Genomic DNA, 72,089 nt, shown 5'->3' with positions numbered 1-72,089 from the left:
AGTTGGTGATGCCATCAAACCATGTCATCCTCTGTCATCCCCTTCTCCTCCTGCCTTCAATCTTTCCCAGCATCAGGGTCTTTTCCAATGAGTCAGTTCTCCACATCAGGTGGCCAAAGTACTGGAGTTTCAGCTTCAGCATCAGTCCTACCAATGAATATTCAAGTCTGATTTCCTTTAGGATTGACTGGTTGGATCTCCTTGCATCTAAGGGACTCTCAAGAGTCTTCTCCAACACCACAGTTCAAAAGCATCAGCTTTTTGGTGCTCAGCTTTCTTTATAGTCCAACTCTCACATCCATACATGACTAATGGAAAACCATAGTTTGACTAGATGGACCTTTGTTGGCAAAGTAATGTCTCTGCTCTTTAATATGCTGTCTAGGATTGTCATAGCTTTTCTTTCAGGGAGCAAGCATCTTTTAATTTCATGGCTGCACTCACCACCTGCAGTGGTTTTGGAGCCCCCCACCAAAAATAAAATCCCTCACTGTTTCCACTATTTCCCCATCTATTTGCCATGAAGTGATGGGACTGGATGCCATGATCTTAGTTTTCTGAATGTTGAATTTTAAGCCAGCTTTTCCACTCTCCTCTTTCACTTTCATCAAGAGGCTCTTTAGTTCTTCACTTTCTGTCATAAGGATGGTGTCATCTGCATATCTGAGGTTATTGATATTTCTCCCAGTGATACTGAATCCAGCTTGTGCTTCATCCAGCCTGGCATTCTGCATGATGTACTCTGCATATAAGTTAAATAAGCAGGGTGACAATATATAGCCTTGAAGTACTTCTTTCCAAATTTGGAACCAGTCTGTTGTTCCGTGTCCAGTTCTAACTGTTGCTTCTTGATCTGCATATAGCTTTCTCAGGAGACAGGTCAGGTGGTCTGGTATTCCCGTATCTTTCAGAATTTTCCACAGTTTATTGTGATCCATATACAGTCAAAGGCTTCAGCATAGTCAATGAAACAGAAACATGTTTTTCTGGAATTCCCTTGCTTTTTCTATGATCCAAAAGATGTTGGTAATTTGATCTCTTATTCTGCTTTTTCTAAATCCAGATTGAACATCTGGAAGTTCATGGTTCGCATACTGTTCAAGCCCAGCTTGGAGAATTTTGAGTGTTACTTTCCTAGCATGTGAGATGAGTGCAATCATATGGTAGTTTGAATATTTTTTGGCGTTTCCTCTCTTTGGAATTGGAATAAAATGTGACCTTTTCCAGTCCTATGGCCACTACTGCATTTTCCAAATTTGCTGGCATATTGAGTGCAGCACTTTAACAGCATCATCATTTAGGATTTGAAGTAGCTTAACTGGAATTCCATTGCCTCCACTAGCTTTGTTCATAGTGATGCTTCCTAAGGCCCACTTGATTTCACATTCCAGGATGTCTGCTCTAGGTGAGTGATCAGACCATCATGGTTATCTGTGTCATGAAGATCTTTTTTGTATAGTTCTTCTGTGTGTTCTTGCCACCTCTCTTAATATCTTTTGCTCTGTTAAGTCCATACCATTTCTGTCCTTTATTGAGCCCATCTTTGCATGAAATGTTCCCTTGGTATCTCTAATTTTCTTGAAGAGATCTCTGGTCTTTCCCATTCTATTGTTTTCCTCTATTTCTTTGCATTGATCACTGAGAAGGCTTTCTTGTCTCTCCTTGCTATTCTTTGGAACTCTGTAATCAAATGGCTATATCTTTCCTTTTCTCCTTTCCCTTTAACTTTTCTTTTCTTAGCTCTTTGTAAGGCCTCCTCAGACAATCATTTTGCCTTTTTGCATTTCTTTTTCTTGGGAATGGTCTTGATCACTGTTTCCTGTACAATGTCATGAACCTTTGTCCATATTTTTTCAGGCACTCTGTCTATCAAATCTAATCCCTTGAGTCTGTTTCTCACTTCCACTGTATAATCATAAGGGATTTGACTTAGGTCATACCTGATTGGTCTCGTGGTTTTCCCTACTTCCTTCAATTAAAATCTGAATTTTGAAACAAGGAGTTCATGATCTGAGCCTCATGATCTTATGACCTCATCTGAGACTAATTACCTGCCAAACAGTCTACTCTAATACCATCATATTAAGGGGTTGGTGCTTCAACATACAAATTTGGGGGAAAACTGACATTCAGCCCCTACAGTAGTCTGCACTTGTGTGCTCATTGTGTGCTCAGGACTCTTTGTGACCCTGTGGACTGTTCCACCTGACTCCTCTGTTCGTGGAATTTTCCAGGTAGGAATACTGGAGGGGGTTGCCATTTCCTCCTCTAGGGGATCTCCCTCGCCCAGGGATCTAAGCCACATGTCTTGTGTCTCCTCTATTGGCAGGCAGATTCTTTACCACTGTGCTAATTGGCAGATTTCAAAGACTGAGACCATTTCCTTCCTATTCTGCCACTTGTTTCTTTCCCATGCCCATTTCAAATTAGGTCCTCAATTTAAACTGTTAGCTTTCTGACACAGTGAAGATTTTCAGACTACCCAATAGCTAGAAGGGGCCTTAGAAAGCATTATGGACAGTGAGAGGCAACTCACTCCTTTTTGGTCCTCATAGAAGCAGGCTGAGTTAAGACTTCAACAGTGAAAGTCAGGTCAAAATCCTTGAATCCTTTCTCATGTTTTCTTCATTGCTTTCCCATTGTGTTTATAGTTCTGTGTCAAGTGAAAGTTGAATACACAAGAAGTGAGCTCACTATGTCCTAAATAAAGTAGAATAGAAGACCTTTCGATGGTCAGCAACGTTCCTGGGATCTACCTCTGTTCACTCAAACACTACATGCTTACTATGTGGAGTTATATGTAATATGAGTCTCCAGACTATATGATTGATTACGGTCAAAGGCCTATATTTGAGTTCTTTTCAGAGGTACAGCACAATTTTAGTGCTTAATATATGTTTAGTAAATACACTTATAAAACCACAATGAAGACTATGCAAGCATGTAAAATATTTTCATTTCTCCTTATTTTTGTATGATATGAATACTTGATTAAAATTTCCTGTGTGTTTAAATAATATATATAAATATTTAAAATCACTTATTAGATACTAAAACCTTAAGTGATTAAAATAATAGAACAGTTATGAATGCAAAAAACTTAAAACATTAAACACAATTAAACATTTAATCTACATAATTTTATGCTGTTTTCATATAAGAGAGCACATATTAGTATTAAATCTAAATGTTTCTTTTTAACATTTTTAGCAGTGAATATATGACTTTTTTATTTCTCAGGCTGTAGATAATGGGATTTAGGAAAGGAATTATGACAGTGTAAAACAGAGAGTCCATCATATCCTGATCATCTGCTTGTGTGGATCCAGGGCGCACATACATAAAAAGAAGAGGGCCATAGTATAAAGAGACAGATAGAAGGTGGGCCCCACAGGTGGAGAAGGCCTTCCTTATGCCTTGCACAGACTTCTTTTTTAAAATTGTGAAGAGAACTAGTGTATAAGAGATAAGAACAATAAGAATGGTGAACACCTGTATTGAACCAGAGAAAATAAATATCATCAGAACATTAATAGAAGGGTCAGTGCAAGAAATTTTAAACAAGGGCATGATGTCACAATAAAAGTGATGTATTATGTTGTTGTTACAAAAGGTTAATCTGAATAAAAAGCCTGTATGAATTAAGGCATGAAAAACGCCACCAACAAATGATGAAACTAACATTCCCAAGCATTGTCTATGAGTCATAATCGCTGGATAAAGTAGTGGGTTGCATATGGCTAGATAACGATCATACGACATCATTGCCAGCAGAAAACATTCCGTAGTTGCACTGACTGCAAACGAAAAAAATTGCACCATGCATTCAGAGAGAGATATCCTCTTATTCTGGGTAATAATGTTGACCAGCATTTTGGGAGTCACTGTGGAGGATAACCAAATATCCACTAAGGCCAAATTCCCCAGGAATAAGTACATGGGAATTTGAAGATGAGGGTCGTTCCAGATGAGAGCAATCAGACAAAGGTTTCCCATGATAGTGATGAGGTATATCATCAAGAACAGCAGGAACAGGGGGACTTGCCATACTGGTTCATATGTAAGTCCTGTGAGGACAAACTCTGTCAGCTCTGTTGCATTTTTTGTTTCCATATCCTTAATAGATGGTCTCTGAAATACAGTGCAGTAGATGGAAAAAGGACAGTCACCAGTCATTAAAAAGAAAATTTCAGGAAGATAATAGAAATACAAACATACACTTTATTTTATTTACTCTTACTGAAATACATGAAAAGTATTTGGTGGAAATTATTGTGCTGGGAAAAAACCAACTATTATGTTGGCCAAAAATTTTGCTCAGTTTTTCTGTATGGTCTTACAGAAAAACCCAAAACAAACTTTTTGACCAACCATCTAGTGTATCTCAAAATGTATATGAGAGTGAACAGACGTAGAATAGAGGAAAGGCATTCTGAACATGAGCAAATTTATGAGAAAACTGCTGCTGCTGCTGCTAAGTTACTTCAGTCATGTCCGACTCTGTGAACCCCAGAGACGGTAGCCCACCAGGCTCCCCCGTCCCTGGGATTCCCCAGGCAAGAACACTGGAGTGGGTTACCATTTCCTTCTCCAATGCATGAAAGTGAAAAGTGAAAGTGAAGTCGCTCAGTCGTGTCTGAATCTTAGCGACCTCATGGACTGTAGCCTACCAGGCTCCTCCGTCCATGGGATTTTCCAGGCAAGAGTACTGGAGTGGGGTGCCAGTGCCTTCTCCGATGCACATCATAAGAGTCAGACATGACAGCAACTTTCACTAGCCGACTCTTCATATCTCATGTGTCACCAAGTCCCAGTAACTCTACATTGTAATTTATTTTGATCGGTTTCTTTGCCTTCTCAAAAACTCCCAATGTCATATCACATATGAACTAAAAACTTCAGATACATTTAAATCACTTGGGGAGCACTTATAAAATAAGTGATTTAAATCTATTTCAAGTTTTTAGTTCATGTGTGATATGACCTTGGGAGTTTTTGAGAAGGCAAAGAAACCGATCAAAATAAATTACAATGTAGAGTTACTGGGACTTGGTGACACATGAGATATGAAGAGTGGGCTAGTGAAGTTGCTCAGTCTTGTCTGACTCTTTGCCACCCTATGGACTATATGGTCCATGGAATTCTCCAGGCCAGAATACTGGAGTGGGTAGCCTTTCCCTTCTCCAGGGGGATCTTCCCAATCCAGGAATCGAACCAGGGTCTCCAGCATTGCAGCAGATTCTTTACCAGCTGAACCACAAGGGAAGCCCAAGAATACTGGAGTGGGTAGCCTATCCCTTCTCCAGCAGATCTTCCTGACCCAGAAATCAAACCAGGGTCTCCTGCATTGCAGGCAGATTCTTTACCAACTGAGCTATCAGGAAAGCAGAAAGAGTGGGTTAGTAAAGATTAAAGTCACTTGGTATCTTACTAGGTGATCATGGAAAATTAAGGAAACTTCAGATGCAGAGGCCAATGTTTGCAAGAAACTTCTGAATATCAAAGTGACATAAATTTAGCAATAATAATCTATCAGAGCTTAAAAGAAATAATGACTCACGAGACATTGAGGTGGCTGAAAGCATAGTATGTATGGCCATCCAGAAGCGAGTGGACAGTGTGGGTAAGGTAAAAGAAAATACATGTGGATGTGTTATATTAAATTAAAATAGATACCCATCATGTATTAGTTAATAATATTTGATTCTCTTTTCTGCCACATGACTCTTGGTGTTAGACAAAAATAAGCATTTACTCTAGAAGTCAAATTTCTAAAAACCGACCTTCTCTTCCCCCTGAACCTAGAGTGAGGGGACCAGATCTAACATTAGCCACTCAAACTCATCTACACTGAATTTGGATATGAAGGGGGGAGAAAGAGGTCCAGTGTTGAGAAAAGAGATTTTCCAAGTCAACGAAGTTGCAATATCATGTTGCCAAAATGCATCCTGCACCCACAACAATAGCATTTTCATTGTGAGCTTCAAATTCAGTATTCAAATTCAAATTCAAATCAGCAGCAATGGCAACAGGTCTCACTGAGCTACAGCTGCAATATGATTTTGGTGGTTAACTGTTCAACTGCTTTTTTTGTGTGTTCCTGCCCATTTGTCCAGTGGATTTATGTAACTTTCCTAGCACTTACTTGTTAGAGCCAATTTCCATTGAATTAACTCATTTCATGTTGCAACCAGGAACACTGGCTCACACAAGGAGGGAAAAGAAAAGACCAGCAAAGGCTACTGAACAGTGACCAGAGAAGCACGAGGGAATTAGAAAGGTTGTTTTATGAACCTAAAGAGTGGAAAGCACAAAAAAGACAAAGGAAAGTACAATTTATTTGGTAAGAAAAAGAGTGAACTGAAATCACTGAGTAGGATTTAAGAGATTAGTAATGGCTTTAATGAGATGAGTTCATTTGTGACAGAACAGATGTCAGATACTAATGAGTAATGACTGGGACGCAAGTGGCTTAGCAGTGAGGAGAATGAAGAAGAGTATCTGAGATGTGGAGACAGATGCAAATTATTTTTTGTCTTGAGAAACAATGTCATTAAATTTTCGAAAGAAAGAGAAGCATGCATTGAGAAGAAAGAGGATAAAGGAATAGAATGGGAAATTTGGAGGGGGAGGTGAAAAGGAAACAAGAAGCAGAAAGAGGAGAAGGGATATAGATGGATAAGTGTAGGACAGACAAAGCATTGAAGAGGGAATGAGGAAGTATCAGAGAAAAGCTTAGATGAAATAAGGAAAGGCTAGAGGTATGGCTTAAATATTTGTCTTAAATTTGATTTTTGTTAAAAGCTATCAGTAATATAAATCATTTTTCTTTTATTCAAAACCCTGTTTATTTCTTATGGAATTTGTATATGAAACAGAGACTTTCATTTCAATTTTACTTTATAAGTTTGTATTGTTGTTAAATATTCTACCACTGCACAGTATCTTTGTTATTATTATGATTACAGCTGACTTTCCCTAGAAATCCTGCTGGGTTTACCTGACAGATTCTCCTACCAGCTTGACAGCAGAAAAAATTGAGCCAAGTACTGAAACTAAATACAGGCAACATAAATAACCAATCTAAAAATTTGAATTTGTTCAGTGTATATTTGGAGTGGGTTTTGTTGCATGTGGTCCCCAATAACTAATGAAAATCAAATTTTCAATTCAATATGTGGGTGATTATTAAGTCATAAGGCAGAAAAGAGCACTGGGAAATATTTTCTGAATTTTTCCAGATATATTTTTTTTTCAATGAAATTATTGTCAGAAGTTGGTGAAAAGATAGAGAGGTTATGGTTTAAGCAAATTAACAAAATTTAACTTGTTAATGCGGTTAATTAAATGAATATTCATTGGAAGGACTGATGCTGAAGCTGAAACTCCAATACTTCGGCCACCTGACGCAAAGAGCCAACTTATTGGAAAAGACCATGATGCTGGGAAAGATTGAAGGCAAAAAGACAAAGGGGTGGCAAAAGATGAGATGGTTAGATTGCATCACCAACTTAATGAACTTGAATTTGAGCAAAGTCCAGAAGATAGTGGAAGACAGGGGAGCCTGGAGTGCTGCAGTCCATGGCATCACAAAGAGCTGGATACAACTTAGTGACTGAACAACAGCAACAAAATGAAATGAGTGTTTTGAATGCAATTATCAGAAAGATTTCTTATACAGGAAACATTATGACTTAAATCCCCAAACTCACTTTTAATTTTTTTGACATTCTGCTTTACTAAAACTTATCCTACAGAGTCATTGTAATTATTCTAACTAAATAATTATATATCATTAAGGAATACAGTGTAGTCTTAGAGCTATTTTGCTCATCCAGATTTTACTCACAATAATAAAAGTTATAGATTATTCACTGTTCATTTTTCATTTTCAGTTGGCTACACATTGGCTTGAATTGGCTTATAAATGAAATCAAAGTTGTTACACATTTAATAGTATTTTAACTTTTTATAAAAAAATAATGAGTATTATAGAAATCATTCACTCTTACCATTATCTCTTAAGAAACTGTGGAGATCCTTTCAGTTTTTTACTTTCTGAAGTAGAAAACAGGACAAGAACACTGCAGTGACTCTACATAGGCAGCATCATTTTGCACACTGATTCATTTTGGAATCTTCATTTTCTAAGCTCAGGAAATTGTTGTTTATATGAATTTGTTTTGAACCACATCAACCAATTACATAACTGTGCGCTTTTGCCAGAGGAGGAAGTGAAAAACCCTAATTCCCCTGATAGCACCCAAGGATTCTCTTTAAAACAGTCCTAAGCTTTTCCACTGGGTGTTATGGACATGGACGTTTATGAGGAATCCAGGCAATACCACAGGGCATTACAGACTCTGAAATAAAAATCAAATCAGTGTTGACAGTTCTAGATTTTTTTTTAAACTGAAATTGCACTACTTACATCACAGATGACAGTTCTAACATGTTTATACAAACCCCAGTCTATCTATGAATTTTGATACTCTGTGTGTTTTGGTCAGTATGGTCTGATTTAACTAATCGCACTTGGTTTTCAGAAGCCAAAGTTTTAAATTCCCTTTATGAGCCAACCCCAAGAAAGTTGTCCTCCTCATGAAGACTGTAGCTCATATCCCATGCCAATTTCTAACTTTCCACTTTACAATGAAATTTGATGAGAAATCTTCCTAGGCATAGGTCAAGGAGAGGCACAAAAGAAAAATGAAAAGAAAGAATGCATGGGAAGTAGCTTAGATCAATGCTCCTCAGATTTCAGGTCCTGTGAATCTCCTGGTGAGTTTCTTAAAATGCACATTCTGTTTCAATAGGTTAGAACTGAGTCCTGAGTGTCTTCATTTCTAACACGGATTTACCTCTGAACATTTGCACTCCTCATTTTCAGGTCTAGCTTTTTGGGGAGCTAGACCATTATAGAAAGAAAAAAAATTGCAAATGGAATTGGCATGCAGAGAGAGCAAAGAGGAGCTTTTTGGGGAGGCCAGCACAGATAGGATCACAGAAGATCTGGAGTCTGGGTTAGGGACTTTGTTCTTTATCTCGATTGAAAGGGAAACTATTGAGGGATTTTGAACATGAGGGTTACATGTTCAGATTTGCCTTTAATTACTAACAGAGAAGTTGCCATTAAACGTTTATTTATAAATACAGTGACATTATTTATGTCAAAGTAGTGTCATATGAAAATGATAATATTTAGCTTTGATATCTGAAAAATAGAAAAATGCTTAACCTCCACTAGGGACCAACTCAGTAGCTAGGAAAAAAAAGAAAAGGCATAGACTTATTAATCAGTTATCCTGTGTTCTTAGAAGTACGCTAGTGAAAGCAGAAAAAGGCATGAAAAAAAACACCATAGACCAAATAGAAGTCAGTATGAAAACTCAGCCAAGGATGGAGTAAGCAGTATAACGTGCATTAGTAGCTTCAGCATAACTCAAACGCAACAATCTACTGCCCACTTCAGCTGTGTATGTGTTCAGTCACACAGTCATATCTGACTCTTTGCAACCCCATGAACTGTAGTCTGTCAGGCTCCCCTGCCCATGGATTTTCCAGGCAGGAATACTGGAGTGGGTTCCCATTTACTTCTCCATCAGTTTTGTATAATTACCTTTTAACTCATTTTGTTGCCTATGAATGAGTACAAAGGTCTTCATTGCTGCTGTTAGTATGAATAGTCTTTTCAATTTTAGTCATGTGAAGGATAAGTTGTTGTATCTGGCACCTCCTACAAAAGAAAAAATAAAAAGGCACAACACCTAGTGGAACCCTGTGGATTTTAGAAACAACACCAGCATCATTTCGGTGTGTTATTCCAGCCCATTCCAGCCAAAGCTGCTAGCTTTGAGTGTGGCTCAGAACAGGAAAACGTTTACAAAAGGTCCAGGCTGCTGTGCAAACTGCTCAGCCAATTGAACCACATGATCTCACAGAAACTATGGTGCTTGGAGGGCAGTGGCAGACAAGGGTGCAGTTGGGAGTCTTTGGCAGGCCTCTTGGGCAGCCCTGGTATCTCAGATGGTAAAGAATCTGCCTGCAGTGCAGGAGAACCAGGTTCGATCTCTGGGTCAGGAAGATCCCCTGGAGAAGGAAATGGCTCCCCACTCCAGTATTCTTGCCTGGAGAATTCCATGGACAGAGGAACCTGGCAGTCTACAATCCATGGGATTGCAAAAAGCTGGACATGACTGAATGACTAGGACACACATAGGTAAAAAGTAGAGCAGACTCTTGGTTCTGGAGCAAAGGCCTGCATCCACTGCAAATAACTACTCTCCTTGCGACAAACAGCTGTTGGCCTGTGTCTAGGCATTTTTAGAGTCTGAATGCTTAAACATTTATTTATTTTTTTTTATTTTACTTTACAGTACTGTATTGGTTTTGCCATACATCAACATGAACCCACCACGGATGTGCATGAGTTCCCAGTCCTGAACCCCCTTCCTGCCTCCCTCCCCATACCATCTCTCTGGGTCATCCAAGTGCACCAGCCTCAAGCATCCTGTATCTTGCATCGAACCTAGACTGGCGATTCGTTTCTTACACGATAGTATACATGTTTCAATGCCATTCTCCCAAATCATCCCACCCTCTCCCTCTCCCACAGAGTCCAAAATTCTGTTCTATACATCTGTGTCTCTTTTGCTGTCTCACATACAGGGTTATCGTTATCATCTTTCTAAATTCCATATATATGTGTTAGTATACTATATTGGTGTTTTTCTTTCTGGCTTACTTCACTTTGTATAATCGGCTCTGGTTTCATCTACCTCTTTAGAACTGATTCAAATGTATTCTTTTTAATGGCTGAGTAATACTCCATTGTGTATATGTACCACAGCTTTCTTATCCATTCATCTGCTGATGGACATCTAGGTTGCTTCCATGTCCTGGCTATTATAAACAGTGCTGCAATGAACATTGGGGTACATGTGTCTCTTTCAATTCTGGTTTCCTTGGTGTGTATGCCCAGCAGTGGGATTGCTGGGTCATAAGGCAGTTCTATTTCCAGTTTTTAAAGGAACCTCCACACTGTTCTCCATAGTGGCTGTACTAGTTTGCATTCCCACCAACAGCATAAGAGGGTTCCCTTTTCTCCACACCCTCTCCAGCATTTATTGCTTGTAGACTTTTGGATCACAGCCATTCTTACTGGTGTGAAATGGTACCTCATTGTGGTCTTGATTTGCATTTCTCTGATAATGAGTGATGTCGAGCATCTTTTCATGTGTTTGTTAGCCATCTGTATGTCTTCTTGGAGAAATGTCTATTTAGTTCTTTGGCCCATTTTTTGATTGGGTCATTCATTTTTCTGAAATTGAGCTGCAGCAGTTGCTTGTATATTTTTGAGATTAGTTGTTTGTCAGTTGCTTCATTTGCTATTATTTTCTCCCATTCATGCTGGTTAAAATGCCAGTTTTCCATGAGACCAGAGCAGCTTTTCATAAACTTGGTGTTATATGACCCACCAAGCCATAAAATTTGCAGTACACTGCCATAACTTTGTCAAATGGAAGAGAAAGGTACCCACTCTGGCCTGAGCAAGCCCTCAGGGCACCAGTATGTTTCTTGAAGAAACATGATCCCCATACCTGCTTCAATGACTTCTCTAGCCCAGCCTGCACTATGGCTTTGTGGGTTGGTCTCTATAATCCATGGAAAGAGGAAGAGATTACCTGGAGCTGATTTAACAATGATTCTGTACCACATGAAGACACCATCTGAAGGTGGACAACTACCGTACTCCTGACACTCTCCGTGACATCCGTGTAGGATAGTAGTGATGGAATATCCTCCCAATGGGCAAAACTTTGAGCAGTCTACCTGCTTGGTCCTGGAAGGAGAAATGGCCAGATTTGTCATGATATGGGCTTCCCAGGGGGTGCTAGTGGTAAATAACCCACCTGCCAATGCAGGGGACATGAGACACAGGTTCAATTCCTGGTTCAGGAAGATTCCCCAGGAGAGGAAATGGCACCGATTTCAGTATTCTTGCCTAGAGAATCCCATAGAGAGAGGAGCCTAGAGGGCTACAGTTCATAGGGTCTCACAGAGTGAGACATGACTGAAGCAACCTAGCACACACACAAATGATGATATATAATATATTTGTTTCAATCCCCGGGTTGGGAAGATCCCTTGGAGAAGGGGATCCACTCCAGGGGACCCACTCCAGTATTCTGGCCTGGAGAATTCCGTGGATTATATAGTCCATGGGGTCACAAAGAGTTGGACACGACTGAGTGACTTTCACTTTCACATATTAGTTTCCGGTATACAACATAGTGACTCAGAATTCTTATAGATTATGCTCCATTTAAAGTGATTATAAAACATTGGTTATCTTGCCTGTGCTATACAATAGATCATTATAGTGTACTTGCTATGCATTTTAGTTTGTACCTCTTAAGTTCCCAACCCTGTCTTTCCCTTCCTTTTTTCCCTATCCCCACTGGTAAACACTAATTTGTTCTCTATATCTGTCAGTCTGTTTATGTTTTGTTATCTTTATTCCTTTGTTTTATTTTTAGGTTCCACATACACGTGATAACATGTGGTATTTGTCTTTCTCTAGCAGATTTATTTCACTGTCATTGCAAATGAAAAAAATTATTTATTTTTCTTGGCTAAGTAGTATTCCATTGTGTGTATGTACATTTATTTATGTGCATGTGTTAGTCACTCAGTCATGTCCAGCTCTTTGCGATCCCATAGACTGTGGCCTACCAGGCTTCTCTGTCCATGGGATTCTCCAGGCAAGAATATTGGAGTGGGTTGCCATTTCCTCCTCCAGGGAATCTTCCCAACTCAGGGATTGAACCTAGGTCTCCTGCATTGCAGGCAGTATATATATATATATACACACACACACATACTTTATCTTCTTTATGTATTCATCTGTTGATGGACTCAGACTGATTTTGTATCTTTGTTATTGTAAATAACGCTGCTATGACTATATTGGGGTACATGTTTCTTTTCAAATTAGTGTTTTCATTTTCCTCAGATATATACCTGGAAGTGGCTTTGCTGGTTCATATAGTAGTCTATTTTTAGTTTTTTGAGGAACCTGCCTACTGTTTTCCACAGCCACTTCACCAAATTACACTCCCATCAGCAGTGTAAAAGCGTTCCCTTTTCTTCATTCTCACCAGCATTTGGTTTTTGCTGTCTCATTGATGACAGTCAGTCTAAGAGATATGGGGTGATATTTCATTATGCTTTTGATTTGCATTTCTCTGATGGTTAGTGATGTTGATCATCTTTTCATTTGCCTGTTGCCCATTTGTATGCCTTCTTTGGAAAAATGTCTATTCAGGTCCTCTGTATATTTTTTTAATCATGCTATTTTATTGTTAACATGTTGAGTTTATGATCTGTTTGTATATTTCATATATTAACCATTTATTTGTCATATTGTTTGCAAATTTTTCTACTATTTGTTAGTTTGTCTTTTTATTTTGTTAATGTTAAAGCATTTAAGTTTAAGTAGACCCCATTTGTTTATTTGCTTTTGTTTCCTTTGCCTTAGGAGACAAAAATATATTACTAAGATTTAGGACCAAGAATGTTCTGCTTAGGTTTTCTTCTAGAAATTTTATGCTTTCTAATTTTACACTTAGATGTTTATTTTCCATTTTGAGTTTATTTTTGTATATGATGTGCAGAAATATTCTAATTTTATCTTTTTATATGTAGCTATCAGTTTTGTGAGCAAAACTTATTGAAAAGACTTTTTCTCATTTTATGTTCTTGCTTCCTTTGTGGTAGATTCCTTGACCATAACTACATGGCTTATTGTTGGGCTTTCTATTCTATTGTGTTGCTTTATGTGTCTCTTTTGTGCCAGTACCATACTATTTTGATTACTATAGCTTTGTAATATAGAATGAAGTCAGGGCGTGTGATACCTCCAGGTTGATCTTCTTTCTTGAGATTGTTTTGGTTAGTAAAGGTCTTTTTTTTTTCCATACAAATTTTTACATTACTTGTTCCAGTTCTATGAAAAATGTCATTAACATTTTGATCAAGAGTGCCTTGACTATATTGACTTGGATAGTATGGTCAGTTTATCAATATTAATTCTTAGTGTGCTGGTTGGAAGGACCTGTGTCTGGGCCAGGGTGTCTTAGGGTTGATGTCTGCTCACTGATGAGTAGAGCTAGGGCCTGGGGTCTCTGGCTGCAGGAGCCTGGGTTTCTGAAGTTTATTGTCTGCATGCTGATATATGGGGCCATGTCCCTCTGGTGGACAGGCCTCTATGACATTTTGGAGGGGCGGGTATTTAGGAGTAGTCTCTATATCCCACAGTCCTCTGGGTCATCCAGAAGTGAGCCCCAGTGGCCTTCAAAGACTAATGTTCTGGGAGCTCATCTTTCTGGTGCAGGAGGACCCCCAAGGTGAGGAGCCTGATGTGGGGCTTGCCCCTCACTCCTTTCAGAGAACCTCTTCAATTGTAATTACTCTCCCAGTAGTGGATCACTCACCATGGGTGTAGGTCTTAACTATACTGCAACTTGACTCACCTCCTACCTATCTCACTGTGGTTCCTGTATAGCTTCAGTTTTGGAAGATCTGTTCTGATTGATTTTGGTCTTCTCATCAATAGTTGTTCTATAAATAATTGTAATGTTGATATACCTTGGAGAGGAGGTAAGCTCATAGTCTTCCTACTCTGCCAACTTGGCCCAGGGGTGCTATTGTATTCATTTAAAGTTTAAGTGCAGTTTAAGGAATTGTGTATGGACACCAAGTTGACAATGAGTAGGCTTGTAATGATTCATTTTATGGATTAAGCTGACCTGATCTAGGGAAGCCCAAATATTTGGTTAAACATTATTTTTGTTTGTGTCTTTTGAGAGTTGGTGTTTTGGAAAAGTGTTAAATTAATGAGCTGAACAAAGTTGATGGCCAACCATTTGTGAGTTGGAATCTATATCTTAAACACTTGTATTCTTAAGCCTTGAAACTGCCATCAGCATTTCTGGGTCCCTACTTTGCAGAAAGCAGATGATGAAACTTCTTAGAGTCAATAAACGATATCTTACAGCAAATGTCTTTAGTTGCAGATATTGATATATGTTTAGATGTAGATATAGATAGATTTAGATCTAGATTGATCTATATATATATACACTCATTGTACATTGTAATATTAAAAAATAAAGGGAAATATCATCTTGCAATTGTTAACTGTTACCCTCAAATAAGACTAACTTAGAAGATACCTTCTCAAATAAGATGAAGTCTTAAAAGTTGATCCATCCTGACAACTCATTTTTCTAATTAACAAATGTATCTCCCATTAACCTTACTGACATGATGCAATGGGATTTTGATTGGATACCAACACTGTCAGTTATGTTTTCCAAGAAAAGTTTATAAAAACGTCCACAGTATTTCATCCTCTGGAAAAGATGCCCCATTAAAATCTGGATCCAGCTGCCTGACAAAGGAAGGAAAATATAAAACCTAGAGTGGAAATCTTCAGAATATTTACATCATGCTGTTTAAGTAGAGAATAGAAGTACAGAAACTCCATTTTGATTTGCCTCAAATATCTTGATTTTAAAATGTTTACTTCACTGATTATTTAAAAGAGCGGCCATCCTATAGGGTCCCAAACCAGAAACAATGGCATTTGAAACAGATATTTTCCTGACAAAGCCCATAATCTGTATTTCCACAAGCCCTCCAGGTGATTCTGAGGCCACTATAGTTTGACAGCCCCTATATTAGTGAGAAACAACAATGAAAAAGTCTGGTGTTCATACTTACCTAATGTATACTAATAAAATTCTGTCATGTAGTTCACAGCTCAGAATGAAAATTACTATTCTAGATTTGATGGTGTTTGTTTTTACCTAATGTTTGTGTTGGTTCTTTGAACACAGTTGTAGGATAATGTTTTTGGCAACTTGTCAGCAGCACAACAATGGGAATGTTATGAAGCAACAAAACTTGGCCAACGAGGAACATATGCAATGGCATAGATTCTCTAAGGAGAAATTAAGGTTCCTGGACTGTGAATCATTTACTTTCTCTCCAGGGCTTGAAAATATCCTTCAGGATACAGAAAGAGAGCAGAAGACTTGTTCTACTCTTGTGACCTGCACTCCATAAATATGTAATAGTTATATTTTCTATAAATATTTATAGTTTGTATCTTTAATCCAAACATCTAATTAATGTTCTTCTCCTGATATATCCCATGAGCTAATCTTTATGATTAAAAGAACATGATTAATTCACTTTAGGTGTAAGATCCTTGAGATTGTCTTGAAAAAGACTTAGGAAGGTGATCTGGCACTTAGTAGCCATCCCAAGCCCAGTAATCTCCCTGGACTCATCACTTGAAAACAGTTCAGTTCAGTCACTCAGTCGTGTCCGACTCTTTGTGACCCCATGAATCGCAGCACTCCAGGCCTCCCTGTCCATCACCAACTCCCGGAGTTCACTCAGACTCACGTCCATCGAGTCAGTGATGCCATCCAGCCAGCTCATCCTCTGTTGTCCCCTTCTCCTCCTGCCCCCAATCCCTCCCAGCATCACAGTCTTTTCCAGTGAGTCAGCTCTTTGCATGAGGTGGCCAAAGTACTGGAGTTTCATTCCTTCCAAAGAAATCCCAGGGCTGATCTCCTTCAGAATGGAATGGTTGGATCTCCTTGCAGTCCAAGGGACTCTCAAGAGTCTTCTCCAACACCGCAGTTCAAAAGCATCAATTCTTTGGCACTCAGCCTTTTTCACAGTCCAACTCTCACATCCATACATGACCACAAGAAAAACCATAGTCTTGACTAGACAGACCTTAGTCGGCAAAGTAATGTCTCTGCTTTTGAATATGCTGACTAGGAGTAAGCGTCTTTTAATTTCATGGCTGCAGTCACCATCTGCAGTGATTTTGGAGCCCCCAAAAAATAAAGTCTGACACTGTTTCCACTGTTTCCCCATCTATTTCCTATGAAGTGATGGGACCAGATGCCATGATCTTCGTTTTCTGAATGTTGAGCTTTAAGCCAACTTGTTCACTCTCCTCTTTCACTTTCATCAAGAGGCTTTTTAGTTCCTCTTCACTTTCTGCCATAAGGGTGGTGCCATCTGCATATCTGATGTTATTGATATTTCTCCTGGCAATTTGGATTCCACCTTGTGCTTCTTCCAGACCAGTGTTTCTCATGATGTGCTCTGCATATAAGTTAAATAAGCAGGGTGACAATAGACAGCCTTGACGTACTCCTTTTCCTATTTGGAACCAGTCTGTTGTTCCATGTCCAGCTCTAACTGTTGCTTCCTGACCTGCATACAGATTTCTCAAGAGGCAGGTCAGGTGGTCTGGGATTCCCATCTCTTTGAGAATTTTCCACAGTGTGTTGTGATCCACACAGTCAAAGGCTTTGGCATAGTCAATAAAGCAGAAATAGATGTTTTTCTGGAACTCTTTTGCTTTTTCTATGATCCAGCAGATGATGGCAATTTGATCTCTGGTTCCTCTGCCTTTTCTAAAACCAGCTTGAACATCAGGAATTTCATGGTTCACGTATTGCTGAAGCCTGGCTTGGAGAATTTTGAGCATTACTTTACTAGCATGTGAGATGAGTGCAATTGTGCGGTAGTTTGAGCATTCTTTGGCATTGCTTTTCTTTGGGATTGGAATGAAAACTGACCTTTCCCAGTCCTGTGGCCACTGCTGAGTTTTCCAAATTTGCTCACATATTGAGTGCAGCACTTTCACAGCATCATCTTTCAGGATTTGAAATAGCTCAACTGGAATGCCATCACCTCCACTAGCTTTGTTCATAGTGATGCTTTCTAAGGCCCACTTGACTTCACATTCCAGGATGTCTGGCTCTAGATGAGTGATCACACCATCATGATTATCTTGGTTGTGAAGATCTTTTTTGTACAGTTCTTCTGTGTACTCTTGCCACATCTTCTTAATATCTTCTGCTTCTGTTAGGTCCATACCATTTCTGTCCTTTATCAGCCCATCTTTGCATGAAATGTTCCCTAGGTATCTCTAATTTTCTTGAAGAGATCTCTAGTTTTTCCCATTCTGTTCTTTTCTTCTATTTCTTTGCACTGATCACTGAAGAAGGCTTTCTTATCTCTTCTTGCTATTCTTTGGAACTCTGCATTCAGATGCTTATATCTTTCTTTTTCTCCTTTGCTTTTCACTTCTCTTCTTGTCACAGCTATTTGTAAGGCCTCCCCAGACAGCCATTTTGCTTTTTTGCATTTCTTTTCTATGGGGATGGTCTTGATCCTTGTCTCCTGTACAATGGCACGAACCTCACTCCATAGTTCATCAGGCACTCTATCTAACAGATCTAGTCCCTTAAATATATTTCTCACTTCCACTGTATAATCATAAGGGATTTGATTTAGGTCATAGCTGAATGGTCTAGCAGTTTTCCCTACTTCCTTCAGTTTGAGTCCGAATTTGGTAATAAGGAGTTCATGATCTGAGCCACAGTCAGCTCCTGGTCTTGTTTTTGTTGACTGTGTAGAGCTTCTCCATCTTTGGCTACAAAGATTATAATCAATCTGATTTCGGTGTTGACCATCTGGTGATATCCATGTGCAGAGTCTTCTCTTGTGTTGTTGGAAGAGGGTGTTTGCTATGACCAGTGCATTTTCTTGGCAAAACTCTATTAGTCTTTGCCCTGCTTCATTCCACATTCGAAGGCCAATTTTGAAAAGAGAGATGTGAGTAGTTCTAGGGTGAGGACCGCACTCTAAATGTATGTAGAACAATGGGGAGAATGGAAGGTCAGGAATGAACCTGAACATGAATCACTTCTTCTTCATACGGTCTAGAAAATGACAAAAGCTACCATAACATTTGAAAAGTGTGGGGGCACAAAACATGCAAACTCTTGCTCATGTTCATGTCTTTTCCCAGCTAGTCACTGAACTGATATCCTATCATCATCTGATATCCTATCATCTTAATGTTATTTGAATTTTGGCAATATGCAATTGAAGACTCTTGCTTTCAACAACACAGTCCTGTAAACTCAACATTTTTTTTTTTCTGTTAGTTTCATTATTTTTAAATTGTTGTATGGTTGAAACCATTACCTTCCTGTTATGCTAATTCTCTTTTCCTTCCTATTCCCATCTCAGTTAAATCTGCATCTCATCTCTTAGCTTTCTGAATTAGTGACATGGCAACATGGCAAGTAAGTACCCTCTTACTCTTTCAGGATTGGCCTCTGTTCACTCAAACACAACCCTGTCTCCACTGTAGAGTTAAATATACTATGTATCTCCAGGCTGCACAGCTCTACTACTAGCAAATGATCATATTCATATTTTTCTCAGATTGATTACAGTATTGTAGGGCTTAATGCATTTATGAAGCCATATTGAGAACATATGTATAAAACATTTTATTGTTTTCCTTAATTATTCTAATATGACATGAATACTTGATTAAATATTATTCTGTGTTTTCTAAAATTTTTAATTACATATGCACATATTTTAAGAGGTTTATTGGCATGCCTAACTTAAGTCATTAAAACTCTAGGGTGGTCATAAATGCAAAGAACTTTGAACACTTACTGTCATATAGCTAATTCCTAGAATGTCAATGCTCACTCTTGTCATCTCCTGTTTGACCACTTCCAGTTTGCCTTGATTCATGGACCTAACAGTCCAGTTTCCTATACAATATTGCTCTTTACAGCATTGAACCTTGCTTCTATCACCAGTCCCATCCACAACTGGGTGTTGATTTTGCTTTGGCTCCAACCCTTCATTCTTTCTGGAGTTATTTCTCCACTGATCTCCAGTAGTATATTAGGCATCTACCTACCTGGGGAGTTCGTCTTTCACATCCTATCTTTTTGCCTTTACATACTGTTCATGGCGTTCTCAAGGCATGGCATCCAGTCCCATCACTTCATGGCAAATAGATGGGGAAACAGTGGAAACAGTGGCTGACTTTATTTTTCTGGGCTCCAAAATCACTGCAGATGGTGACTGCAGCCACAAAATGAAAAGACGCTTACTCCTTGGAAGGAAAGTTACGACCAACCTAGATAACATATTAAAAAGCAGAGCCATTACTTTGCCAACAAAGGTCCGTCTAGTCAAGGCTATGGTTTTCCCAGTGGTCATGTATGGATGTGAGAGTTGAATTATAAAGAAAGCTGAGCACTGAAGAATTGATGTTTTTGAACAGTGGTGTTGGAGAAGACTCTTGAGAGTCCCTTGGACTGCAAGGAGATCCAACCAGTCCATTCTAAAGGAGATAAGTCCTGGGTATTCATTGGAAGGACTGAGTTGAAGCTGAAACTCCAATAATTTGGCCACCTGATGCGAAGAGCTGACTCATTGGAAAAGACCCTGATGCTGGGAAAGATTGCGGGCGGGAGGAAAAGGGGACAACAGAGGATGAGATGGTTGGATGGCATCACCGACTCACTGGACATGGGTTTGGGTGGACTCCGGGAGCTGGTGATGGACAGGGAGGCCTGGCGTGCTGCAGTTCATGGGGTCGCAAAGAGTCAGATGCGACTGAGCGACTGAACTGTCATATAGCACCATCTAATCTGTGTTATTATTAGCACCATCTAATCTGTGTTATTATATGACTGTATTAGTGAAGGAGGACTGATACTAGTATGAATTCTAAGCATTTTACTATTTTTGTCAGTGAGTCCACAACTCTCTTATTTCTTAGGCTGTAGATAACTGGATTTAACAAAGGGATTATGACAATGTAAAACAGAGAGTCCATCATATCCTCATCATCTGCTTGTGCAGATCCAGGGCACACACACATGAAGAGAAGGGCCCCATAGTATAAAGAGACAGATAGCAGGTGGGCTGCACAGGTGGAGAAGGCCCTCCTTTAGCAAAGACTTCTTTTTCAAAATTGTAAAGAGAACAAGTGTATAAGAGGCAAGAACAATGAGAATAGTGAACACCTGTATAGACCTAGAGAAAATAAATATCACCAGAAATTTAATGGAAGGATCAGTGCAGGAAATCTTAAACAATAGTATTATATCACAGTAAAATTGATGTACTTGTTGGAATTGCAGAAAGTTAATTTGAATTTAAAAAGCATTATGAATTATATCATGGAAAAGGCCACCTAAAAATGACAAAACTAATGGCTAGATCCATAGTCTACTGGTCATGATCACTGGATAAATTAATGGTTTGCAAATGGCCATATAGTGATCATATGCCATTCTTGCCAGCAGAAAACGTTCTGTGGTTACACTGATTGCAAAGCGGGAAAAATGTATCTTGCATTCAGTAAGAGAGATCATTTTGCTCTTGGCACAGAAGTTGACCAGCATCTTGAGAATCACTGTGGAGGATATCCAGGCATCCACAAAGGCCAATTTTCCAAGGAATAAGTACATGAGAATGTGAAGGTGATGGTCATTGCAGATGAGAGCAATCAGACCGAGGTTTCCCACAATGGTGATGAGGTATATCACCAAGAACAAGGGGATTTGCCACTGTGGTTGATACTTAAGTCCTGTGAGAACAAACTCTGTCAGTAATGCTGTTGCTCTTCCATGTCCTCACTGGATATTGCCTGAAATCAATGGGATAAATATTTATTACCTATTTAACATGGATTTTGGGGGGGATTGGAAATAAATTCTTATTTAAATTCAAAAATGTGAAGCAATGAACAGATTTAGAAAAATGAAAGACATTCTAAACACATGGGAAATTTGTGGAAGTAGGGTGGAGTGTGATAGGGAATTATATCTAGGGCATGGATATAGGGTCTAGGGAAAAGAAGTTTGAAAGACTTAGATAATGAAATAAATTGAATGGCTTGCAAAGTATCTTGAACATTACTCATCAGCTAGTAAGTATACACTGAAAATAAGAGATACAAGGGGCACTTAAGATATTTTTAAAAATGTATATGAGGTAGTATAGAAAATAAACTATAGGGAGTGGAAATTATAGTCAGAAATACTAGCCAGGAAGCTGTTACACTGTCCAGTGGTTTCCAAACCAGATTACACATTAGAATTGGCTAAGGAACTTTTTGTGTAAAATATGGGTTATGAGGTTTAATGTACATATTGATTTAGTGGGTTAATAATAAAGTCTAATAATCTATATTTTTAAATTGTCCTTCAAGTAATTAAAGCAACTCAAGTTATTAAAACTCTTGGCTTAAAACTCAGCATTCAATCCCACTGTTGGGCATACACACCGAGGAAACCAGAATTGAAAGAGACACATGTACCCCAATGTTCATTGCAGCACTGTTTATAATAGCCAGGACATGGAAGCAACCTAGATGTCCATCAGCAGATGAATGGATAAGAAAGCTGTGGTACGTATACACAATGGAGTATTACTCAGCCATTAAAAAGAATACATTTGAATCAGTTCTAATGAGATGGATGAAACTGGAGCTGATTATACAGAATGAAGTAAGCAAGAAAAAAAAACACCAACACAGTATACTAACACATATATATATGGAATTTAGAAAGATGGTAATGATAACCCTGTATGCTAGACAGCAAAAGAGACACAGATGTATAGGACGGACTTTTGGACTCTGAGGGAGAGGGAGAGGGTGGGATGATTTGGGAAAATGGCACTGAAACATGTATACTATCGTGTAAAAAACGAATCGCCAGTCTATGTTCGATGCAGGATACAGGATGCTTGAGGCTGATGCATGGGGATGATCCAGAGAGATGATATGGGGTGGGAAGTGGGAAGGGGGTTCAGGATTGGGAACTCAGGTACACCCGTGGTGGATTCATGTCAATGTATGGCAAAACCAATACAGTATTGTAAAGTAAATTGAAATTTAAAAAAAAAAAAAACCTCAGCATTCAAAAAACTAAGATCATGGTCCCATCACTTCATGGCAAATAGATGGGGGAAAAAATGGAATCAGTGGCAGATTTTCTTTTCTAGGGCTCCAAAATCACTGTGAACCATGACTACAGCCATGAAATTTAAAGGCACTTGCTCCGTGGAAGAAAAGTTATGACAAAACTAGACAATATATTAAAAAAACAGAGTCATCACTTTGCTGACAAAGGTCTATATAGTCAAAGCTATGGTTTTTCCAGTAGTCATGTACAAATGTAAGAGTTGGACCATAAAGAAAACTGAGCACTGAAGAATTGATGTTTTCGAGTTGTGGTGCTGAAGAAGACTTTTCAGAGTCCCTTGGACTGCAAGGAGATCAAGCCAGTCAATCCTAAAGGAAATCAAGTCTGAATATTCATTGGAAGGACTGATGCTGAAGCTAAAGCTCCGATACTTTGGTCACCTGATGTGAAGAGCCAGCTCATTGGAAAAGATCCTGATGCTGGGAATGATTGAGGGCCTGAGAAGAAGGGGACAACAGAGGATGAGATGGTTGGATGGCATCATCAGCTCAATGGACATGAGTTTGAGCAAATGGCTGCTAAGTCACTTCAGTCGTGTCCAACTCTGTGTCCCCAATAGACAGCAGCTCACCAGCCTCCCCCATCCCTGGGATTCTCCAAGCAAGAACACTGGAGTGGGTTGCCATTTCCTTCTCCAATGCATGAAAGTGAAAAGTGAAAGTGAAGTCGCTCAGTCGTGTCTGACCCTCAGCGACCCCATGGACTGCAGCCTTCCAGGCTCTTCTGTCCATGGGATTTTCCAGGCAAGAGTACTAGAGTGGGATGCCATTGCAGGAGATAGTAAAGGACAGGGAATCCTGGTGTGCTGCAGTCCATGGAGTTGCAAAGAATCAGACATGACTGAGCGACTAAACAACAACAATTTTGCACTCCAAGGCCAAACTTGCCTGCTATTCTGGGGATCTCTTGACTTTCTACTTTTGCATTTCAATTCCTTATGCTGAAAAGTACATCTTTTTTTGCTGTTAGTTCTAGAAGGTCTTGTAGGTCTTCAAAGAACCATTTGACTTCAGCTTCTTCAGCATTAGTTGCTGGGACATAGACTTGGATGACTGCAATGTTGAATGTCTGCCTTGGCAATGAACTGAGATCATCCTCCCATTTTTGAGATTCCACCCAAGTTCTGCATTTCAAACTCTTTTGTTGACCATGAGAGCTACTCCATTCTTCTAAGGGATTCTTGCCCACAGTACTAGATATAATGGTCAACTAAATATATATTTTTGGTTCTGTTATTCTGGAAAACCCTATACTAATAAATGTGCACTGTTCCTTTAATGAGTTTTTGCTTTATTTTGAAAACTAAAAGGAAATATAATAACAGAAGCCAAGCTGCATGCAGTAACCATCTCAAACCAAGGAATCTTCTTGTGCTTTGTTACAAGATTCAAAAAGAGTGATGCATTCTTACTGCATTCTATATATTTGTACTGTGATTTTTTTTTAGTTTCATAAATATTTCACAAATACTTGTTTAGAAATTCATATGTGCAAGCTATTCTGCCATTCACTGCAAAAAATAAAAAGTGTTAAGATTTCTAAGTTGCTATCTAAAAGAGTTTTTAGGCCCAAAATAAGTAATATCGAAGCCCAAGGGTGGTCTAAGAAGAATAAATAAACCAACAGTGTTTCAAATGAGTGGACATTGCCATCCTCTTTAGGGCAGTCTGAAAGTGGATCTTCTACACTCTAAGGTACAAGATAGACCTTGAAGAAAGACACCATGGAAATTATGAAGGAGCAGTTGGGGGCTGGGGAAGTGGAATCTCTGTAGGGAGACCAGCAAGAGCAAAAGGACATAACTGATGAGGGAAGTGTATCCAGAGTCTTTCAGTAACTTATTGATATAAAAGAGAGTCCATAGGAGAATTGTGAAGGAAAGGACTTGGAGTTCAACCATAGTATAATTGAAAGGACCTCAACTTATACCACAGTGAACAAATGAAGGGTAAGGAAGATAGAGATAGAAAGTTATATAAACATATATATATATACATACACACACATCATATAGTGTGAACATGCACATGTATAAATAAATATATGCTAAAGTATGTATGTTGTGTGTATACATACACACACACCACACAGAAAACCTGGTAATGGCAACCCATTATAGATCTTTGAAGAGTAATATGACTTAATCTGACTCCTTTTTACAAAGAAATATCTGGCAGATTTGTTTGGAAAATAAGAGAGAATGAGCGGAATGAAGTAGATAAGTAACTGGGATTTTGTAAATCACAGAGGTAGGTGGTTATGAAAGTGAGGGTCACAGTGGTATCAGTAAGAATGTACCTAGGATGAGTGACGAGAGGAAGAGAAGGGGTGGACCTGAAGGTGAACCACTGATTATTCTTGGAGTATGGAGTGTGATGAAAATGAACATTTAAGGACTTTGGGGCAAAATATGCAAAGTCTTGTTCATTTTCATTTCTTTCCCAGCCACACCATGGGCATCAAGATATCATATCTTAACATTATTTGAACTTTGATGAGATGCATTTAGATTTCCTCATTGTCCACCACACATTCTGATAATCTGATAACCTTTAAGTTTCTAGTTTGTTACTAGGTTTACTTTTTAAAAATTCAAAGAATATTCATCCATTTTTTCTATCCTACCCCTTCATTCTTCTTCTTTTAGGCCATACAGCATACATCTTCAATCTAATCTCCTAGCTTTCTTAGTTTATGAAGCTTCTCAAGTTGATCAATAGAATACAGACACAAAAAGGACTGTAGAAGTCATACACAATGAAAGGAAACATGCCTCTTTGCCTTTTCCTAAGCATCACTCTAAGCTAAGAGCATCTCTTGCCGTGTAGCTCTGTTTTCACTGTCTTACTCCCATGCCATTTTTTTCCTCCTTGTTTTTCCTTTTCTTTGTGTGATATGACAGGTGATTACCACAATAAGTGAAAGTTCAGTTCAGTTCAGTTCAGTCACTCAAGTGGTGTCCAACTCCTTGCGACCCCATGAACCGCAGTACGCCAGGACTCCCTGTCCATCACCAACTCCCAGAGTCCACCCAGACCCATGTCCAGTGAGTCGGTGATGCCATCCAGCCATCTCATCCTCTGTTGTCCCCTTCTCCTCCTGCCCCCAATCTTTACCAGCATCAAGGTCTTTTCTAAAGAGTCAACTGTTTGCATGAGGTGGCCAAAGTATTGGACTTTCAACTTTAGCATCAGTCCTTCCAATGAACACCCAGGACTGATCTCCTTTAGAATGGGCTGGTTGGATCTCCTTGCAGTCCAAGGGACTCTCAAGAGTCTTCTCCAACACCACAGTTCAAAAGCATCAATTCTTTGGTGCTCAGCTTTCTTTATAGTCCAACTCTCACACCCATACATGACCACTGGAAAAATCATAGCCTTGACTAGACGGACCTTTGTTGGCAAAGTAATGGCTCTGCTTTTTAATATGCTGTCTAGGTTGGTCATAACTTTCCTTCCAAGGAGTAAGCGTCTTTTCATTTTGTGGCTGCAATCACCGTCTGCAGTGATTTTGGAGCCCAGAAAAATAAAGTCAGCCCCTCTTTCCACTGTTTCCTCATCTATTTCCCATGAAGTGTTGGGACTGGATGCCATGATCTTCGTTTTCTGAATGTTGAGCTTTAAGCTGACTTTTTCACACTCCTCTTTCACTTTCATCAAGAGGATCTTTAGTTCTTCACTTTCTGCCATAAGGGTGGTGTTATCTGCATATCTGAGATTATTGACATTTCTCCTGGCAATCTTGTTTCCAGCTTGTGTCTCCTCCAGCCCAGCGTTTCTCATGATGAAAGTTACCATAGCCTAAATAAAGTGGAATATGGGACCTTTCACAGCAGACAAAATTCTTGGGATTTGCCTCTGTTCAATCAAATACCAACCTGCCTTCACTGTGGAGTTAAAAGTAATGAGTCTCTGTCTCTAGGTCTATGGTTTATAAGTATCAAAGATACCATAAATAATTCCCCCTTAGAGGAACTTCACTATTTTAGTACTTTATGCATTTTTAGTCATGTTCTAGAACATAAACACATATAAAATGATTGCTTGCTTTTTTTTTTTTGCTTTATTTTGGTATTCTATAAACAATTAGTTTAAAATTTTGTAACAAGAAGTAAGAATTATTTAGGGAATTTATTAGGTACTAACATAAGTCCTAAAATTATAGGACATTATAAGTACAAAAAATTTTGAATACTAATCATTACATAGCAAGATTAAAACTATACAATTTAGTTAATGCTTTAATAAAAACAGATATTACTATGAGATCTAAGAATATCTCTTTAACACTTTCGTCAATGAATCTATGACTTTTTTATTTCTCAGGCTGTAGATAATTGGATTTAAGAAAGGAATTATGACAGTGTAAAATAGAGAGTCTATCATATCTTGATCATCTGCTTGTTCAGATCCAGGGTGCACATACATGAAGAGAAGAGGCCCATAGTATAAAGAGACAGACAGAAGGTGGGCTCCACAGGTGGAGAAGGCCTTCCTTATTCCTTGTATAGACTTCTTTTTTAATATTGTAAAGAGAATAAGTGTATAAGAGATAAGAACAATGAGAATGGTAAACACCTGAATTGAACCAGAGAAAATAAATACCATCAGAACATTAATAGAGGGATCAGTACAAGAAATTTTAATCAGTGGCATAATGTCACAATAAAAGTGATGTATTATATTAGAGTTACAAAACGTGACTCTGAGTAACAAACCTGTATGAATTATGGAATGTATAAGGCCACCTAAAAATGATAAGACTAATAGTTGCATGCATAGTCTATGGGTCATAATCACTGAATAAAGTAATGGTTTGCAAATAGCTACATAGCGATCATATGCCATTGTTGATAGCAAAAAACATTCCGTGGTTACACTGATGACAAAAGAAAAGAATTGTACCATGCATTCAGAGAGAGAGATCATCTTACTCTTGCCTCGGAAGTTGACCAGCATTTTGGGGGTCACTGTAGATGATACCCAGGCATCCACAAATGCTAAACTCCCGAGGAATAAGTACATGGGGATGTGAAGGTGAGGGTCATTGTAGATGAGAACAATCAGACCAAGGTTCCCCATGACAGTCATGAGATATATCATCAAGAACAGAAGGAACAGGGGGATTTGCCACTCTGGTTGATGTGTGAGACCTGTGAGGATGAACTCTGTCAGCTCTGTTGCATTTTTTGTTTCCATATCCTTGATAGATAGCCCCTGAAACAAGTGCAGTAAATGGAAAAAGTTATCAAGAATTTTAAAACTAATGTTTATTGAAGGTAATTGAAATAAAACCATATACTATCTAAATGCTTTCTATTAATCTTACCTCATAGTACATAAAAATTACTTGTATAAATTATGTTAAAACAGTGCAATTACAACATTTAAAAATTTGTACAGAAATGAAGAGATTTAGAAGAGAAGAAAGACTTTCTGGAGATGAGCAAAATTAGGGGATGCTCTAGAATGAGGTCAAGAAATTCTATGTTTAGGCATGGATGCAGCATCTAAGTACAGATCTTATACAGTTTATAAAGTGAATTGAATGCCATATGAATGATCTTGAGCTATATTCTTCAAGAAATAAGCAAGAAATGAAAACATATAAAACAGGAAGTGGCAACATCTGTTATTTTAGAAATTAAATATTTGACTGAAGAAAATAGACTGCACAGAGAGAAACTTGTGTCATAAATACTAATCAGGAAGTTGTGGCTATTGTCCAGTGACTCCCAAACTAGATTACACATCAGAATTGTCTGAGAAAATTTCATTCAAATTATAGATTCTGAAGTATTACTGTAGACATTGGATCAGTAGATCTTGAATGAAGTCTAATAATATACATTGTATAAATATTCCCCAGGTGATTTAAATGTATGGGAAATTCTTAGTTCATGTGTGATATGGCATTAGGAGTGACAAAGAAGACAAAGTGAGAGATCAAAATAAATCAGAATGAAGACTCATTTGTGTTGCGGAATGCAGGTTTGTGTCCTCGATGCACTGTGAGGTCAAACAAATTAAAATGTCTGAGTTTGGAGTAGAGAAAGGTGTCATGCAGGGACTAACAAGGAGAATGGGTGGCTTCAGCTCAAAAAAGCCTAACTCACCAACGGTTTTCAAAAATTGATGTTGAAAGCTCAGATGAAATGGCCAGTTTTTGCAAGGAGCATCCTCTGAACACCCAGGTATATAATTCTACAAAACCTTAATAAAAATAAAATATAATGACTTAGGAGTCATAGAGTGGCTAAAATATAGTATGATCTATCCATTGGAAAATGTGTATAAGGTAAAGGGAAATAAAGCATGAAAATAAATTTGAGGAAATTTAAAAAGATTTAAAAATGGATATATATGTGTGTGTGTGTGTGTGTGTGTGTATATATATATATATATATATATATATATATATATATAGGTATATACATAATTTTAGATACATAACACCTGATCCTATTTTCTACCTAATAAGTCTAGAAACCAAACTTCTAGAAACTGACTTTTCCTTGAACCTAATGTAAGGGGACTTGATCTACTGCTAGTAATGCTGCTGCACATACACTGATTTTGGAATATATAGAGAGAATGACAAAGACTTGATGTGTGCAGAAGAGAATTTTGGTTGCCAACTCAACCAAGGGAACAGTATCATGTCCTCAGAAAATGAATCCTGTGCCCATCACAATGGCATTTTCAGTGTGATTTGTGGTATTTAAGTTCAGCAACAATGACAACAGGGCTATTGAGCTAGAGCTAGAACATGATTTGGAGTGTTGACTACCCATTTCTCCAGTGGGTTTCTCCAACTTTCCTAGCATGTCTTTGTTGGATTCAGTTTTCATTCAATTAACTGTTTTCCTCTTGGAAACAAGAGTACTGGCTCACCCAAAAAAAGAGAAAAGGAAAGACCAGAAAAGACTACTGAGCAGAGTGATCAGAGAAGAGGGAAGGGGTTGGAAATCTGAATGTAGGGACCTTAAAGAGAGGACAATACTTTAAAAGCACACAGGAAAGTAGAGTGCCAAAAGTGAAATAACTGCTCTTGTAAGATAAGGAGTGAACAGAGATAATTGAGTGTGGGAATGAAGAGATTTTTAGTGGCTTTAGTGAGAGCAGTTTCCATTTTGTTATAGAACTGAATCAAAGAACACTGGAAAGCGGATGGAAGCAAATGTCACAGCAGTGAACAGAATGAAACAGAGCATCTGCGATGTGAAGAACAGAGGAGATTTTTTTTTTTTCTTGTAGAAAAATGTCATGAACACTTTCAAAAGAGATAGAGGAGGGCATTGAGATGAGAGTGGGTAGAGAAGTAGAATGAGAAGTGTAGGTGGGTGGAAAGAAAACATGAAACAACAAAAAGCAGGAAAAGAGGAAGGAACATAGATGGATAAGTGTAGAAAAGAGAAGGACATGAGGAGGGAGAGGAAGTATCAGAGAAAGGCTGAAGATGAAGTAAGGGGAAAGTCTCAACAGTTTGGGGGCTTTATGTTTCTATTAACCCTGATTTTCCTTGAAATTGCTTAACACTGGGAAACTTTCCTTTTTCTTTCCTTCAAATATCCAAGTTTTTATTCCTAAGGAATTTGTGTATGACAGTGTTTAATTTAAATAAATTTACTTCAATTGTCTATAAATATACTAACACTGCATCAAACTGCTTTTCATGTTTGAAAGATACTTTACCTTTGCTATTACTGAGATTAGAGCTGACTTTCTCTAGAAATCCTTCTGGTTTTCCATCACAGCATTTGCTTATCCACAGGTTTTATTAGCAGAATAAAATTGAGCCAAAGACTAGAACTGAATAAAGGTCATATAAATAACCAATGCCAATAACTGCAGCTGTTAACTGTGTATTTATTTGAAATATTCTTTCCTTCCAGTCAGTCCCATATCAGTAAATAATGAAAAATTCTCAATTCAGTGTATGGGTACCTATGAAGTTATAGAGGTCAAAATGATTGAGGACTATTTCCAGCACTTTTGCATATATATGTACACAGATATACTCAATGAAATAATTAAGGAGTGGATGAAAGGATAGAGGGGTTACTATTTAGGTGATATAACTTAAAATTTAATCCACCAGTGTAGTTAGTTAAATAGAATAAATATTTTGAACACAATTATCAGAAAGATTACTTACACAGGAAACATTGTGACCTAAATATTTAAATCAACTTTTAATCTAACGTTCTAGTTTACCAACTCTTATCCTGTGGAGTCTTGTGATTATGCTAAGCAGATAATTAAGCATGATTAAATGGTAAAATGTAGCCTTAGAGCCATTCTGCTTATTCACATTTACTCACAGTAATATTTCAACTGACTGTTCAGGCATCTTGTAAACCAAATCAAAATTATTATAAATTTAAAATTCTTTTAAATTTCTATTAAAAAGGAATATTATAAGAGTCATCCTCTCTTACCTATATCTGTTAATAAATTGTTGAGATTCTTTGAGAGTTTGGCTTTCAGAAGCAAAAAATAATACAAGAGCACCAGAATGACAGTAACGTGATAGTTCTTTCCACAGATTCACTTTGGAGGCTTAATTTTCCAGGCTCAGGAAAATGCTGCTTATATACATTTTAACTATGTGCATTTGCCAGAAGAAGAAGGAATAATAAAATAAAATTCCCTTGATAGAACCATTGATTCCCTTAATGACAACCTAATGTGATGTTAAAGTGTTGCACTCAGTATGTCAGCAAATTTGGAAAACCCAGTAATAATGAGAGTCCATTAAAAATCCTTGAAGAGTTATGTGATTTAATCTCAGTTCCTTTTACAAAGAAAAGTCTGGCAGATATGTTTAGGACATAAGAGAGAATCAGTATGGAATGAAAATGAGCATCTGGAGCACACACATCCAAACTCTTGTTCATGTCTTTCCTAGCCACAGTATGGTATCATATCTTCATTATTTGAACTTTGTTAGTATGCATCTTAGTATGCAAAACTTATTGTCATCCACACATTCCAATAACTTTACATGTGACTGTTTCTTTTTCTAATTAATTTCACTTTAAAAACTTCTAGGAACATTGACCATTATTTTCCTATTCTGCCTCTTCATTCTTATCCATCCTAAACCTTCAGTTTATCTATTAACTTTCTTAGAAAAGTTTCCCAGGTTGACCTGCAAATATACACAGCTAGAAAGGACTTTAGAAATCATCATAGATAGTAAGAGATAACTTGCCTTTTGTCTCTCTCTTGGAGCGCACTAAGGTAAAAGCATCTCTCATAGTGTAGCTCTTTGTCTTCATTATCTTAGATCCCCTGTCATTTTTTTTTTCTCATTGCTTTCCTATTTCTTTCTGTGATATGAGAGTTGATTCCCATGAGAAGTGAAATTTACCATGCACCAAATAAAGTGGAATGTAAGACGTTTTGATGGCCAGCAGAATTCCTAGGGGTTGCCTCTTTTCATTCAAATACCAATCTGCCTCCACTTTGGAGTTAAATGTGATTGACTTATAACTGTAAAAGACATCATAAACAAATCTCCTTCAGAGGAACTGCTTTGTTTTAATATTTAATGCATTTTAAAACCACATTGAAGAACATACAGGCATAGAAAATATTTGGAGTTTTTTGCTTTATTTTAGTATTCTATAAAGATGATTAAATTTTTTATGTGTTTTTGAATAAGAATATAAATCTATTTTATGGGATTTATTAGTTACTAATGTCTTAAGTCACTAAAATAATAGAACAATTATACATCCAAAAAAAACTGAACATTATCACATAGCAACATCTAAACCATATAATTTTGTTAATATTTAAATGAAAAGAGTACCGTTATACTATGAGATACAACCATCTCTCTTTAACATTTTTGTCAGGGAATCTATAACTTTCTTATTTCTCAGGCTATAAATAATTGGATTTAAGAAAGGAATTATGACAGTGTAAAATAAAGAGTCCATCATATCTTGATCATCTGCTTGCGTAGATCCAGGTCGCACATACATGAAAAGAAGAGGCCCATAGTATAAAGAGATAGACAGGAGGTGGGCCCCACAGGTGGAGAAGCCCTTCCTTATGCCTTGCAAAGATTTCCTTTTTAATATTGTAAAGAGAACAAGTGTATATGAGACAAGAACTATCAGAATGGTGAACACCTGTATTGAGCCAGAGAAAATAAATATCATCAGAACATTAACAGAAGGATCAGTACAAGAAATTTTAATTAGTGGCATGACATCACAGTAAAAATGAAGTATTATGTTAGAGTTACAAAAGGTTAATCTGAATAAAAGACCTGTATGAATTACGGCATGAAGAAGGCCACCTACAAATGATGAGACTAGCAACTGCATGCATAGTCTATTGGTCATAATCACTGGATAAAGTAATGGTTTGCAAATGGCCACATAGCGATCATATGCCATTGTTGCCAGCAAAAAACATTCTGTGGTTACACTGATTGCAAAGGAAAAGAATTGTATCTTGCATTCAGAGAGAGAGATCATCTTACTCTTGCCCAGGAAGTTGACTAGCATCTTGGGGGTCACTGTGGATGATAACCAAGTATCTACAAAGGCCAAATTCCCAAGAAAAGAGTACATCGGAATATGAAGTTGAGGGTCATTGTAGATGAGTGCAATCAAACCAGTGTTTCCCATAATGGTGATGAGATATATCATAAAGAACAGCAGAAACAGGGGAATTTGCCACTCTGGTTGATGTGTAAGTCCTGTGAGAATGAACTCTCTCAGCTGTGTTGCATTTTTTGTTTCCATATCCTTAATAGATGGCCCCTGAAATGCAATGTAGTAAATGGAAAAAGGACATCATTTATTTTTAAAAGTGAATCTGCTGAGGGTAATTGAAATAAAAGCATATGCTAACTTGAATATTGTTTATTTTATTTACTCTTACTATGATACATGAAAAATAGTAGTGGAAAAGTTATATTAAAATAATGCAATTGCATCATTTAAAATTTTTTTCAGAAGTGAGCAGATTTAGAACACAGAAAAGCATTATGTCATTTAAAACTTTGCACAGAAACGAGAAGATTTAGAAGAGAAGAAAAACATTCTGAAGATAAGCAAACTTAGGGGATACTAAATAACCTCAGATATGTAGATGACACCACCCTTATGGCAGAAAGCGAAGAGAAACTAAAGAGCCTCTTGATGAAAGTGAAAGACAAGATTGAAAAAGTTGGCTTAAAACTCAACATTCAGAAAACAAAGATCATGGCATCTGGTCCCATCACTTCATGGCAAATAGATGGGGAAACAATGAAAACAGTGACAGACTTTATTTTGGGGGGCTCCAAAATCACCACAGATGGTGACTGCAACCGTGAAGTTAAAAGACACTTGCTCCTTAGAAGAAAAGCTATGACCAACCTAGACAGCATATTGAAAAGCAGAGACATTGCTTTGTCAACAATGGTCCGTCTAGTCAAAACTAGTCCAGTAGTCAACTATGGATGTGAAAGTTGGATTATAAAGAAAACTGAGCACTGGAGAATTGATATTTTTGAACTGTGGTGTTGAAGGAGACTCTTGAAAGTCCCTTGGACTGCAAGGAGATCAAACCAGTCCATCCTAAATGAAATCAGTCCTTAATATTCATTGGAAGGACTGACATTGAAGCTGAAGCTTCAATACTTTGGCCACCTAATGCAAAGAACTGACTTGCTGGAAAAGACCCTGATGCTGGGAAAGATTGAAGGCAGAAGGAGAAGGGGACAACAGAGGATGAGCTAGTCAGATGGCACCACCGACTCAATGGACATGAGTTTGAGCCAGCTCTGGGAGTTGGTGATGGACAGGGAAGCCTGGCGTGCTGCAGTCCGTGGGGTTGCAAAGAGTCAGATACAACTGAGTGACTAAAATGACTGACAGAGTAAGGTCAAGAAATTCTTTGCGTAGAACATGAATGTAAGAACAAAGTAACAATGTTAGAAGGGACCTGTTTATAAAATGAATGAAATGCCATAGGAAGAGCTTGAACTTCATTCTGCAAGCATTTGGCAATAATTTAAAACTTATTAGACAAGGAGAGAGAACATCACTTATTTTTTAAGTTAAATATTTGGCTATAGAAAATAGGGTGCAGGGAGAAGAAACTTGCATCATAAACAATAATTAGGAAGCTGTAGCTATTGTCCAATGATTCCTAAACCAGATTATACATCAGAATTGTCTGGGGGAGTTTTGTGCAAAATATTGATTCTGAAATATAAGTGAAGAAATTGATACAGTAGATCATGAATGGGCTCTGATAAAAGGCATTTTCTAAATATTCACCAGGTGATCTAAATGTACGTGAAATTCTTAGTTCATGTGATATAACATTAGGAATGATGAGGAGGACAAAGAGATCAAAATAAAATGAGAATGAAGATCACTTGTACTGCTGAACTCAAGTTTGTGTTCCCAATGCATAGAGAGACCAGACAAACCAAAAGTTTGGAAGTTTGGAAGAGAGAAGTTTAGTACAGGGCTAGGCAAGAGGAATATGTGGCTTATGTTCTAAAATCCTAACTCATCCTTGGTTTTTGAGGAAGAGTGTTTAAAGGCAAAACTTGGGATGAGGGCTGCGGAATGTATGAGTCTCTTCTGATTGGTTTGTGGTGAGGTAGGTAACAGGGTGTGTTCCAGGAATCTTGTGCTCAGCCTGAAGTTACCATCTTCTACCTGAATAGAGGCCTTAAAGAAAACTTAAAGCTATGTTGTTATGTATATTCCTTGAGGGACAACAAGGACCCTGCTTCATCTCTGCAATATTGTTCGCTGACCATTCATCTTTGCCTCTGTATTCCCTCCCTTTTCCTAATTAAAAACTGTTTGAATCTGACCTTAGGAACTCAGAGAAGGTCTAGGAGCTAAAGCTTTTTTCCTACAAAGAAATGGGAAATAATGAAAGTCTTTTGTACTTATGAGGGTCCCACAGGGTCCTGCTCAGTTTCGCTGCAACTTGGTGACATGTAAGATGTGAAGGAGTGATTAGTAAAGGAGAGAGACTAACTAAGTGACTGGGCAGATGGACATCAAAATTTGACATAGAAGATTCAGAGGCAGTAGCTAGTTTTTTCAAGAACATCCTCTGGATATTCAAGTTAGATAAACTTCACAGTATGATTCTACAAAAAAAAATTGATAGAAATAATGACTTGGGAGTCATTGAGGAGGCTGAAATACACAGTATGTATGACCTTTCCATTGGCCAGTGTGAGTAAGGTAAAAAGAGAGAAGGCATGAAAATAAACTTGAGGAAGTTATATTAGAGAGAAATGGATGTATATCATTTATTAGATGGAAAAATCTGATCCTCTTTTTTTACCATATGAGTCTTGGTGGCAAACAAAAACTGTCATCCACTCTAGAAGCCAAAATTCTAGAAAATGACTTTGCTCTCCCCCTTGAACCTAGGATGGGGCGGGGGCAGGGGGGCGGTAGGTGAGGCATTTTATTTAGGGTTAGACACTCAAACTCTTCCCCTGTGGCTCAGCTGGTAAAGAATCTGCCTGCAATGCAGCCCACCTGGGTTTGATCCCTGGGTTGTGAAGATCCCCTGGAAAAAGGAAAGGCTACCCTTCCCCAGTATTCTGGCCTAGAGAATTTCATGGACTATATAATCCACAAGGTCACAAAGAGTCAGACATGACTGAGCAACTTTCACTTTCACTCAAACTCAGGGCTTCCCTGATAGCTCAGCTGGTAAGGAATCTGCCTGCAATGCAGGAGACCTGGGTTCATTCCCTGAGTTGGGAAGATCCCCTGGAGCGGGGCTTGGCAACCCACTCCAGTATTCTTGCCTAGAGAAATCCCCATGAACAGAAGAGGTTGGTGGGCTACAGTTCATGGAGTTGTAAAGAATGGGACATGACTGAGTGACTAAGCAAAACACCCAAACTCAGCACACTGCATTTAGAATATATATAAAGACAAAAATCATATGTGCACAAAAAGAATTCTGTTTGCCAACTCAACCAAGGAAAAAGTGTCGTGACCCCAGAAAATGAATCCTATGTCTACAACAATGGCATTGTCAGTGTGCAGTGTGGCATTTAAGTTCAGCTACAATGATAACAGGTCTTACTGAACTAGAACTGAAACATGATTTGGGTGTCCGCTGTCTGATTTCTTTCTTTTTTTTAATTTAATTTTTTTTTAATTTTAATTTTTACTTTATTTTACTTTACAATACTGTGTTGGTTTTGCCATACATTGACATGAATTCACCACGGGTGTACATGAGTTCCCAAACATGAACCCCCCTCCCACCTCCCACCCTATATCATCTCTCTGGATCATCCCCGTGTGTACCTTCCCATTTATCCAGTGGATTTCTTCAACTTACCCTAGCATTGCTTCATTGGAGCCAATTTCCATTCAATTAACTTAATTCTTCTTGCAACCAAGAGCTCTGGGTCACCCAAAAGGAGAAAAAGAAAGACAAAAAAATGCTACTGAGCAGAGTGAATAGAAGAAGCAGGAGAGAATTGGAAAACTGCGTTGGGAACTCAAACAGAGGAAAATACTCAAGAAGAACAAAGTCAAATACAGTCCTTAAAGCAAAATGAATATTCTGATAGAATCGAGTGAAAAGAAATCTTTGCATGTGGGAATTACGTGACTTTTAGTGGCTTTAGTGAGAGCAGTTTTCATATTGTGACGGAGTTGAGTTAGAGAATAATGAGAAGTGGCACAGCAGTGAGGAGAATGAAAGAAAGTATCTAATATGGTGAGAACAGTTTACATTTCTTGACCAAAGTAGATAGCATATTAAAAAGCAGAGACATTACATTGCCAACAAAGTCAAGGCTATGGTTTTTCCAGTGGTCATGTATGGATGTGAGAGTTGACTGTAGAGAAAGCTGAGTGCTGAAGAATTGATGCTTTTGCACTGTGGTGTTGGAGAAGACTCCTGAGAGTTCCTTGGACTGCAAGGAGATCCAACCAGTCCATCCTAAAGGAGATCAGTCCTGGGTGTTCATTGGAAGGACTGATGCTGAAGCTGAAACTCCAATACTTTGGCCACCTCATGCGAAGAGTTGACTCATTGGAAAAGACCCTGATGCTGGGAGGGATTGGGAGCAGGAGGAGAGGGGGACGACAGAGGATGAGATGGCTGGATGGCATCACCGACTCGAAGGACATGAGTTTGGGTAAACTCCAGGAGTTGGTGATGGACAGGGAAGCCTGGCATTCTGCGATTCATGGGGTCGGAAAGAGTTGGACACGACTGAGCAACTGAACTGAACTGAACCGAACCACCGGAAGACAGATGTGAATTTTTTTTTCCTGCAGAACAATATCATGTAGTTTTTCAAAAGAGAAAGAGGAAGGTATTGAGATAAGAATGGGTAGAGAAGTGAAGTGGAAAATTTGATTGAGTGAAAAGGAAACAGAAAGGAACAAAAAGCAGAAAGAGATTAAGGACCATGCATAAGCATAGGAAAGATCAGGAAATGGAGAGAGAGAGAAGTATTAGAAAGGCTGAAGATGAAATAAAAGTCTCAGAGTTTGGGGGCTTAGTGGTGGCAAATATTTGTCTTAACTCTGGTTTCATCAAAAGTTGGCAGCACTGGGAAACCTTTCTTTTACTTTTATTCAAAATTCCAAGTTTATTTTCGTATGGAATTTATATATGAAATAGTATTGCATTTTCAATTTATTTCAAAATTGTTCATAAATATACTAGCATTGCCTCAGTTCTTTTCATATTTAAAAGATGCTTTATCATTGTTATTAGTGTAGTGAAAGCTGAATTTATCTAGATATTCAGCTTTTCTTTATAGCATTTGCTTCTCCACAACTTTTAGTAGCAGAATCAAATTGAGCTAAAAACTAAAGCTGAATAAAGGCAATGTACCTGTAATTGCAGTTCTTCCATGCAATCCCAAATTAATAAATAATCAGAAATTCTTAATTCAGTGTGTGGGTACTTAAGGCCTACCTATTACTAAAGATCAAAAGAGACTAGAAGGGTATTTTTACCATTTCAGAAGATACATAAATAGATAGATAGATGATATGTTTACATATTCAATGAAATAACCTAAGAAATACACGGGAAAGTAGTGAATGGAGGTTAACTAAGTAAAACAAATATTTTGAACACAATTGTCAGGAAGATCTTCCATGGGAAACATTGTGGCCTAAATATTTCAACCCACTATTAATTTATTTAATGTTCCAGTTTATCAAAGCTTATCTTATGGAAAATTATATAATAATTATAGTAACAAAATAATTAAATGTCATTAACAATTACAATGTGGCCTTAGAGCTATCTTGCTTAACCATATTTATTCACAATAATAAAATATACAAATTATTCACTATTTTTCATTTTCACTTGGCTATTTTGATATCTTGTAAACCAATTCAAAATTATTATAAGTTTTATAGTATTTTTAACTTTCGGTTCAATTCAGTTGCTCAGTCGTGCCCGACTCTTTGTTTTTAGTAAAAACATAATGATATTATAAAAATCATTCTCTCTTACCTGTATCTACTAAGACGTTTTCAAGATCCTTTAAGAGCACTGCAATGACAATAACACAGGCAACAGTTCTTTAGACACTGTTTCATTTTGAAGGCTTCATTTTCCAAGTTCAGGAAACTGTTGTTTATATGAATTTGTCTTTAACACAGAGTCAATAAGTTATACAGTTGTGTGCTTTTGTCAGAAGAGGAAAGAGCTTAGAACTCAAATTCCCCTGATAATGCCCAAAGATCCCCTTTAGGACAAAGCTAAGCTGGTCTACTGGGCATTTTGGCCTTGGACATGTATGAGAAATCCAGGCTGTCTCATTGGACATTACAGACTAAAATCATAAACATCAAGTCTTTGTAGACAGTTCCCAAGTTTATCAATTGAAATTGCACTTCATACCACTTCTTTCTACCACAGGCACTTTTGAAATGTTTATGCAGACTCCAATTTATCTATAAATTCAATAGTCTAAGTTCTTTGATGAGTACAGTATTGTCTGAGCTCATCACACATGATTTCAGTGAGGCCAAAGTTACAGATTCTTTTTAGCCATCAACTCCTAAATTTTTCCTTCTTTTGCAAACCATGGCTCACATTCCACAACTACACCTGACTTCCTACTTTAAGCTGAAAACTAGTGAGAAATCTTACTAGGCAAAATTCGCGGGAGGAGAAAAGGAAAAAGAAAACTGAGAACCACTGTGGGAAGTGGCCTAGCTTAGTGCTTCTCAAACATTAATCCCTATGAATATTCCAGAGATTTTTTTAAAATGCAAATTCTGTTTAAGTAGTGATGACTGTGTGTCTACATTTCTAATATGGTGTTGTCTCCAGACATTTGCCTTCTTCAGTTTCATCATCTGCAGGCCTACCTTATCAAAAAAACATATAATTAGATAAATAAACCAAAAAATTTTGCAAACGTAGCAGAAATATAAAAAGAGAAGCAAAGAGGAGTCAGAGTAGTCAAGGGAGGCCAGCATTGGTGGGGCCACATCAGATCTCATGGTAGGTAAGATTTTGTTCTATACCCCAACTTAAATGAAAACTGTTGAGGGATTCTGAACATGGTGGTCACATGTTCAGATTTGCCTTTAAGTATAAACAAAGTTGCCATTGAGCATCACTGAAGAAAATAATGGCATTATTTACATCAAAATATTATAATATGACAATTGTGATGCTGTGTTTTATATCTGAAGTGTACAATGAATGTTTAACCTCTGCTTGGGATTTGATTGGAAGTTAGAGGGAAAGCAAAGGACATTTTTTGGGTCATTTTTCAATTCTTTTATGAATTAGAATTCTGCTAGTGAAAGCTAAAAAGGAGGTGAAAAAGAAAATATAGATAAAGAGAAGTCACTGTGGAAACTCAGCAGACAGATGAAGTAAGCAGTATAATGTGCATCAACACATATAATATGTAGCTTTAAGATAACCCACCCTTGCCTTAAACATATTGCTCACTTCAATATTGTGTAACTATCTTTTCACTCTTTTTTTTTAATCTACCAGGTTTTTGTTTGTTGTTGTTTTTTTAAATTTAACAGGTGTCTGCATTGTTGCTTCCAGTATAAGCAGTCTTTCCAATTTTATCATTTCAGTAGGTGGGTCATGATATCTCACTATGGTCTTAATTTGCATTTCTCCCAATGACAAATTATATTGAGAATGTTTATTCTGTCCTACAAAATAAATCCAAAAGATATTACTATAATTTATGTCAAATAATGTTCTAGTATGTTTTCTTGTAAGGATTTGTGCATGCTAAGTCACTTCAGTCGTGTCTGACTCTTTGCAACCCTATAGACTGGGGCCCATCAGGCTCTTCTGTCCATGGGATTCTCCAGGCGAGAATTTTGGTGTGGGTTCCCATTTCCTGCTCCAGGGGATCTTCTCAACCCAGGGATCAAACCTACATCTCTTATGTCTGCTGCATTAGCAGGTGAATTCTTCACCACTAGTGCTACCTGAGAGTTAGGCAATGGCAACCCACTCCGGTACTCTTGCATGGAAAATCCCGTGGACGGAGGAGCCTGGTAGGCTGCAGTCCATGGGGTTGCGAAGAGTTGGACACGACTGAGCAACTTCACTTTCACTTTTCACTTTCATGCACTGGAGAAGGAAATGGCAACCCACTCCAGTGTTCTTGCCTGGAGAATCCCAGGGACGGCAGAGCCTAGTAGGCTGCTGTCTATGGGGTTGCACAGAGTCGGACACAACTGAAGCAACTTAGCAGCAGCAGCAGCAGCAGCAGTGCTACCTGGGAAGCCACTTTAAGGATTAATGTCTTACATTTTGGTCTTTAAGCCATTTTGAGTTTATTTTTGTATATGGTGTGAGAAAGTGTTCTAACTTCATTCTTTTATATGTAACATCCAATTTTCCCAGGAGCACTTATTTTTTTAATTTATTTTTAATTGCTGGATAATTGCAATGTTGCATTGGTTTCTGCCATACAATAACATGAATCAATCATAGGTATACACTTGTCTCCTCCCTGTTGAACCTCCCACCTCTCTAGGTCATCACAGAGCACCAGATTGAGCTCCCTGTGTTATGCAGCAACTTCCCACTAGCTATCTATTTTACACATGATAATGTGTATGTTTCAATGCTGCTGTCTCAATTTGTCCCACCTTCTCTTTTCCCTGCTGTGCCCACAAGTCCACTGTCTATGTCTATATCTCTATTCTTGCCATACAAATAGGTTCATCAGCACCGTTTTTCTAGATTTCGTAAATATGTGTTAATACATATTTGTTTTTTTCTTTTTAACTTACTTCACCCTGTATAACAGGTTCATCCATCTCAGTTCAGCTAACTCAAATTCATTCCTGTTTGTGGCCAGCAGCACTTACTGAAGAGACTGAATTTTCTCATTGTATGTCATTCTTTTATTGTAGATTAATTAATGATAAGTTTATGGGTTTATGTCTGGGCTCTCCTTTGTGTTCCATTAATCTATACATCTGTTTTTGTCCCAGTGCCATATTGTCTTGATGACTTTAATTTGCAGTATATTCTCAAATCAGGGAGTATATATACCTCCAGCTCTGTTATTTCTTCTCAGGATTGTTTTGGCTATTTGAATTATTTTGTTTTTCAATACAAATTTTAGTACTATTTGTTCTATCATGAAAAATGCCACGATACTTTGACAGGGATTGAACTGAATCTGTGTATTACCCTGTGTAGTATGTCATTATAACAAGGTTGATTCTTCCAATCAGAGAACACAGTGTATCTTTTCATCTATTTGTGTATGCTTTCATGTCTATTATCAATGTCTTATAGTTTTCTTAGTTAATCTATGTCCTTAGGTAGGTTTATTGCTAGGTATTTTATTTTTTAATCTAACTATAAATGAGACGTCTCCTTAATATCTGTTTCTGATGGTTCATTGTTAATTCATAGAAATGCATCAGATTTCTGTATATTAATTTTGTATCTTGCAACTTTATTGATGTTGAATTTTTTCAAAAGGTTTTTCTGCATGTATTGAAATGATCATATGATTTATATTCTTCAATTTTTTTGCTGTGGTGTATCACAGTGATTGACTTGCAGAACCATCTTTGCATACTTGGTGTAAAACCCACTTAATCATGTGCGATCTTTTTAATATATTGTTGAAATTGGTTTGCTAACATTCATTTGAAGATTTTTGCCTTGGTGTTCATCATAGATATTGGCCTATAACTTTTTGTGATATATGTATTTCTAGCTTTTATATCAGGGTAATCCTGGCAATGTACAATGAGTTTGGAAGCTTTCTTTCCTCTGTAATTTTTAGAATACTTTGAGAAGGATGAATGTTAACTTTTCTCTAAATGTTTGATAGAATTCACCTGTGAAGCCATCTTGTATTGGACTTTTGTTTGTTGGGAGTTTTTGTTGTGTTTGTTGTTGTTGTTACTTTACTGATTCAATTTCTCTGCTGGTAATTGGTCTGTTCATTTTTTCTATTTCTTTCTGGTTCTGTCTTGAGAGACTGTACATATCTTGGTATTTATCCTTTTCTTCTAGGTTGTCCATTTTATTGACATATAGTTTGTTCATAGTACTCTCTTATGATCCTTTGTAATTCTATGGCGCTGGTTGTCATTTATTCTTTTCCATTTCTTATTTTTTTGATTTGGATCCTCTTTCTTTTGATGAGTCTGGCTAAAGTTTTAACAGTTTTGTTTATCTTTCAAAGAACCAGTTCTTAGTTTCATTAATCTTTTATATTTTTTCTTTTAATCTCTTTCATTTATTTCTGCTTTGACCTGTATGTTTTATTTTCTTTTACATAGGAATGAGATTTTTCTTATTTCTGAGGTTGACTTGTTTTGCTATAAACTTTCGTCTAATAACTGCCTTTGCAGGATCATTGTGTTTTCATTATTTCACCCTCTTTAAAAAAATTTCTTCTTTGATTTCTTCATTGACCTGTTGAATTTTTAGTAGTGTGTTATTTAGCTTGCACATTTTTGTGTTTTATGGAGGGATTTGTTTTTCTCATTATTGATTTCTAGTCTCAAAATATTGTGGTCAGAATGCTTGATCTGATTTTAATTTTCTTTAATTTCCTAAGGCTTGTTTTTGCTGCCATTCGTGATGTATCCTGGAGAGTGTTCCATATGCATTTGAAACAATGTGCTTTTGCTGTTATGGGGTGGAATGTCCTGTATACATATCTGTTAAGCCCATTTGATCTAAAGAATCCTTGAAGATCAGTTTCCTTACTGATTTTCTGTGTGGATGATCCATCCACTAATGTAAGAGGAATGTTAATGTCCCCTACTAAGACTGTTTTATTGTCAACATCTTCCTTTATGTTCATCAATATTTGCTTTCTGTATTGTGCTTCTATGTGGAGTACATACATATTTACAACGGTTATATCTTCTTGGATGATCCCTTGATCATTATGTAGTGTATTTCTATGTCTCCTGTTCCTGTCTTTGTTCTAAAGTCTATTTTATTTGATATAAGTATTGCTACCTTGTGGCTCAGCTGGTAAAGAATCTGCTTGCAGTGCGAGAGAAATGGGTTCGATCCCTGGGTTGGGAAGATCCCCTGGAGAAGGGAAAGGCTACCCACTCCAGTAATCTGGCCTAGAGAATTCCATGGACTATACAGTCCATGGGGTTGCAAAGAAGCAGACATAATTGAGCAACTTTCACTTTCACTTCACCCTAGCTTTATTTTGATTTCCATTTATATGGAATAAATTTCATCCTTCCATTTTCAGTCTCTGTGGGTCTTTAGATCTGAAGTGAGTATCTGTGGGATAAATATGGGTATTGTTTTTGTATCCCTTCAACCTTTCTGTATGTTTTGATTAAAGCATTTAGTCTTTTTACATTTAAAATAATTATTGATAGTATGTACATATTGCCATTTTATTAGTTGTTTTGAGGTTATTTTGTACTTCTTTTTTATGCTTTCTTCTTCTTTGATTTCTTCCCTTCTGACTTGATAACGTTATGGCTTGTATTTCTTCCTACATTTTATGTGTTGTATCTATTATGATTTTTGGTTTGTGGTTGCCATTTGGTTTATACAAAGCAGTCTATATTGGGATATCGGTTCAGTTGCTCAGTCGTGTCCGACTCTGCAACACCATGGACTGCAGCACACTGGGCTTCCCTATCCATCACCTACTCCCAGAGGTTGCTCAAACTCATGTCCATCGAGTGGGTGATGCCATCAAACCATCTCATCCTCTGTTGTCCAATTCTCCTCCTGCCTTCAGTCTTTCCCAGAATCAGGGTCTTTTCTAATGAGTCAGTTCTTCTCATCAGGTGACCAAAGTATCAGAGCTTCCAATGAATATTCAGGATTGATTTTCTTTAGGATAATTGGTTTGATCTCCTTGCAGTCCAAGGAACTCTCAAGAGTGTTCTCCGACACCACAGTTCAGAAGCATCAATTTTTTGGTGTTCAGCTTTCTTTATGGTCCAGCTCTTACAAATTTACATGACTCCTGGGAAACCCATAGCTTTGACTATACAGACCTTTGTTGGCAGAGTAATGTCTTCTCTTTTTAATATGCTGTCTAGTTTTGTCATAGCTTTTCTTCCAAGGAGCAAGTGTCTTTTAATTTCATCGCTGCAATCACCTTCTGCAGTGATTTGGGAGCCCCAAAAAATAAAGTCTGTCACTATTTCCATTGTTTTCCCAGCTCTCTGCCATGAAATGATAGGACCAATGCCATGATCTTTTTTTTTTAATGTTGAGTTTTAAGCCAGCTTTTTCACTCTTCTCTTTTACTTTCATCAAGAGGCTCTTTAGTTCCTCTCTGCTTACTGTCATAGGGTGATGTCATCTGCATATCTGAGATTATTGGTATTTCTCCTTGTAATCTTGATTCCAGCTTGTGCTTCATTCAGCCTGACATTTCACATGATGCATTCTGCATATAAATTAAATAAGCAGGGTGACAATATACAGCCTTGATATACTCCTTTCCCAATTTGGAACCAGTCTGTTGTTCCATGTCCAGTTCTAACTGTTGCTTCTTAACCTGCATACAGATTTCTCAGGAGGCAGGTCAGGTGGTCTGGTATTCCCATCTCTTTCAGAATTTTCCACAGATTGTTTTGGTTTGCCATTTTTTCTCCAAAAAATCTTCTCAACCTGTAGATCATACCTGTTTCTCTTGCATCTCCTACATTGGCAGTCGGTTTCTTTCCCACCAGCTATGTGTGGTAACTAAGCTGACAACAGGTGGACTTGTGGTGGTTCATATTTTGTCTCATGTTGACTTGGTCTAGATTGCCCAGATATCCAGTTATCATTATTTTTGTGTGTGTCTGTGTGTTTCTAAAAGAGGTTAGTATTGACTTAGTAGACTTAGTAAAGTGGATTACAGCACCCTTTGTATGTGAGTGAAATCTCATCCATTCTGGGCCTGTATGGAACAGAAAGGCAGAGGAAGGCTGATTGATCAGAACATGAGTCTTATTTTGCCCTCCATGCTATTGGTTCTCAGGTTTTCATACAAGGGCTGGAATGTATACCATCAGTTCTTCTATTTCAAACCTGATAACTGCCTCAGCTTTCCTGGAACTCTACCATGCAGATAACAGACCACAGGTCTTCTCAGCCTGCATAATAAGGTGACGCAAATCTAATAATATATATCTTTAGATATAGATATATGTGTATACATAAGTTTACAAAGAGAGTGATATAGGTTGATTTCTATATTTGTCTTCATATATGTATACCTACCGTTGGTACTACCCTGGATAATTCTGATTGATATAAAGACTATATATTTAGTGAACCCGTTTCTTTATACTGAAAACTAAATGGAAATATCATGATGCAGTCATTAACTGTAACCCTCAAATGAGGCTGACTTACATCCCTTCTCATCATATTATTACAGCATAAGGAATAGCTTGTATATGAAATTTCTTTGAGAATTATGGTCCAAAAATCATATAATCCTGACAACTAATTCTTTTCAGTGATAACCAATGTATCTCTCCTGGAAGTTGACCTAGTTTAACTTTGTGAGTACCTCCAGAAATATGTAAAAATAAGATTGTTGTAAATATTTTAATCCAAACATCTAACTTAAGAGCGTCTCCTGATATATCCCAGGAAATAATACTCATGATAAAAAGAAAAAGATTTAATTCACTTTAGGTGTATGATACTTGTGATTTTCTTTAAAGACATTTAGAGTGTCTTTAAAGTACACTGACATGCAGTAGTTATCCCAGGGCAAGTGATCCCCCTGAACTCATTACAAAATTGATATCAAGTAAAAGACTCTAACTTCATTTGAAGTATTTTAAAGATGATGCTGTGAAAGTGCTGCACTCAATATGCCAGCAAATTTGGAAAACTCAGCAGTGGCCACAGGACTTGAAAAAGATAGTTTTCATTCCAATCCTAAAGAAAGGCAATGCTGAAGAATGCTCAAACTACTGCACAATTGCACTCATCTGACATGCTAGTAAAGTAATGCTCAAAATTCTCCAAGCCAGGCTTCAGCAATATGTGAACTGTGAACTTTCCGATGTTCAGGCTGGTTTTAGAAAAAGCAGAGGAATCAGAGATCAAATTGCCAACATCTGCTGGATCATGGAAAATGCAAGAGAGTTCCCAAAAAACATCTATTTCTGCTTTATTGACTATGCCAAAGCCTTTGACTGTGTGGATCACAATAAACTGGAAAATTCTGAAAGAGATGGGAATACCAGACCACCTAACCTGCCTCTTGAGAAACCTGTATGCAGGTCAGGAAGCAACAGTTAGAACTGGACATGGAACAACAGACTGGTTCCAAATAGGAAAAGGAGTGTGTCAAGGCTGTCTATTGTCACCCTGCTTATTTAACTTCTATGCAGAGTACATCATGAGAAACACTGGGCTAGAAGAAGCACAAGCTAGAATCAAGATTGCTGGGAGACATATCAATAACCTGATATGCAGATGACACCACTCTTATGGCAGAAGGTGAAGAAGAACTAAAAAGCCTCTTGATGAAAGTGAAAGAGGAGAGTGAAAAAGTTGGCTTAAAGCTCAACATTCAGAAAATGAAGATCATGGCATCTGGTCCCATCATTTTATGGCAAATAGATGGGGAAACAGTGGCTGACTTTATTTTTTCTGGGCTCCAAAATCACTGCAGATGGTGATTGCAGCCATGAAATTAAAAGACGCTTATAAATTAAAAGATGCTTACTCCTTAGAAGAGCTTCCCTCATAGCTCTTTTGGTAAAGAATCTGCCTGCAGTGCAGGAGACCTGGGTTCAATACCTGGGTCAGGAAGATCCTCTGGAGAAGGAAATAGCAACCCACTCCAGTATTCTTGCCTGGAGAATCCTATGGACCAAAGAGCCTGGCAGGCTACAGTCCATGGGGTCACAAGAGTCGGACATGACTTAGTGACTAAACCACCACTTCTCCTTGGAAGGAAAGTTATGACCAACCTAGACAGCATATTAAAAAGCAGAGACATTACTTTGTCAACAAAGGTACGTCTAGGCAAGGCTATGGTTTTTCCAGTGGTCATGTATGGATATAAGAGTTGATGCTTTTGAACCGTGGTGTTGGAGAAGACTCTTGAGAGTCCCTTGGACTGCAAAGAGATCCAAACAGTCCATTTTAAGGAGATCGGTCCTGGGTGTTCATAGGAAGGACTGATGTTGAAGCTGAAACTCCAATACTTTGACCATCTCATGCGAAGAGCTGACTCATTGGGAAAGACCCTGCACTGGTAAAGGATAAATAAAATTAACAAACCATTAGCCAAACTCATCAAGAAATAAAGGGAGAAAACTCAAATCAATAAAATTAGAAATGAAAATGGAGAGATCACAACAGACAACACAGAAATACAAAGGATCATAAGAGAATACTATCAGCAATTATATGCCAATAAAATGGACAATGTGGAAGAAATGGACAAATTCTTAGAAAAGTACAACTTTCCAAAACTGAACCAGGAAGAAATAGAAAACCTTAACAGACCCATCACAAGCACAGAAATTGAAGCTGTAATCAGAAATCTTCCAGCAAACAAAAGCCCAGGACGAGACAGCTTCACAGCTGAATTCTACCAAAAATTTAGAGAAGAGCTAACACCTGTCCTACTCAAACTCTTCCAGAAAATTGCAGAGGAAGGTGAACCTCCAAACTCATTCTATGAGGCCAACATCACCCTAATACCAAAACCTGACAAAGATGCCACAAAAAAAGAAAACTAAAGGCCCATATCACTGATGAGCATAGATGCAAAAATCCTTAACAAAATTCTAGCAATCAGAATCCAACAACACATTAAAAAGATCATACACCATGACCAAGTGGGCTTTATCCCAGGGGTGCAAGAATTCTTCAATATACACAAATCAATCAATGTAATAACCACATTAACAAATTGAAAAATAAAAGCCATGTGATTATCTCAATAGATGCAGAGAAAGCCTTTGACAAAATTCAACATCCATTTATGATAAAAACTCTCCAGAAAGCAGGAATAGAAGGAACATACCTCAACATAATAAAAGCTATATATGACAAACACATAGCAATCATTATCCTCAATGGTGAAAAATTGAAAGCATTTCCCCTAAAGTCAGGAACAAGACAAGGGTGCCCACTTTCAACACTGCTATTCAACAAGTTCTAGAAGTTTTGGCCACAGCAATCAGAGCAGAAAAAGAAACAAAAGGATTCCCAATTGGAAAAGAAGAAGTAAAACTCTCACTGTTTGCAGATGACATGATCCTCTACATAGAAAACCCCAAGGACTCCACCAGAAAATTACTAGAGCTAATCAATGAATTTAGTAAAGTTGCAGGATATAAAATCAACACACAGAAATCCCTTGCATTCCTATACACTAATAATGAGAAAGTAGAAAAAGAAATTAAGGAAACAATTCCATTCACCATTGCAACGAAAAGAATAAAATACTGAATATATCTACCTAAAGAAACTGAAGACCTATATATAGAAAACTATAAAACACTGGTGAAAGAAATCAAAGAGGGCACAAATAGATGGAGAAATATACCATGTTCATGGATTGGAAGAATCAATATAGTGAAAATGAGTATACTACCCAAAGCAATCTATAGATTCAGTGCAATCCCTGTCAAGCTACCAACGGTATTTTTCACAGAGCTAGAACAAATAATTTCACAATTTGTATGGAAATACATAAAACCTCAAATAGCCAAAGCAATCTTGAGAAAGAAGAATGGAACTGGAGGAATCAACTTGCCCGACTTCAGGCTCTACTACAAAGCCACAGTCATCAAGACAGTATGGTACTGGCACAAAGACAGAAATACAGATCAATGGAACAAAATAGAAAGCCCAGAGATAAATCCACACACCTATGGACACCTTATCTTTGACAAAGGAAGCAAGAATATACAATGGATTAAAGACAATCTCTTTAATAAGTGGTGCTGGGAAAACTGGTCAACCACTTGTAAAAGAATGAAACTAGAACACTTTCTAACACCATACACAAAAATAAACTCAAAATGGATTAAAGATCTAAACGTAAGACCAGAAACTATAAAACTCCTAGAGGAGAACATAGGCAAAACACTCTCCGACATAAATCACAGCAGGATCCTCTATGACCCACCCCCCCACAATACGGGAAATAAAAGCAAAAATAAACAAATGGGATCTAATTAAACTTAAAAGCTTCTGCACAACTAAAGGAACTATAAGCAAGGTGAAAAGACAGGCTTCGGAATGGGAGAAAATAATAGCAAATGAAGCAACTGACAAACAACTAATCTCAAAAATATACAAGCAACTCATGCAGCTCAATTCCAGAAAAATAAATGACCCAATCAAAAAATGGGCCAAAGAACTAAATAGACGTTTCTCCAAAGAAGACATACAGATGGCTAACAAACACATGACAAGATGCTCAACATCACTCATCAGAGAAATGCAAATCAAAACCACAATGAGATACCGTTTCACACCAGTCAGAATGGCAGCGATCCAAAAGTCTAAAAGCAACAAATGCTGGAGAGGGTGTGGAGAAAAGGGAACCCTCTTACACTGTTGCTGGGAACGCAAACTAGTACAGCCACTATGGAGAACAGTGTGGAGGTTCCTTAAAAACTTGGAAATAGACCATTTCATATTAGCTGCATGGTTAATCAGCTTATAATTAACCATGAATCACTTTAGCGACCTGTGAAGCGGCCTGTGAAGTAACTAGTCCATTTTGTGGTCTTTTGCCACACTGTTTTTATAATTTGCATCATTGGCTAATTAGTTGATATTTAAAATTCTTTGACGATTTCTCTGTAGTTTCATGCTTAATTTCTTTCCGAATATTTGAAAAGAACAGTTCTGTATGTTTTCCTTGCTGTTGGAGTGCTCTGGTGGTGTGTCTGCTTTCATCATTGGTTTTGATTTCCTGTCTCATCCTGTTGTCTGCTTAGTTGTCGTCAATCCAGAACCCCCACCCCCGCCCCCGAGGCTGTAGTTTACCCATCCATCTCCCCTCCCCGTCCCCCCACTTGTTCTGGTTATAGCAGTGCTGTGGTCCACAGCGTGTGTCCCCTTAGTCAGGTTTGTGCTTTGTCTTCATGTCTCATTAAATGGTGTTTTTCCCCCATAGCAGTAAGTTGAATTGGTGTATCACAATGCAGTTACAGGAGAAGGCAATGGCAACCCACTCCAGTACTCTTGCCTGGAACATCCCATGAACAGAGGAGCCTGGTAGGCTGCAGTCCACGGGGTCTCATAGAGTCAGACATGACTGAAGCAACTTATCAGTAGCAGTATGACCCAGCAATCCCACTGCTGGGCATACACACTGAGGAAACCAGAATTGAAAGAGACACGTGTACCCCAGTGTTCATCGCAGCACTGTTTATAATAGCCAGGACATGGAAGCAACCTAGATGTCCATCAGCAGATGAATGGATAAGAAAGCTGTGGTACATATACACAATGGAGTATTACTCAGCCATTAAAAAAAATACATTTGAATCAGTTCTAATGAGGTGGATGAAACTGGAGCCAATTATACAGAGTGAAGTAAGCCAGAAAGAAAAACACCAATACAGTATACTAACACATATATATGGAATTTAGAAAGATGGTAATGATAAACCAGTATGTGAGACAGCAAAAGAGCCACAGATGTATAGAACAGTCTTTTGGACTCTGTGGGAGAGGGAGAGGGTGGAATGATTTGGGAGAATGGCATTGAAACATGTATAATATCATATAAGAAATGAATCGCCAGTCTAGGTTCGATGCAGGATACAGGATGCTTGGGGCTGGTGCACTGGGATGACCCAGAGGGATGGGATGGGGAGGGAGGTGGGAGGGGAGTCAGGATGGGGAACACGTGTACACCCATGGCAGATTCATGTTGATGTATGGCAAAACCAATACAATATTGTAAAGTAATAATAATAATAAAAAAATTTTTTTTAAAAATTAATGAAGTGGTCAGTACATGAAATCTTAAACAATGTCACAGTATATGTACTACATTATAAAATTACAGAAGGTTAATCTGACTTTGGTGTTAATGGTAAAAGATCTGCCTATCAATGCAGGAGACACTGATCCCTGGGTCATGAAGATTCCCTGGTGGAGGAAATGGCAACCCACTCCAGTCTTCTTGCCTGGAGTCCCATGGACAGAAGAGCCTGGTGGGCTACATTCCCATGGGGTTGCAAAGAGTCAAGACACAACTGAGCAACTAACACATACAATCTGAACTGAAAAACATGATGAAGTATGGCATGAACAAGGCTACCTAAAAATGACAAAAGTAACAGCTGGTTGACAAAATAACAGCTGGTTGCATAGTCTATTGGTCATATTTACTGCATAAAGTAATGGTTTGCATATGGCCACGTAGTGATCATACACCATAGTTGCTATCAAAAACCATTCTGTGGTTACTCTGATTGCAAAGGAAAAAATTATATCTTGCATTAAGTTAGATCATTTTTCTCTTGGCAGAGATTCTCTAGCAACTGGCTGAGGGCAGGATGGTCACTGTGGATGATATCTAGGAATCTACAAAGGCCAGATTCTCAAGGAATAAGTACTTGGGCACATGAAGGTGGGGGTCATTCCATAGCAGAGCAGTCAGACCAAGGTTCCTCACAATAGTGATGAGATATCAGCAAGAACACCAATGACCAGGGGATTTGCCATTTGGTTGATATGTAAGTCCTGTGAAAATAAACTGTCAGTAATATTGCATTTTCTTTTTCCATATCCTCACTGGGTGGTGTCTGAAATCCATGGAGTAAATGAAAAGAATAGCAGTCAGAAATTATAAAGTGAAATTATGGGGGAAGAGAGTTGAAATGAAACCTTGCACTTCAGAATTCTCTTAATTTTATTTCCTCCTTAATATAATAAAAGGGGTCTGTTTTGGAGGGTGGAAATAAATTTTGCTGTTGTTGTTCAGTCACTAAGTCCTGTCTAACCCTTTGAGACTCCAGGGACTGTAGCATGCCAGGTTCCTCTGTCCTCCAACTATCTCCTGGCGTTTGCTCATTCATGTCCATTGAATTGGTGATGCTATCCAGCCATCTCATCCTCTGTCGCCCCCTTCTCCACCTCTCCTCAGTCTTTCCCAACATCAGGGTCTTTTCTAATGAGTCGACTTCTCACATCAGCTAGCCATAGTATTGAGCTTCAGTTTCAGCGACAATCCTTCCAGTGAATAATCAGGATCGATTTCCTTTAGGATTGACTGATTTGATCTTCTTGCAGTCCTAGGGACTTTCAAGAGCCTTCTCCATGACCACAACTTGAAAGCATCAATTCCTAAGCACTCAGTCTTCTTTATGGTCCTACGGTCACATCCATATGTGACTATTGGAAAAAACGTAGCTTTGACTATATATATATGCACCTTTGTTGGCAAAGTGATATTTCTGGTTTTTCATACACTGTGTAGGTTTATCATAGCTTGGAAAAAATAAAATCTGTTACTGTTTCCACTTTTTTTCTATTTACCATGAAGTGGTGGGATCACATGCCATGATCTTTGTTTTTTGAATGTTGAGTTTTAAGCCAGCTTTTTCACTCTCCTCTCTGAGTCTCATCAGGAGGCTTTTTAGTTCCTCTTCACTTTCTGCCATTAGAATGATATTATCTACATATCTGAGGCTGTTGATATTTCTCCTAGCCATCTTGATTCCAGCTTGTGATTCATCCAGCCCAGCATTTCACATGATGAACTCTGCATATAATTAAATAAGCAAAGTAGTGATTTTGTACAAGGTGGGGCTAAAGATGTAGTTTCTAGAGCCTACACTGGTTGTGAGATTGTTCTTGCTCTTTGCCCAATTTCTGGGGGTAGGGAGGGGTATCTAATCCCAAGTTGCTAAACAGAACCAGGAGGATTGGGCTTTGAGCTGACCCTGTCCCTCTTTTGTTCAATTTATTTTTTAATTGAATAATAATTGCTTTACAGAATTTTGTTGGTAATCAACTATAGATACACTTATGTCCCCTCCCTCTTGAACCTCCCTCCCATCTCCCTTCCATCCCATCCCCTATAGGCTTTTATAGAGCCCCTGATTGAGTTTCCTGATTCATACAGCAAATTCCTGTTTACTATAGGTTTATCTATTTTACATACGGTAATGTAGGTTTCCATGTTACTCTCTCCATACATCTCTCCCTCTCCTTTCTCCACCACCTCCATGTCCATAAGTCTGTTCTCTATGTCTGTGTCTCCACTGCTGTCCTGCAAATAATTTCATTAGTACCCTCTTTCTAGATTTCATGTATATATGTGTTCAGTTCAGTTCAGTCACTCAGTCGTGTCTGACTCTTTGTGACCCCATGAATCGCAGCACACCAGGCCTCCCTGTCCATCACCAACTCCTGGAATTCACTCAAACTCATGTCCATCGAGTCGGTGATGCCATCCAGCCATCTCATCCTTTGTCATCCCCTTTTCCTCCTGCCTCCAATCCCTCCCAGAATCAGGGTCTTTTCCAATGAGTCAGCTATTCGCATCAGGTGGCCAAAGTATTGGAGTTTCAGCTTTAGCATCAGTCCTTCCAATGAACACCCAGGACTATCTCCTTTAGGATGGACTGGTTGGATCTCCTTGCAGTCCAAGGGACTCTCAAGAGTCTTCTCCAACACCACAGTTCAAAAGCATCAATATGTGTTAGTATACAATATTTATCTTTATTTCTGACTTACTTCACTCTGTATAATAAGCTCTAGGTTCATCCACCTCATTAGAACTGACTCAAATGAGTTCCTTTTTATGACAGTATTATTCCATTGTATATACATACCACAGTTTCTTTATCTATTCAACTGTTGATGAACATCTAGGTTGCATACATGTTCTAGCTATTGTAAATAGTACTGCAATGAACATTGGGGTACATGTGTTTTTTCAGTTTGATTTCCTCAGGGTATATGCCTAGTAGTGGGATTGCTGTGACCCTTTTCCTTTAAATGTGTCTTTTCCCCTCTCCCTACACACTCAGCAGAGGGGATGTTAAAATACGTGGGTCACATGCACAAAGTTTCAGTGTGCTGCCTATTTAGGTATCTACGGCTCTGCTAAGAGATCTGGGAGGCCTCACAGGTGTCACTTCAGTAAATGCCATCAATGGCCACCACTGTCCCACCCAGGGTCTACCTTGGGACCTGCTGATCTCTAAACCCATGATCAAACATTTTCCCCAGTTGTGGCCACCCCAAATCTAATCTATTTTGCTTAACTATCCTGCAGAAAGATTGTATCAATTTTAGAGGTATAACTGCTGCATTATACTCCCTCAAAATTGACTGTCATATCCTTTTATTGTTTTAAATTTTTACTATTGTATACTTTTAAGTATGTGTATTTTGGCATTATTGAAAATCATTTATTTACCTTTTTATTTTATTTTACTTTACAATACTGTATTGGTTTTGGCATACATCAACATGAATCCACCATGGGTGTACACGTGTTCCTAATCCTGAACCCCTCTCCCACCTCCCTCCCTATACCATCCCTCTGGGTCATCTCAGTGCACCAGCCCCAAGCATCCTGTATCCTGCACCGGACCTAGACTGGCGATTCGTTTCTTATATGATATTACCTTGAGAGTCCCTTGGACTGCAAGGAGATCCAATCAGTCCATTCTGAAGGAGATCAACCTGGGGATTTCTTTGGAAGGAATGATGCTAAAGCTGAAACTCCAGGACTTTGGAGAGTTGACTCATTGGAAAAGACTCTGATGCTGGGAGGGATTGGGGGCAGGAGAAGAAGGGGACGACAGAGGATGAGATGGCTGGATGGCATCCCAGACTCAACGGACGTGAGTCTGAGTGAACTCCGGGAGATGGTGATGGACAGGGAGGCCTGGCGTGCTGCGATTCATGGGGTCACAAAGAGTCAGATACGACTGAGCAACTGAACTGGACTGGACATGTTTCAATGCCATTCTCCCAAATCATCCCACCCTCTCCCTCTCCCACAGAGTCCAAAAGACTGTTCTATACATCTGTGGCTCTTTTGCTGTCTCGCATACAGGATTATCATTATCATCTTTCTAAATTCTATATATATGTGTTAGTATACTGTATTGGTGTTTTTCTTTCTGGCTTACTTCACTCTGTATAATCGGCTCCAGTTTCATCCACCTCATTAGAACTGATTCAAATGATTTAATGGCTGAGTAATACTCCATTGTGTATATGTATCACAGCTTTCTTATCCATTCATCTGCTGATGGACATCTAGGTTGCTTCCATGTCCTGGCTATTATAAACAGTGCTGCAATGAACATTGGGGTACATGTGTCTTTTTCAATTCTGCTTTCCTCAGTGTGCATGCCCAGCAGTGGGATTACTGGGTCAGAAGGCAGTTCTATTTCCAGTTTTTTAAGGAATCTCCGCACTGTTCTCCATAGTGGCTGTACTAGTTTGCATTCCCACCAAAAGTGTAAGAGGGTTCCCTTTTCTCCACACCCACTCCAGCATTTATTGCTTGCAGACTTTTGGATCGCAACCATTCTGACTGGCATGAAATGGTACCTCATTGTGGTTTTGATTTGCATTTCTCTGATAATGAGTGATGTTGAGCATCTTTTCATGTGTTTGTTAGCCATCTGTATGTCTTCTTTGGAGAAATGTCTATTTAGTTCTTTGGCCCATTTTTTGATTGGGTCATTTATTTTTCTGGAATTGAGCTGCATGAGTTGCTTGTATATTTTTGAGATTAGTTGTTTGTCAGTTGCTTCATTTGCTATTATTTTCTCCCATTCCGAAGCCTGTCTTTTCACCTTGCTTATAGTTCCTTTAGTTGTGCAGAAGCTTTTAAGTTTAATTAGATCCCATTTGTTTATTTTTGCTTTTATTTCCCGTATTGTGGGGGGGTGGGTCATAGAGGATCCTGCTGTGATTTATGTCGGAGAGTGTTTTGCCTATGTTCTCCTCTAGGAGTTTTATAGTTTCTGGTCTTACGTTTAGATCTTTAATCCATTTTGAGTTTATTTTTGTGTATGGTGTTAGAAAGTGTTCTAGTTTCATTCTTTTACAAGTGGTTGACCAGTTTTCCCAGCACCACTTATTAAAGAGATTGTCTTTAATCCATTGTATATTCTTGCTTCCTTTGTCAAAGATAAGGTGTCCATAGGTGTGTGGATTTATCTCTGGGCTTTCTATTTTGTGTCATATCCTTTTAAATGTTTCCCAAACTGATAGATCTTCATTCCCCTCATACAATAGAAGTAAAATAAATAAAGCCAAAAATAATTAATTTCACATATTTAAATTGAAATAAGTGAAATATATTTCTTAAGATTATTAGATTTGCAATTTTTTCTGTTGAATGTCCATTGCCCCTTCCTTTCACTCAGATGTTTGCCTGTCTTTTATGAATTATAGTAGTTTCTTATATATGTGTTAACCATTTTCTTTCTCTCGTAAATCTCTTCAATTTTTTTGTATTTTATGTGGCTATTAACTCTGCTGTTTTATTATTACGTAAAGGTTTTAAAATTTATATAGTCATTGTAAGAGGAATAATGCAGGAAAACAAAGACTTTGCCCACTAGTTAAGGAGAGAAATTTAACTTAGTAAACAGTTCAAAAGTATTGTTAAATCAAAAAGTCAAACAGAATAGTAAGGCAGCTCAGATATTACTATTAGTGAGGAGTTTCTACAAGGGTGAGTGGTTAGTTAACATAATCTATGATTTCACACACATAAGCAACTTTCTTACAGTAGATGGACTCAGTGATTAGATGCAACTTGTGCTTGGAGACACTCCCTTTAGCAGTGGGAGAGGGGAGAAACATTTTGGGTTTTCCCCCATCTTTAGTTACACTGCTCCTCATTGTCCAAATGTAGATAGAAGACATTTGAAAGGGAAGGAGTATGAATTTGACAGTGGTCCTTAATTATAAAACAAATAAGGGAAAGGAAGTAGGAAAATGGATTGAGGGCAAAAAGGAAAATGAAAGAATGATCAAAGAATCACATGCATCAGTTAATCTGCTTATTATTTCTAGGTTTGGCATTTTGGTAATAAACTCTTTTCTTGACTTGTCAATGTGTGGAATTTTTACTGTGGAAAGACGTGAAAAATCTTGTCTAACTATTTGGTAGGTAACATATATGAAAGTTTTGGTTTAGTGCCTAGCAGTTGGTAGGTTCTCAATAAATTATTTCTTTCATAATTGTACATGTAAGGATCAATGCATGCTTTTGTTTATAAATGTAGAATTGTTAATATTTTCTGTCTCAATTATGCTTGATCAGCATCTCCAGGTTTTTGTTAATGCTATCCATGCATTAATACTCTTGATTGGAATCAGCCCAGGATAGAGATATTCATAATAATAAGCAAGTCAAATAGTAATATGAGAGGAAGAAACCTTTATTTAATTAATATATTTAGTAATTAGACTGTCATATATGATGGGCTGCCAATCAAAAGTAAACAGCATGAAAATATCAAATACATAAGGCTATCTATATAAGTAGCAATGTATTCAACTACAGATTGATAAATCAACAATAAATTAAAATACTCTATTTCAGAAAAATTGATAGAAAATTGACTAACAATAAACAGGAAAGTGTTGATTAGGAAATAAATATTTTATGTGAATTCATTTTCAAATAGAATATCTTAAACTCAAAATTTATATTCAAATGGAAATATATAGCTTACTTCTGTCACACGGTATTGCCTAAGAAGGAATTAATTTTTGAGAACTTGAGGTATGAGGAGTTGGTTAGATTATGGCTTCCAATTGCAGAAATTTACCAGCAATACTAAATGAAGGCAACCATTGTATATAACTTCTAGTTCTAGGATTTGTTGAAAATTGTAACTATTATACTCTGAAAATAATAGTAACTGTTGGAACTAATCATAGTGGAACACAGTTTTGTGTTACTCAAGAGTACTCTTGTGTTACTCAAGATTAATTATTTAGTTTATCCCTGATGAAAACTAGTAACTTATATTTTGGAGTACATTTTAGCAGAAAGTCTCTTTTCTGAACTTGTTTATTCAGCTCAGAAACTAATCATGTGTTAATAATTTGATATTTTATATTGAAAGTTGTCATTTCCCATTTTTCTCAATATTCTTTGATTTTGAAAAAAGTTTTCTCAAATTGCAATCGGCTGTCCACATGGCATGGTAATTGTTTCAGAATGTTATGATATGTTCATAATTTTTTTCATAACATTTATTACTTCCTTATTTCTTAAACTATAAATAAAAGGGTTTAATAAAGGAATAACTAGAGTATAAAAAATAGCAACAGGTAAATCTTTATCTTCTTCATTAACTGAATTCGGTCGAATGTATGTGAAGAGAAGAGAACCATAGAATATTGAGACAGAGAGAAAGTGGGATGCACAAGTAGATAAAGCTTTCTTTCTTCCTTCTTTAGATTTCATCTTGAAAATTGTGAAAATGATATAAAGGTAAGAAGTTATTACTATGGTAATAGTGAATATTTGAACTGATCCTCCAAAGATAAATATCATTAATTCATTGATATAAGGGTCCACACAGGAGAGTCTGTATAATGGAAGAACATCACAAAAAAAGTGATTGATTTGATGAGACCCTCGGAAAGTTAACCTAAACAGAAACCCTACGTGAATCATAGAATGCAGGTTTCCAGCTATGTATGCCCCTGTGGTCATCTCAATGCAGAGTTTCTGTGACATCATGATGTGGTACTGCAGTGGTTTGCAGATGGCCACATAGCGATCATAAGCCATTGCTGCCAGGAGAAAGGAGTCTGCACTTTCAGCAAGACAGAGAAAATAAAATTGTGCCATGCATTCATAGAGAGAAATCATCTTGTCCTTAGAAAAGAAGTTCTCCAACATTTTGGGGGTAATGGCACAGGAACAACAGGAATCCATCAGAGCAAGATTACCCAGGAAGATGTACATTGGTGTGTGAAGACGTTGCTCTGTTGCTATCAATGCCACCAGGCCAAGATTCCCCACCATGGTGATCAGATAGATGATAAAGAACACCAGAAACAGAAGAATCCTCAGATCTGGGTGTTCTGTGAATCCTATGAGGATAAATTCAGTTGCCAAGGAGCAGTTATCCTCAGCCATCTCTACCTTGTTTGTTGAGATAAGAATTATGGAAATATAAGATTCTAATTTAGAGCATGTATTATTTTATCTCCAAAATTTTTATTTTTACAACAAGGAGAGGAGCTTCTTCTTCAGATTCTCCTACTGTCTCTGTGATACAGGCACACAGACTTCTAAGGGACATATGTTCCCTTAACATGTCAGCTTCTATGACCTCAAATCTAAAACTCAGGTTCATGAGACTGTTTTGATAATTCCAGGGAGGATGCTTACAGTGGGAAAAGTTTGTCTTTATGAAATTGCACAAGTACAGTGTACAAATTTAAGATATCCATATTTGGTTCAGTGTCCTCAAATAAGTTCAGTGTCAGTATTTAAAATTTTTTAGAATAATTTTAAAATCAATTTTTCTTTATATATATTTTTTCATTGAGCAAAAGTTTTCATATAATCTCCCAGTGGAATGCCTGTTTGAAAACAAAATACAGTAGACAGCTTAAAGTTTTGCCTTAGGAGTTGCACAAAGATTACTAAGATTAAGGGGAGGACTATTCCCTACTCAGTTTTAAAAACAGTAATCTTTGGTAGCTAAGGAATTAAATATCCATTGATTAGCATGTCTTTTATTCCTTTTCCTAGTGTCATACCTATTTCCATAAATACTGACTCTGTCCACGATTATTTCTTGTGCTTTTGCCCATATATCTAAATCATTTACTCTTTTTATATAAAGCATAATTTACATGTAAGGCTATTTAAGAAAGTTTAAACTAAATGCCCCAGATCACACTGATCTCCATTTTGTCTGCTCTCAAGCATGTCTTATATATGCAACACAATCTAGAATACCTTATGTATAATCTACCTTTTTTTATTTGAAGGCACAATTTGCTTATTAAATTATAGATATTTTGAAGTTAACTGTGACTTGTACTTCTTATGACAGCTGTACTGTGCTACAAAGAGAAAACAGTATTGATTTCAGCCCTGCCTCCATCCCAGTGACCTGGAAGGGGTCAAGTTGTTATCAGAATCCTATCAGTGATACTTAGTGACCTCTCCTGCAAGTTGAGTCTATTAATTTTGAAGAAGAGTCTACAAAGAAAAATTTTCAAACCTCATCATTCAAAAATTGGGGATTAATATCCAAAATATATAAGGCACTCATACAACTCAATGGTGAAAGTAAATCTGATTTAAAAGTGGGCAGAGGAACTAAAAGGAATTCTTCCAGAAGACATTCAAATAATCAACAGCACATGAAAGGGTATTTAGTGTCACTAATCATTAGGAAAATGCAAGTCAAAAACACAAGATATTACCCTATACCTCTCAGAATGCCTGTCATCAAGAAGGCAAAAAATAACAAGTATTGGCAAAGATATAAAGAAAAGAGAACCCTTATGCACTATTGGTGGGAATGTAAATTGGTTCAGCTATTACAAATAAGATTGATTTTCCTCAAAAAATTAAAAATAAAACTGTCATATGATCCCTAAGTGCCACATTTGGGTGTATAATCAAAAGGAAATGAAAACAAGTTATAAAAGGGATATCTGCACTGTAATATTTATTGCAACATTATCCACAATAGACAAGACACCTAGTGTCCATCATAGGATGGGTGGATAAAGAAGACAAGGTGGATAGTGTGGTGTGTATGTATGCATACATACATACATACATATATGCATATACACAAACACATACACACACACAATTGAATATTATTCAGCCATGAGGAAGAATGATACTCTGCCATTTGTGAAAACATGAATGGACCTGGAGGACGTTATGCTTGCTAAGTGATTGAGAAAGACAAATACTGGATACAGGATGCTTGGGGCTGGTGCATGGGGATGATTCAGAGAGATGATATGGGGAGGGAGGTGGGAGGGGGATTCAGGATCGGGAGCTTGTATACACCTGTGGTGGATTCATGTCAATGTATGGCAAAACCAATATAGTATTGTAAAGTAAAATAAATTTAAAAAAAAATAGAGAGAAAGACAAATACTGCGTGGTATAATTCACATGTGGATCTAAAAAAGCAATACTTATAAAAACAGAGTAAAATGGTATTACTAGGGGATAAGGAGTAAGAGAATAGGAGTAATGTTGTTTAAGGGTACAAATTTGTGACTAACATAAATAAGTCCTGGAATCTAATACACAGTATAGTGAATGTAGACAAAAATATTTACCATAATCATCAAAAGTACTGAGACTAGATCTTAATTTTTCCCACCACAGAAATGACAATTATGTGACATGATAGAGTCCTAAATGTTACAGTGACAATCATATTACCATATACAAATGTATCAAATCAGCATCTTATATATGTTAAATAATGGTTTTATGATAAATGCCATATGTATATTTAATTTAAAAGAAGGTATCCTTTCATTTGAATCTACTCATCTACTATATTTCGGACTCTAAAAAAATTGTGTAAGATTTTCCAAAGTATATCACAGTGGAATAAAAGCTAATAAATAATAGTAATCTTGCTTTTATACTTCAGTTTTTCATAAACTTGGAAGCGAAAACCCTTTAAAACTTGATGTAGTTTTTGAGGACAAATTTTGTTTTCTTCTTAAAAAGCTATCATTTAGTGATCCACTAAGACTGTTAACTGTTAGGTTTACTAATATAAATTCTTTGGCCAAAATAGTTTTATTTTTCCATAATCAAAACATCAAAGTAAAAACACCAACTGAAAACTTTGGTTGTTTGTTTTAAAGTACTAAAAATACTCCACTTAATTATTCAGCAGAGTTAGAAATGTTCAATGTAAGTGCCTGAATTATTTAATAGAGTTCTTTTTTGTCTTTACCTGTATATTTTGAAGTTCTACCTTAATCTGAAAAGGTCATTGTGAATAGCAGTTTGAATCTCATCCTGAATTTTCCACAATTCAGTTTTGAAAAGAGCTAGAAAGATAATGGCATAGTTGAAACCTAATAACAACTAAAAATGCTTAATAATTGCAGATAAATGTAAAAATGGATGTTAATACTAAAAGTAAAAATAAATTAGAATATCTCCCTTACCTAAATTTCACTAAGAATGTTTTGTAGGACCTCGTGTGTCCTTCTTGGTCTTAGGTCTTACAGAATTTCAGAATATAAACTTTGGCCTCTAAAACATTTGGGATTAAAAGAATGAAAATCAGGAAACTGCAAATAGGTCAGAGTCAATAATTATGTTCTTCACAATGCAAAGTTAAAAATTTCCATCAAATCCTAAGGGATTTCCTTGCACAGACATGAGAGTATTTCTGTGGGGAGATTCAATCCCCTACACATAAAATGATGCCTTGTAAGACTATGAGGTTGAAGCACATAAAAACACACCTTGTAAGACTAAAGTTGTTTGATGATCACCTTGCTAATTATTATATATATTCTTATTAAATGCTGTTTATTATCTGCATAAATTTTAAATGAGCTGAAAATAGTCTCATTAATTTTACCTTTTACTGAAACAATTAATATGCCTTATGAATGATTATTAGAATTTTGAAAGGAGACTAAAAGATGTGATAGGTTCAGCCAGGGTCATTAACTTTACTCTGTTATTTACATTTGTCCCAATATCTTTTAAAAACCTCTTTGAAAACTGTAATATCATTATTTATCCCTACATATGAATTACTGAGATGTTTCTCCTACCTTTTCAGTTTCCCTCAGCTGCTATTATCTTTCTTACCTTATTTTTCCCCTTCCTTCCACTTTGTTGTTGTTCAGTCACTAAATTGTGTCCGACTCTTTGTGAGCCCCATGGACTGCAGCATACCAGCCTTCCCGGTCCTTAACTATTTCCCAGAGTTTGCTCAAACTGATGTCCATTGAGTCCGTGATGCCATCCAGCCATCTCATCCTCTCTCATCCCCTTCTCCTGCCTTCAATTTTTCCCAACATCAGGGTCTTTTCCAATGAGTCAGTTCTTCACATCAGGTGGCCAAAGTATTGGAGCTTCAGCTCCAGCATCAGTCCTACCAATGAGTATTCAGGGTTGATTTCCTTTAGGATTGACTCGTTTGATCTCCTTGCAGTCCAAGGGACTCTCAAGAACCTTCATTCCACTAATCACCTTCGATATGTTACATATTTATTTGTTATTGTATCACAAGGAGTCAGTCGGTCACCCCTTCCACCCAATCACCATTAGCATATAGACTTAAGAGGAAAGGGATTTCTCTGTTATGTTCACCCCTGTATATTTCTAACACTTTAAACAATATGTGACATTTTGTAGTGCTCAACAAATATTTGTCCAGTGAATGAAAAAATTATACTCTCCTACTCAAGAATTTGCAAGGTCTTTCATGGGTTTTTCACACAAGACCTTTTTTTTTTTTTTTTTTTTTTGTCTTTTCAGATGCTACACAGTCTGTCTGTATTTTGCCTGTCACCTTTCTTTATTCCTCTCACCTCAGAGCACTTGGCCATGTGCCTCTCTTCACTTTCTGTGCACCTGTTTAAATAATTTGCTTATGTTTCCCTCATCTAAAACCTGTCTTCCTCTCTACTCCAAGAACTACACCATCCTCATCTCAAATCAATCTCCCCTTAAGGACTTTCGTAGGTCCTTAAATTTATTTTTTCATTTCCTAATATACAAGATTATTGCTGTTCAGTCTCTCAGTCATTTCCACTCTTTGCCACCCCCATGAAGTGCAGCACGCCAGGCTTCCTTGTCCTTTACCATCTCCCAGAGCTTGCTCAAACTCATGTCCATTGAGTTGATGATGCCAACCAACCATCTTGCCCTCTGTCATCTGCTTCTCTTCCTGCCTTCAGTCTTTCCCAGCATCAGAGTCTTTTCTAATGAGTTGGCTCTTCACATCAAGTGACCAAAGTATACATGATACTTGTTTTTATATTGCATTTGCTACTTGATCAAGTATGACTTGTATGTGTCTTGATTTTAAGTCTTGACTATATATGCTTAAGTCAGCAAGTCACTGACTGTGTCATATGTATTTGGAACCCGCATTCACAAACTGAGCTAGATCCTCAGTATGTGCTTTTTTATTTTAAAATTTCAGTTCAGTTTAACCTTAATCAAGTGCTGCAATAGACATGGTGTTGGAAAAGATGGTGGGTAAAGTGAGCACAAAATGTGAGCATAGGGGGATAAGACTTTCTCAAGTTTTACAAATGCTTCTGATTAGAATCTCCTAGTGATGACAGAGAGACTTACATTGCTAACTACCAAGCAATTTAGGCTGTGATATAAAAAAGTATAAATAAGTTATATTAAAATATAGTGAACAAAGTAAATTGTGACCTGGATGAATTAAAAAAAAAAAAAAGATTTCTAAGTGGAATTGTCATTCCTGATGAACCTTGAAGATAAATTAGGATTTTATAAGCAAAGCACATGAGGAAAGAATTAGCATGAGGGAATCAAATGATAAAAGCCTAGAAACTTGAAAGAGCAAGACCTAAATAAAAGATTAATAGCAAACTAGAGTGGTAGAAGTTTACTTATACATAATATAAAGAGAACAGGTAATATAAAGTGAATGGAGAATTCGATTGGAAGTTGTTCTGTTTTGGTTCCTTTCCATTGATTTTTTTCTGTCCTTTCCAATTTATCAAATCCTATTTCTCCTTAAAGTCACAACTAACTCTGAATGCCTGCTCCAAAGAACATCTAATTATCTTTCTAACCAAACTGTAGACTTTGACTCTGTTGAAAATCTTTACTTTTAGCTTCTGTGATAACACTCACTGCTTCAATCTTCCTGATTGTTCCATCTGAGTCTTTTATGCTGAGTTGTGTTTCTTTCTTTTTCCTTAATTATACTAATGTTCCCCTGAGTTCTATACTTGATCTCATTCTTCTTTCATTCTAGAATTTCCCCCAGATTGTCTCATCTCCTTATGTATTTCACCTATCTTCCAACTGCTTGTTGCTTTACAATATGAGAGATTCCAAACCATTTTTGGTGTACATTCATGTCAGTAAAGTCATTTGGTATATTTCTAAATATACACATTTTATTTATAAATTAGGTAGATGTACCACACTGCTAAAATATTATGCATATTATAAAACATAAAAATGGAAATTAAAATAATAAGACTAAATGATAGAAATGATACTAGATTTTAATTTAAGATTTTAGATCATATTAGATATTGAAATTTCTTTTTAAATTATTATTGCTCTTATAAAAAATTTTATAGCACCTCTCTTAGAGGTTCTTCCCTATGATTAAGCTCAGTGGCAAACTTTAACAAACCATTTGGGCAGGAGTTCTAATGACTCAGGCTACCTTGGGTCATTAGATTTGTGTCACCCCACCAGGTAAATAACAATAATTAGCTTCAATACTTCCTGAAGTCAATGGGAATATGACTGGTAGTGGAAAAATATAAAAGTGTAGAAAGTTTTAAATGCCATGTCATCAGTTACAGATATGAAGACAGTAATGCTGCTGTATGTATTTTCTTCCTGTTTTGGTAAGAATACATGTGTGTGTATATGTGTTTATACATATACAGATAATATATTTGTTTTCTTTCTACTATTATTCCCTATCCCTTGTCACATAACATAAGATGTATTGACTATATATCACTGTAATTAAGCATTGTTAATTAGACATCATAGTATTAAGTTTCCAGATATTGAGGAGAAGAGTAAAGAAGGATTTGACCTTCTCATCTGGGGAAAGGCTTAGTGCATTTTCAGTTGTATACAGCTGTATACAGCATAGTTGTATCATGTTAAGCAGAATTATGACCTTGTTGTCTTTATTTGAAGATTAAATACAGTAAGGAATTATGTATAGGTGTCAAATTGATAACAAAAACTTGTGATGGCTCACTTTATGTATCAGCTTCTCTGGGCCATGGGATATCCAGGTATCTTGAAAATATTACCTATGGATGTGTGTCTGTGAGGGTGGTTCCAGACCTGATTAGTTTGGAGTTAGTAGACTGAGTGGAGAAGGCAGTGGCACCCCACTCCAGTGTTCTTGCCTGGAAAATCCCATGGATGGAGGAGCCTTGTGGGCTGCCGTCTATGGGGCTGCACAGAGTCAGACACGACTGAAGCGACTTAGTAGCAGCAGCAGTAGACTGAGTAAAGCAGATGCCTCTCCCTAATTTAACAACAACAACAACAACAAAGCAGCGGATCGTTGAATTTTCTCTCTGCTTGTCTCAGACATTGCTCTTCCCGTGTCTTTGATGGTTTTGGTTCTTAAGATTTCAGACTCAGACTACTGTCTCAGGCCTTTGAATTATGAACATCTATTTCCTTGGGTCTCCTGCTTGCAGAGGGCAGATTCTCAGTCTCTATAATTATATGTGCCAATATCTTATAATAAAACTCTTTATATGATATACATTTAGATAGATAGATATATCTATATATATATAGATTATATATTTGTATCATATTGGTTATGTTAACCACACAACCCTATGTTAACACAAATACTCACAGTACGTTTAGCAAGTTTCTCGCTTTATATCGAAAAGTAGAAGGAAATATCATGACAATACTGTTAGTCATTTCATTCAAATAGTTCAGTTCAGTTCAGTTGCTCAGTCATGTCCAACTCTCTGCGACCCCATAAATCGCAGCACGCCAGGCCTCCCTGTCCATCACCATCTCCCGGAGTTCACTCAGACTCACATCCATCGAGTCCGTGATGCCATCCAGCCAGCTCATCCTCTGTCGTCCCCTTCTCCTCCTGCCCCCAATCCCTCCCAGCATCACAGTCTTTTCCAATGTATCAACTCTTTGCATGAGGTGGCCAGAGTACTGGAGTTTCAGCTTTAGCATCATTCCTTCCAAAGAAATCCCAGGGCTGATCTCCTTCAGAATGGACTGGTTGGACCTCCTTGCAGTCCAAGGGACTCTCAAGAGTCTTCTCCAACACCACAGTTCAAAAGCATCAATTCTTTGGCACTCAGCCTTCTTCACAGTCCAACTCTCACATCCATACATGACCACAGGAAAAACCATGGCCTTGACTAGATGGACCTTAGTTGGCAAAGTAATGTCTCTGCTTTTGAATATGCTATCTAGGTTGGTCATAACTTTTCTTCCAAGGAGTAAGCGTCTCTTAATTTCATGGCTGCAGTCACCATCTGCAGTGATTTTGGAGCCCCCAAAAATAAAGTCTGACACTGTTTCCACTGTTTCCCCATCTATTTCCCATGAAGTGATGGGACCGGATGCCATGATCTTCGTTTTCTGAATGTTGAACTTTAGGCCAACTTTTTCACTCTCCACTTTCACTTTCATCAATAGGCTTCTTAGTTCCTCTTCACTTTCTGCCATAAGGGTGGTGTCATCTGCATATCTGAGGTTATTGATATTTCTCCTGGCAATCTTGATTCCAGCTTGTGTTTCTTCCAGTCCAGCATTTCTCATGATGTACTCTGCATAGAAGTTAAATAAGCAGGGTGACAATATACAGCCTTGACGTACTGACGTACTCCTTTTCCTATTTGGAACCAGTCTGTTGTGTCATTTAAATGGTATTAATATGTTCTCAGAAGTTAAAAAAAAATCATATTCTGAAAGCATTTATAATGTCTAATATATGATTTGCTCCGAGTTCTACATGCAAAGAATAATTTGGCAGCTGTGTTTGGGAAATAAGAGAGGATCCACAAAATGGGAGGAAAAGTAACTTGAGTTTTGTAAATCAGAAAGATATGTAGTTATGAAGGTGAGGGTCTCAGTGGTATCAGAAAGAATATACATAGAATCAGTGGTGAGATGAAGAGACAGGTGGAGCTGAAGATGAATCACTTATTATTCTTAGAGTATGTAGTGTGATAAAATGGACATTTAAGGACTTGAAGGCACAAACATCCAAACTCTTGTTTATTTCCATGTCCTTCCCATCCACCCACTGAGCTATATAACCTTGTATCATCTCAAAGTTGTTTTATCTTTGACATTCATTGGATCATAGAGAAAGCAAGGAATTCCAGAAAAACATCTACTTCTGCTTCATTGACTACATGAAAGGCTTTGACTGTGTAAATCACAACAAACTGTGGAAAATTCTTCAAGACATGGGAATACTAGACCACCTTACCTGTCTTCTGAGAAACCTGTATGCATGTCAAAAAGCAATGGTTAGAACCTTACATGGAACGACTGACTGGTTCACAACTGGGAAAGGACTGCAACAAGACCATATATTGTCACCCTGTTTATTTAACCTATACACAGAGTGTGTGTTAATTGCTCAGTCATGTCCAGCTCTTTGCAACCCTGCGGACTGTAGCCCACCAGGCCCCTCTGTCCATGGAATTCTCCAGACATGAATACTGGAGCCAGTAGCCATCCCCTTCTCCAGGGAATCTTCCCAGCCTAGGGATAGAACTTGGGTGTCCTGCATTGCAAGCAGTTTCTTTACCATCTGAGCCATCAGAGAAGCCAGAGTACATCATGTGAAATGCCAGACTGGATGACTCACAAGCTGGGATCAAGATTGCTGGGAGAAATATCAACCTCAGATATGTAGATGATACCACTCTAATGGCAGAAACTAAAAAGGGACTGAAAAGCCTCTTGATGAGGCTAAAAGAGAACAGTGAAAAAGCTGGCTTAAAACTCAAAATTCTGAAAACTAAGATAATTGCAATCACTTCATGGCAAATAGAAGGGAAGAAGTAAAAGCAGTGACAGATTTTATTTTCTTGGGCTCCAAAATCACTGCACATGATTACTGAAGCCATGAAATTAAAAGATGCTTGCTCCTTGTAAGGAAAGCTATGACAAACCTAGACAACATATTTAAAAGAAGAGACATCACTTTGCTGACAAAGGTCTGTATAACCAAAGCTATGGTTTTTCCAGTAGTCCTGTCTGGATGTGAGAGTTGGGCCATAAAGAAGCTGAGCCGAAGAATTGATGCCTTTGAATTGTAGTGCTGGAGAAGACTCTTGAGAGTCCCTTGGACTGCATGGAGATCAAACCAGTCAATCCTAAAGGAAATCAATCCTGAATATTCATTGGAAGGACTAATACTGAAGCTGAAGTTCCAGTATTTTGGCCACTTGATGCAAAGACCTGACTCATTGGAAAAGACCCTGATGCTGGGAAAGATTGAAGGGAAAAGGAGAAGAGGGCAGCAGAGGATGAGATGATTAGGTAGCATAACCAACTCAGAGAACATGCCTAGAAGGTAGTGAAGGACAGAGAAGCCTGGTGTGCTTCAGTCCATGGGGTCACGAAGATAAGACACAACATAGTGCCTGAACAATGACAACAACAAATATACATTTAAAGCTCCTCATTGTCAATAACACACTCCAATAACAACTACTGTTATTGTTAACTGTTAACAGTATATTACTGTTCTTAAAATCTTAATCTTTTGCCTATTTTTAATTCTAGAAAAATTGACCATTTTCTTTCCATTTTTTTCTTCTCTTCTATGCCTACCCAACTTAAATCATTGTAATCTGTTAGTTTTCTAAATCAGTGAAGTGTTTCAGATTGACCTTCAAATACAAACAAAGCTAGAAAGGTCCTTAGAAAGTGTCACAGACAGTGAGAGACAACTTGCCTCTTTGCCTTTCTCTAAAAAAGCACACTAGCTAACGGCATCTTTTATACTGTAGCTCTGACTTAACATCTTACTTCTAATGCCATTTTTCCTCATTATTTTCTAATTTCTATTTCTTTATGTGATATGAGAGTTCATCCCTACTAAAGGTTAATGATCAGTCAGATAAATTAGAAAGTAATACCTTTTGATGGCAGGCAGAATTCTGGGAATACTTCTGTTCATTCAAACACAAACCTGCCTACTTGTGGAGTTGCATGTGATATGAGGCTCTACAGTTGTGTGAGTATCAAATACATGACAAACTATTCAGAGGAACTCCACTAGCTTAGTACTTCATGCATTTATAAAGTCACACATTGAAGAACATTATGAAACATTTCCATTTGTTTTCTACTTTAATTACTTTTCTATGACATAAACAATTGATTAAATACCTTATATATTTTAGAATAAGATGAACAAATGCTTTAAAGTATTGTTAGGCACTAACATCTTAAGTCATTAGAATAATAGGTCAATTATAAATGTAAAAACTTTGAACACTAATCAGCATGTCGCAACATCTAACCTGTAATATTTTGTGTTGTTTTATGAAAAAAGAACGTTTATTAGTATGATATCTACTCATTTCTTTTTAACATTTTTGTCAGTGAATCTATGGCTTTCTTATTTCTCAAGCTGTAGATAATTGGATTTAACAAAGGAATTATGACAAGGTAAAATAGAGAGCCCATCATAGCCTGATCATCTGCTTGTGCAGATCCACGGCACACATGCATGAAAAGAGGCACATAATGTAAAGAGATAGACAGCAGGTGGGCGCCACAGGTGGAGAAGGTCTTCCTCAGGCCTTCGACAGAATTCTTTTTAAAATTGTGAAGAGAACAAGTGAATAAGACACAAGAACATGAGAAAGGTGAACACCTGTATTGATCCAGAGAAACTAAATACTATCAGAAAATTAATGGAAGGGTCAGTACAGGACATCTTAAACAATGGTATAATATCACAGTAAAAGTGCTATACTATAATAGAATCACAAAAGGTTAATT

General features: G+C 37.5%; 4 protein-coding genes and 2 pseudogenes across 4 annotated transcripts; all 6 read right to left on the bottom strand.

Moving 5' to 3' along the window:
* Positions 1–3,183: 3,183 nt before the first annotated feature.
* LOC128056666 (olfactory receptor 5H2-like) lies at positions 3,184–4,134 on the bottom strand. The gene has a single exon (XM_052649483.1). It carries the CDS (start codon positions 4,111–4,113, stop codon positions 3,184–3,186), a length of 930 nt encoding a protein of 309 aa, XP_052505443.1. The 5' UTR covers positions 4,114–4,134.
* A 13,300-nt stretch (positions 4,135–17,434) lies between these two features.
* On the bottom strand, positions 17,435–25,576 carry LOC128052338 (olfactory receptor 5H2-like; annotated as a pseudogene).
* A 1,605-nt stretch (positions 25,577–27,181) lies between these two features.
* Positions 27,182–28,120, bottom strand: LOC128047571 (olfactory receptor 5H8-like). The gene has a single exon (XM_052639807.1). It carries the CDS (start codon positions 28,109–28,111, stop codon positions 27,182–27,184), a length of 930 nt encoding a protein of 309 aa, XP_052495767.1. The 5' UTR covers positions 28,112–28,120.
* Positions 28,121–32,739: 4,619 nt separating this feature from the next.
* LOC128047575 (olfactory receptor 5H8-like) lies at positions 32,740–33,678 on the bottom strand. The gene has a single exon (XM_052639821.1). The coding sequence runs from the start codon at positions 33,676–33,678 to the stop codon at positions 32,740–32,742; it is 939 nt and encodes a 312-aa protein (XP_052495781.1).
* Positions 33,679–59,564: 25,886 nt separating this feature from the next.
* LOC128051584 (olfactory receptor 5K1-like) lies at positions 59,565–60,491 on the bottom strand. Its single transcript, XM_052644216.1, has one exon. The coding sequence runs from the start codon at positions 60,489–60,491 to the stop codon at positions 59,565–59,567; it is 927 nt and encodes a 308-aa protein (XP_052500176.1).
* Positions 60,492–71,657: 11,166 nt separating this feature from the next.
* Positions 71,658–72,089, bottom strand: part of LOC128052329 (olfactory receptor 5H14-like) — an 861-nt pseudogene continuing 429 nt past the window's right edge.

This window comes from Budorcas taxicolor, chromosome 1 (genome assembly GCF_023091745.1).
Source record: "Budorcas taxicolor isolate Tak-1 chromosome 1, Takin1.1, whole genome shotgun sequence".
Lineage (NCBI taxonomy): Eukaryota > Metazoa > Chordata > Mammalia > Artiodactyla > Bovidae > Budorcas > Budorcas taxicolor.
This window is presented reverse-complemented; position numbering and strand designations above follow the sequence as displayed.

What these genes read in the sequence shown, in the direction of transcription:
- LOC128056666 (XM_052649483.1), bottom strand. Translation starts at nt 4,113, where the DNA reads ATGGAAACAAAAAATGCAACAGAGCTGACAGAGTTTGTCCTCACAGGA.
- LOC128047571 (XM_052639807.1), bottom strand. Translation starts at nt 28,111, where the DNA reads ATGGAAACAAAAAATGCAACAGAGCTGACAGAGTTCATCCTCACAGGT.
- LOC128047575 (XM_052639821.1), bottom strand. Translation starts at nt 33,678, where the DNA reads ATGGAAACAAAAAATGCAACACAGCTGAGAGAGTTCATTCTCACAGGA.
- LOC128051584 (XM_052644216.1), bottom strand. Translation starts at nt 60,491, where the DNA reads ATGGCTGAGGATAACTGCTCCTTGGCAACTGAATTTATCCTCATAGGA.